General features: G+C 38.2%; 2 protein-coding genes and 2 long non-coding RNA genes across 8 annotated transcripts; 2 read left to right on the top strand and 2 right to left on the bottom strand.

The window, feature by feature from the left end:
• Nucleotides 1-27,985: 27,985 nt before the first annotated feature.
• LOC145806438 (uncharacterized) lies at nucleotides 27,986-30,543 on the bottom strand. The gene is made up of 2 exons (XR_014349578.1): nucleotides 30,322-30,543; nucleotides 27,986-28,254 (listed from the first exon to the last, which is right to left on the bottom strand). It is a non-coding gene; the product is annotated as an uncharacterized LOC145806438 (long non-coding RNA).
• A 1,270-nt stretch (nucleotides 30,544-31,813) lies between these two features.
• Nucleotides 31,814-36,596, top strand: LOC114267825 (copper-transporting ATPase PAA1, chloroplastic). Of its 3 annotated transcripts, XR_014349577.1 has the most exons (4): nucleotides 31,899-32,082; nucleotides 33,875-34,071; nucleotides 34,965-35,040; nucleotides 36,337-36,596. XR_014349577.1 is itself a non-coding variant. In XM_082903413.1 (3 exons), the coding sequence occupies exons 1-3, from the start codon at nucleotides 31,938-31,940 to the stop codon at nucleotides 34,986-34,988; spliced, it is 366 nt and encodes a 121-aa protein (XP_082759539.1). In that variant the 5' UTR covers nucleotides 31,814-31,937; the 3' UTR covers nucleotides 34,989-35,137. The 3 variants fall into 3 exon arrangements, 2 of the variants coding, with proteins under 2 accessions (XP_082759539.1, XP_082759538.1); XM_082903413.1 differs by lacking the exon at nucleotides 36,337-36,596 and having other exon boundaries at nucleotides 31,814-32,082; nucleotides 34,965-35,137; XM_082903412.1 differs by lacking the exon at nucleotides 34,965-35,040 and having other exon boundaries at nucleotides 31,829-32,082.
• Nucleotides 36,597-41,673: 5,077 nt separating this feature from the next.
• LOC114267824 (G-type lectin S-receptor-like serine/threonine-protein kinase LECRK3) lies at nucleotides 41,674-44,609 on the top strand. Its single transcript, XM_028208897.2, has one exon. The coding sequence runs from the start codon at nucleotides 41,848-41,850 to the stop codon at nucleotides 44,302-44,304; it is 2,457 nt and encodes an 818-aa protein (XP_028064698.2). The 5' UTR covers nucleotides 41,674-41,847; the 3' UTR covers nucleotides 44,305-44,609.
• Nucleotides 44,610-48,122: 3,513 nt separating this feature from the next.
• LOC114267823 (uncharacterized) lies at nucleotides 48,123-54,992 on the bottom strand. 3 transcript variants are annotated; one of them, XR_003631064.2, is made up of 6 exons: nucleotides 54,606-54,992; nucleotides 53,855-54,015; nucleotides 53,590-53,705; nucleotides 53,278-53,373; nucleotides 51,237-51,395; nucleotides 48,123-48,426 (listed from the first exon to the last, which is right to left on the bottom strand). It is a non-coding gene; the product is annotated as an uncharacterized LOC114267823 (long non-coding RNA). The 3 variants fall into 3 exon arrangements; XR_003631066.2 differs by having other exon boundaries at nucleotides 48,123-48,418; XR_003631065.2 differs by lacking the exon at nucleotides 53,278-53,373.
• Between the last annotated feature and the right edge of the window lie 17,097 nt (nucleotides 54,993-72,089).

Below are 72,089 nucleotides of genomic sequence, written 5' to 3'. Positions count from 1 at the left end.
GTCTGGTCATGCTTTGGAGGGAGAGGATCGGGTAGAGGTCGTTGTTCCAATGGTTTCAGATATCCCTTTTGGAGTAAGGCCTCTAGAGCCTTTGACAAAGGCATACAAAGTGGGGTAAAAACCCTCTTGACTCGAGGTGGATATTTGGTTTTTTGTGAGCTACTTCCGGACGCACCGGTGAATGGGGTAGCTATTTTTGATGCGGTGGTGGTAACCATGCCCACTTCAGAAGATCTTGCAGCTGTATCACCACTGGTGGTCGCATTCGAACTGCGGGAAAACGCCCTCCTGGGCTGCTCCTTCTCCTGGTCAAGAAGGCCCTACTTCATAGCGTCCTCGATCTGTACTCCCATCTCATGTAAGTCTGAAAAGGTGGGGAAGGGGAGAACGATCATTTTCTGCATAAGCTTGGGCTGGAGATTGCGCACAATCATCCGAATTTGATCTTTGTCAGTGGGCCTAAGGGTCATCATCGAGGCCTTGGCCCTTCAACGGGCTACGAAATCAGAAAAACCCTCCTTAGGCTCTTGCCTTGTTGTCTCAAGATCACGGGTTGTGACCTCGATTTGCGTGTTATAGGAGTTGTAACGCCCTCAAAATAATAACAATAAACCCACCAGATAAGACATGCATTTACATTTAAACTAACCACATTCCTTTCATTCATTAGAATTCCGTTACATAAATATTACATGTTAATCTCATAACAAAATGCCCTACGGGCTTACAGCTTTCCAAGTTAACACTTGGTTACAACAAAGGGTTCTAACTCGTTTACACATTAAGCCCTTGGCTTGAAATTACATGTAATAAATCAAAGTAAAACGACAAAACTATGCCCGCCACAAGCCTCCCAGCTATGTCCTTGGAGGTGGCATGCTTCCTGCACCTGAAAATGATATTCCCATATAGGGTGAGCCACAGCCCAGTAGAAATACACTAAACCAACCATGGACAATGACTAAAACATTAGCAATTGATAGTTGGTCAACACTGATACAATCACATAAATTACATATTTATGTCAATGACTTACAAGTCCCAATTACTTTTCATTTTCCCTTTTTCAACAGATAAGCATGCTAGCTCTATCATCATTTCCACAGATATGTATAAAAACTATATCTCACATTCAGATAAGCATAAAAGCTATATCCACATTCTCAACAGATATGTATATCAACAATATCCACAGATAAGCATACAAGCTGTATCCACACTCTACAACAGATATGTATATCAACAATATCCACAGATAAGCATACAAGCTGTATCCACACTTCACTTCACAAAGATAAGCATATGAGCTCTATCTTCACTTCTCTAGACAAGCATATGAGCTCTGTCTACGGAGTACATCCCCTATCTCCTCCAAATACCTATCCGGTTTAGAGGTCCATCCCCTATCTTCCCCTAAACCGCGGAGTACATCCCCTATCTCCTCCTCTACACATAACATATATAAACACATTGGTTCTATATACAATCACACAATACAAACAATTAATGTATTCTAGCCACTGTCAAGTTCCATAACACATTCCATTGATTAGTTTCAGTTTGCCTAATCAACATACATTGTCTACAACAATCACGACTATCCTCCACCGATAGCCCCAAGCAGTTATTTCTAAAACAGAAAATAAATGCGCAAATGGATATTCAATCAACATTTCATTTCCTCATTTCTCACCAATTAATTATCCCAATTAATTAATCAATGTAATTAGGCCATTTTTCATAATTACCATTTCAACCCTTAGGTCCCTTTTTCTTCAATGATTCAGCAATCATTCCATTTTTTTCATGCTAAACATGCATCTAGGTTTATTATGAATAAAACCCCAACTTTTGTATAATTGCACAAAAGCCCCAAACTTTCACAAAATTACCAAACCAAGCCCAACATCTCAAAATACCAAAATTTAAAGACAAAACCCATAGAGAGGAGTAGGTTATCCCTACCTCAAATTCGGAGTCCCAAAGGAGAAGACGACAAAACCCAACGTGCTCCAAAACTCGAGATTTTCAGATTAAAATGAAGCCCTCGACGATCAACAACTTTTTTGTAAAGGCCAAAGGTGAGTAAATCACTCCTACTAGATCAAAACCTAGAGAGAAGGTAGAGTCTAGAGTGAGAGGCTCAACAATGGTGATTTTGGAAAAGTAAGAGAGAGAAGAGAAAGTGAAAAAGTGATTTGAAAAGTCACAATTTCGGGACTTTAACCCAGGTCTCCGCTCGAGCGTAAAACACCCCGCTCGAGCGTCCACTCACAGACTTCCGCTCGAGCGGCCAACCTCCCGCTCGAGCGCAGAATGCACTCGCCCAGCACTTTTGCAGAACTAGGCCTCCGCTCGAGCTCCCAACCCTACGCTCGAGCTCACAACACTGCACAACAAGATACTGGATGGATGTAATCTACGCTCGAGCGCCAACACCTCCGCTCGAGCGTACAGGCCAAAAATCTGGGCAACTAGTTTTGGTTTCTAAACTCAACCAACCTGTAACAAACCCGCTTAACACATCCTATAACTCAAATACAAAGTAAGAAAGGATGTAAACAAGATAATAAACAACTTCCAACATCCACGGACACATGTCCGGATCACTATACAACAAGGGTAAACCCGGGATCGCTATAACCTCCCCCCCTTAAAGAATTTCGTCCCCGAAATTAAGCACAAGTTTCAAAACAAGTTTTTCTCCCTTTTAATCAATGTTACACTTGAACATTCAACAATTCGACCCATTACCGGTCATCCCATCCCTTTAACAAGAGACATATCACAATATGTAAACCACATATGTATTATCAACATGCATCAACATTATGCACCATCTTTCCAATTTCAACAATATATTCAACACATAAAGTATCACATTCAACTTCCGTATGAGGCAAGTTCCAAAACATACTTCCAATAACCAAAACATTTTCAATGTTTCACAACTTAAGACATATATAAAAGCTCTTAAGTTCAACAAAATGTAAAATTTAAATACAAGATTACATATCAACAAACAAGTCCGGATATTTCTCACGGACTTCCAACTCACGTTCCCAAGTGGCTTCCTCCACTCCGTGATGTTTCCACAAGACTTTCACCAAAGGAATGGTCTTGCCACGCAGGACCTGATCCCGCCTATCCAAGACCCGAACCGGTCTCTCCTCATACGAGGCATCCTCATCTACCTCTAAATCAGTCCAATCCAACACATGTGATGGATCTGGCTCATACTTCCGAAGCATACTCACATGAAACACATCATGCACTCCGGACAACTGCGGCGGTAAGGCTAACCGATAAGCAACCTCACCTATCCTCTCAAGGATCTCAAAAGGACCAATAAACCGAGGGGACAACTTCCCACTCTTCCCAAACCTCATCAGGCCTCGCCTAGGTGATATCTTCAGAAAGACATGATCACCTACCTCAAACGCCAAAGGCCTCCTCCTACGGTCGGCATAACTCTTTTGTCGACTCTGGGCAGTAACAAGCCTCCTACGGATAAGCTCAACTTTCTCCGTCGTCTCCCTAACCAACTCCGGACCCAACAAAGGTGCATCACCCACCTCGGCCCAACAAACTGGAGACCTACACGGTCGGCCATACAAGGCCTCAAACGGTGCCATACCGATGCTAGACTGAAAACTGTTGTTGTAGGCAAACTCTACCAATGGCAAGTGCCTCTCCCACGTCCCACTGAAATCCAGGACACAACCCCGAAGCATATCCTCGAGGATCTGAATAGTACGCTCAGACTGCCCGTCAGTCTGAGGATGATAAGCCGTACTAAAGGTCAACTTAGTGCCCAAGGCACTCTGCAAACTCTGCCACAACCTAGCAGTAAAACGAGGATCTCTATCTGAGACAATCGTCACTGGGACCCCGTGCAATCTCACTACGTCCCGAATATACAAGTCGGCAAGATGATCTACCGAATCTCTCACGCGCATAGGAATAAAGTGCGCCGACTTAGTCAACCGGTCTACAACCACCCAAATAGCATCACTACCCCGTTGAGTCCTCGGAAGACCTACAACGAAGTCCATAGTGACATGCTCCCACTTCCACTCGGCAATAGGCAAGGGTTGCAACAAACCCGCTGGCCTCTGATGCTCGGCCTTCACTTGCTGGCAAGTAAGGCACTTCGATACGAAAACAGCCACATCTCTCTTCATACCCCGCCACCAAAACTGGCGACCCAAATCCTGATACATCTTAGTACCTCCCGGATGCACCGCAAGGCGCGAATGGTGAAACTCTCGGAGTACTTCCTCTCGGCAAGACTCCGGTACAAACAAACGGTTTCGGTATCTCACACTCAGGTCGGGATACACCGTCAAACCCTTCTCAACTTTCCCACTGGAGATCTTCTCTCGGAGGGATTCTACCTCAAGGTCACCTCTCTGTGCCTCTAACACTCTAATCACAAGTGTAGGCTGCGCTACAACAGAAAACAAGGCCGCAGCCTCGACAGATTCGCCCAGTAGCAAATCAAACTCGCCAAGTGCTCCCAACATCTCCCATTCCCGGATGGCTATACAAGCTACATCACTAATGGTCTTCCTACTAAGGGCATCGGCCACAACATTGGCCTTTCCCGGATGATAATGTAACTCAAAATCATAGTCCTCGATGAACTCCATCCACCTCCTCTGCCTCAGATTCAAGTCTCTCTGTGTAAACAGATACTTCAAACTCTTATGATCCGAGAATACCTCGAACCTCTCACCATAAAGGTAGTGCCTCCAGATTTTCAAGGCAAAGATCACAGCTGCTAACTCTAGGTCATGTGTGGGGTAATTCTTCTCGTGTATTTTCAACTGACGTGAGCCATAAGCTACCACTTTCCCCTCTTGCATCAACACACAACCCAAACCTTCTCGTGAGGCATCACAATAAACCGCATAACCCAACCCTCTCTCCGGAATAATCAACACCGGAGCGGTGGTCAATCTAATTTTCAACTCTTGGAACGACTTTTCACAAGTCTCACTCCACACAAACTTGACTCCCTTTCGAGTCAGTCTAGTCAACGGTGACGCTAACCTGGAGAAATCTTTCACAAACCGACGGTAATACCCAGCTAATCCCAGAAAACTGCGGATCTCAAACACACTCTTAGGCTGTGCCCAATCTTGCACTGCCTCAACCTTGGATGTATCAACAGACACCCCTTCCCCGGATACCACGTGGCCTAAGAATTTGACTTCCCCCAGCCAGAACTCACACTTCCCAAACTTGGCATACAGCCTATGGGCTCTAAGTAACTCAAGCACCACTCTCAAGTGTGCCTCGTGCTCCTCCTCAAAAGACGAATAGATAAGGATGTCATCCACAAAGACAACCACAAATCGATCTAAAAACTCCCGGAAAATCCGGTTCATCAAGTCCATAAAGACTGCCGGTGCATTGGTAAGTCCAAATGGCATCACTAGAAACTCATAATGGCCATACCGCGTACGGAATGCCGTCTTAGGAATATCTTCCTCCCTGACCCTCAACTGATGGTAACCCGATCTCAAGTCTATCTTAGAGAAACAACGGGAACCCTTCAACTGGTCAAACAAATCATCTATACGGGGCATAGGGTACTTATTCTTAACCGTAGCCCGATTCAACTTCCGGTAGTCTATACACAATCTCAAGGCACCATCTTTCTTTTTAACAAAGAGGGCCGGTGCTCCCCACGGTGAAACACTAGGGCGAACAAAGCCCTTATCTAGCAATTCCTGGAGCTGAACTTTCAACTCAACCAACTCTGCTGGAGCAAAACGGTAAGGTGCCATAGAAATCGGCGCCGTACCAGGCACTAAATCAATAGAGAACTCTATCTCTCGGTAAGGTGGCAAACTAACAAGATCTTCGGGAAAGACATCCGAATACTCACAAACCACCCTCGGCAATACATGCTGGGTCTCACCACTCTCACCACTCTCAAAGCTAGCAAGTAGACTACTAAGCTCACTTCGCCCTCGCGAATCAAACCCCGGTGGCAAAACACTACCAACCCGGTCTCCCAAGAAATGGAACCACTCCCCGCTCAAGGTACATAACGTGACCCTCTGGCGGTAGCAATCAATAACAGCCCGGTATGACGATAGCCAGTCCATACCCAAAATAACATCAAAACCCTTCATGGGCATGACAACAAACGGAAAAGGAAGCCTATAATCGGCGACCTCAATATCACATCCTCTAACACCCTGTTTCAGAATCAACTCACCACCCAAAGGCGATACCACACAAATAGGAGATGCTAACTGTGCTAACTCCAATTCCAAAACAGATGCAAATGCAGCAGATACAAAAGAATGAGATGCACCCGTGTCTATCAACACATTAGCAACTGAGTTGCAAAACAGAAAAGTACCTCTCACTACTGATGGAGCCGGTACTAAATCCTGCGCGGTAACAGCATACACGCGCCCCGTAGGCCCCTGGTCTACCTGCTCACCTCTCGGAGCAAAAGACTGCTGCACAGACTGGGATGACGAAGCTCCCGGATTGGCCCTCGAGGCCTGCACAGACTGAGCTGGCTGAAAACCCTGCGTCTGCCTAGAACCAGACGCTCCCGAAGTGGCACCCAACTGTGGGCAAAACCTCTTCATGTGCCCAGGTTGTCCACACTGATAACAAATCAAGAGCTGCCCCCTGCCCAAACTCTGACTCGGCGGTCTAGCTGAAGAAGAAGCAGCTTTCTGACCCCCACCTTTCTGCGGGCAAACAGAAACCTTGTGACCCAGCTGGCCACACTTGTAACAAGTGAATTCTCCCTGACTGCCTCTCCCCGAGCCTACACTAGGCACTGGAAAGGTCGATCTAGAGACTGCACCCTGAGACTGCTGAGGGTTAGAACCCCTCTGCCTCCTGCCATCACTCTGACTATCCTGGCTCCTCTTGGAGCCTCTCTGACCCTCATCCTCCTCCTGCATCATAAGCTCCATATGAGCTGCAGCGTCCACTAGGTGTCTATACTCTCGAATATAAGACCCACCAACTCTCAACTTGAGGCCCCGCCTCAACTTCCGCTCAAACTCATAGCAACGGCGTTCCTCAGACGCCACCAGTTCAGGTGCAAACCTAGACAGACTGGTAAAAGTAGCCTCAAACTCGGCCACTGACAAGCCCTGCTGATTAAGCCGGCTAAACTGATCCCTCAACTTCTCCCTAGCTACTGCAGACAAAAACCTCTCCTGAAAAGCATTTATAAACGCCTCCCAAGTACCACCAACACGAGCTTTCTCGTACTTCCACCATTGACCCGCATCTCCCTTCAATTGGAAGGATGCCAAGGTCACTTTCAGTGCTCCGTCCTCGATGCCAAGCATCTCAAACGTCTTCGTTGTCTGTTCGAGCCATTCATCTGCCTTAAGCGGCTCTTTAGGATCCCCGATAAACTCATCCGGATTACACCGAAAGAACTCCCTCTTCAAGAAGGAAGGCCCTGTCTCAGCTGCCTGATTCCCAGCTCTAAGAATACCCAAAGCTCCTGCTATCTCTCTGGCCAAGGCACCCATAGCCTGCTGACCCACTGGCTCGACCACATTGGCCTGCCCAACTCCCTCCTGCACTGCCGGGATCTCACCCTGTAACGGTACTTCCTGCCTCGCAGGTCTACCACGCCTAGCACCTCTTCCTCGTCCTGACATCCTAATAAAGGCAACACAGAACGTTAGCACATTCATAAATGTGCCGAAACTAAACACTCACGTCCTAGTGCATGGACAACTGTAATTCACTCCACATAAGCACATAAACACATAAGCACTTACGAACTTCATTTCCGGATAATGATAGTCCCGAGACGTTACTAGAGTTCCGGTTAGAAACAGCATTGATCAAGTGCTTTTCCAACAAGACTCCCAGAAACTCAAGGATCCAATCAACATCCTAGAAATTAAATCTCATACCCACATAGTCACATAAGCATGTTATCAATTGAGCACATAGCATATGATACTACATCTAAGTCTCTATCAAGCGAGACAAACCCATTGTGATCCTAATCACTTCCCACGTACCCAAAGTATTCGAACCCGGTACGCTCTGATACCAAGTTGTAACGCCCTCAAAATAATAACAATAAACCCACCAGATAAGACATGCATTTACATTTAAACTAACCACATTCCTTTCATTCATTAGAATTCCGTTACATAAATATTACATGTTAATCTCATAACAAAATGCCCTACGGGCTTACAGCTTTCCAAGTTAACACTTGGTTACAACAAAGGGTTCTAACTCGTTTACACATTAAGCCCTTGGCTTGAAATTACATGTAATAAATCAAAGTAAAACGACAAAACTATGCCCGCCACAAGCCTCCCAGCTATGTCCTTGGAGGTGGCATGCTTCCTGCACCTGAAAATGATATTCCCATATAGGGTGAGCCACAGCCCAGTAGAAATACACTAAACCAACCATGGACAATGACTAAAACATTAGCAATTGATAGTTGGTCAACACTGATACAATCACATAAATTACATATTTATGTCAATGACTTACAAGTCCCAATTACTTTTCATTTTCCCTTTTTCAACAGATAAGCATGCTAGCTCTATCATCATTTCCACAGATATGTATAAAAACTATATCTCACATTCAGATAAGCATAAAAGCTATATCCACATTCTCAACAGATATGTATATCAACAATATCCACAGATAAGCATACAAGCTGTATCCACACTCTACAACAGATATGTATATCAACAATATCCACAGATAAGCATACAAGCTGTATCCACACTTCACTTCACAAAGATAAGCATATGAGCTCTATCTTCACTTCTCTAGACAAGCATATGAGCTCTGTCTACGGAGTACATCCCCTATCTCCTCCAAATACCTATCCGGTTTAGAGGTCCATCCCCTATCTTCCCCTAAACCGCGGAGTACATCCCCTATCTCCTCCTCTACACATAACATATATAAACACATTGGTTCTATATACAATCACACAATACAAACAATTAATGTATTCTAGCCACTGTCAAGTTCCATAACACATTCCATTGATTAGTTTCAGTTTGCCTAATCAACATACATTGTCTACAACAATCACGACTATCCTCCACCGATAGCCCCAAGCAGTTATTTCTAAAACAGAAAATAAATGCGCAAATGGATATTCAATCAACATTTCATTTCCTCATTTCTCACCAATTAATTATCCCAATTAATTAATCAATGTAATTAGGCCATTTTCCATAATTACCATTTCAACCCTTAGGTCCCTTTTTCTTCAATGATTCAGCAATCATTCCATTTTTTTCATGCTAAACATGCATCTAGGTTTATTATGAATAAAACCCCAACTTTTGTATAATTGCACAAAAGCCCCAAACTTTCACAAAATTACCAAACCAAGCCCAACATCTCAAAATACCAAAATTTAAAGACAAAACCCATAGAGAGGAGTAGGTTATCCCTACCTCAAATTCGGAGTCCCAAAGGAGAAGACGACAAAACCCAACGTGCTCCAAAACTCGAGATTTTCAGATTAAAATGAAGCCCTCGACGATCAACAACTTTTTTGTAAAGGCCAAAGGTGAGTAAATCACTCCTACTAGATCAAAACCTAGAGAGAAGGTAGAGTCTAGAGTGAGAGGCTCAACAATGGTGATTTTGGAAAAGTAAGAGAGAGAAGAGAAAGTGAAAAAGTGATTTGAAAAGTCACAATTTCGGGACTTTAACCCAGGTCTCCGCTCGAGCGTAAAACACCCCGCTCGAGCGTCCACTCACAGACTTCCGCTCGAGCGGCCAACCTCCCGCTCAAGCGCAGAATGCACTCGCCCAGCACTTTTGCAGAACTAGGCCTCCGCTCGAGCTCCCAACCCTACGCTCGAGCTCACAACACTGCACAACAAGATACTGGATGGATGTAATCTACGCTCGAGCGCCAACACCTCCGCTCGAGCGTACAGGCCAAAAATCTGGGCAACTAGTTTTGGTTTCTAAACTCAACCAACCTGTAACAAACCCGCTTAACACATCCTATAACTCAAATACAAAGTAAGAAAGGATGTAAACAAGATAATAAACAACTTCCAACATCCACGGACACATGTCCGGATCACTATACAACAAGGGTAAACCCGGGATCGCTATAGGAGTACTGCGTAACGAAGGCCTCGGCCATCTCATCCCAGTTCCGTTTGACATCGTCTTCTAGTTTTGTATACCAGATAGCGGCCACACCCGACAGGGTCCGGCCGAATAATGAAAGTTTCTGCAGCCTGGTGAGGCCCATCGGCCTTAGTATGTCTGAAAACAACCGGAGGTGCACTATGGGATCGCTAGATCTATCAAATCGGTCGATGTGTGGCATCTTAAATCTGTCCGACAGCGTCACAGCTGCGTCGGTATACCCGTCCTCAATGTCCGGAATGGATTTTACTCCTTGAGATTTCTTGAACATTTTTTCTAGCTTGCTCACCTTCAGCGCTGTAGGGTCTAACTCGAACTCAAATGGTGAATCCGGCAAGTTGATCGGTGCTTTAGACAGCTGGGGTAAGATTGGGGGCGGAGCCGGTCCTGTCGGAATGTTCGTATCTCCCTGGACATTTGGTGCCTCCTTGGATGCTGGAACTCCTGGTGGGGGAGGGGCTTGGTGTGAAGCAGATGCTCCATTTTGCTGTTGCAGCCTGGTGATTAGCTCAGCCTGCTGGGCCATGATCGCAGCCTGCTGTTTGTCAAATTCCATTTGCTGGGCAGCGTCTTGCTGTATGAGTTTCATACTTTCTTGGAGTTGACGCATCATTTCCTCCATCTTTGCCATGTTCTGCTGTTCCAGCTAATTGACTGGTGAGGTGACTAAAAACTGATAAAAACTGAGGCCTCAGCCTGACTATTCACTGGTAGGGTGGATAAGGGCCACCGATCTGGTAACTGCTGAACCGGTGATCAGTGCCTAACTGGCCCTTTTTACCGTGCCTCTGGCGGAGGAACACTGATTTATCCTTGAACTGAATCTCTGACCTGACAAAGTCTATCAGCACAAGTCCGATGAACCTCGGGGGATATCGGAGCCTTCTGAAGCTATGGTTCCAAGACTACCCACCTAGCAAAAGAGAAAACATGCAGCATCTCAGCCTGATTTCACCCTTGAACAGATATGAGCATAGTTGAATGAGTGTGCTCTCTACTGAATTCTGCCCAAAATTCTACCGGTGAATTGATACCCTCAGGTAAAACTGATTCCCAGATACTGATGCCCGCAGGCCTGATACCCAGACTTGGAAACTGTTACATGCATTCCCGTAGAGACGCACTCTAAAAGCACATAACAAGCAAGTGAGAGCCAAAACACCCCTATGTTGGGGTAGGGTTTTCCTGTCCTATTTTGTCAGGAGCTAGGGTTTCACTACGCACGCAACGGTTTCAAACAACCTACAATCGGGTAAGCAACCTGTCCTAGTTTGGAATGGTCACTATGGATTCCGAATATGCACTAGGTCGAATGATTAAAAAGGGTGCCCCGGTAAAACTGGGGTTTGTGTTCCCATACTGGCAGAGCCCATAACCGGTCAGCCTTATGGTCATGCCTTGACAAGACAAGCCTCCGGCAAACCGTTCAGGAATAGCAGATGGCAAACATGGTGTCCTAGGCGCACCAATGCACATGCAATGCAAAGAAACACACAAGTGTAGTCAAAACAAGATATCATGAGTTCGAGTCAAGTTCTCTAACTCCCCAGCAGAGTCACCAGAAACTGTAGACGTCCCCGAACGCCCCGGGAGGGCGAGGTCCCCCGTTCCGTTCGATATTAGGCTCACTACAGTTCGGACTCTCAAATTGTCACGGTTCTAAGTCTGAACCAAAGAGTCCAAATCCGGCAAATCGTTTTGAGAAAACAGATTTTTGAAAGAAGTGCCAAGCATGGACTGCTTTGCCAGATACAGAGTCACCACCTAAATATTTTATTTTAGGGAAATTTAGGGAACCCTGACTCGTTTGCCTAAGGCCACGTGTCCGTCATTACCAAAGTTGCCTCGACTCGGGAACTTGGGTACGATTGGGGAAGGTTACTTCGTGAGCACCCCCGCTGGCCCGATCAATGATCGGCCTCTACTAACCATGATATCTAGTTTTGAAAACTTTATGCGTTCTTATTCCGGTTATTAGCCTAGATTTACTATGTGATGCGCACAACATATAAGTATAGACTGGATCGTCTGAATTGGAACAAAACATTTCATGTTTGTTTATTTTGAAAATGGTTTGATGGTGCTACCCGCAAGTAGGCTAAGACGTGGATTTGCCACCCTCGGGTGGGCTTAGAAAACATGATTTTGCCACTATCTAGTGGGCTTTAAAACACACATTTGATGAATTGTTCTAATTCAAATAACCCAACCTTCACCCACAGGCATTCAGGCAGTTATATCACATAAGCAATTAGCCTCATGGTAAGCATGCTGTCATGGCAGTCAGTCACACGCATGCAAGGATGCTAAAGCATAAAACTTACCGAGTACTCCAAGCCAAAACAAAAGCTGATTAGAAATCCACGCATGATCCTAACTATACAGAAGTGCCAAATGCAACACATGCAAAAATGCAACTATAGCAGGCTCGACTATTCTAAACATGGCATATGAAATGCTACAGCTAACATGTATTCAACTTGGAATTGAAAATACAATGCAGTTAGTATGATGCGCTGAGCCCGGTGCATGCAAAACAGATGAATGAATGCAAACATGCTATCATACTGTATGCTAATTGAAACATGCCCTAATCTAACCATCATAAGCTGGTAAATAAAAGGGAGAAAGACGTGGGGTTGGAAGACATACATCACACACACGCACACTTATTACAACATTGCCCTCGCGCGGAGGGTCCGAATAAATAATATACAGTCCGGAATGAATATTACAATCCAAATATGTACAAAACCCTAATTAATTAACAAATTAAATTAGGAAAGCAATAAATTGGCATGCAAGCCAGGGACTGCCTCAACTCTGCTCCGGATGATGGATGATGCATGCTTGAGTTGCCTTGTGCGGAAATCCACTGCGATGTCCCAATTAGCCTCTGTTTGCAATTATTCTCGGGATGCGTGCCAAGCTTCGGAAGGCTGCTGATTCTTGATTTGCTGTAACAGAGGGCAAGAAAGGGGCATGGCAAAGTATTTTCACATATGTATGCATGACTACCCTTCAGGGAGTGTAGTCCTCGATCCTCGTGCCACCAATCATGCATCTCGATGCATGATGGCCGAGGAGTCGAATTGCATGACTCAATATGAAATGAATGCACATATGGACACAACAAGGCCTAGACTCCATCATGGATAATCCGGAGTGTCGGCGACCGAGGAATTGAGACACGTTCCGTCACTCGGAGTACGAAACGCCCCTCGTTTCCCATGCTCGGGCTAACTCCTATCCCCAACACGATGCCATATGCATGACATGCATGACATGCATGAAATGCAACTAAGATACAACCTATCATGCACAATGCTAGGAAATGGCATACACGATGCACGAGATAACATGGCATACACAATGCGCTAATATACGGCCTAGCATACACAATGCTATGAAATGAAATGGCATACACAATGCAATATGGGCTTACACCAACGTGAGTGGACCTCAGCCGCACTCACATAGGAGGCCATACGATGAAAATGAGACAACTCGAAATGCGTGCCCACGTGCACGCGAACCGAGGATCGACCCTAAGGCACCAAATGCCACTCTAACAAGACATGGCAAGGCATGGAATATGGCATACTAGCATGCAAATTTCAGTAGCAAAATATGATGCAAAACGGCCCCAGAACATGGAAACATGGCACCCGATACATGGAATGAGACCCGAAACATGAAATTAGGTACATGGAATGACCTATGGCTATGCAAAGCATGCATTATTCGAACATGAAGTGTGAAGACAGAATCAAGAAAATCCCAAAACAAGCATATTTACAGTTTTAAGTAAGGCCAAAAAGTGAACACAAATAGGGCTAAGTTAACATGTAAAAATGGCCCCAAAAGAGAGATAATGAAGCAAGTAGCAGCTGCTGGCCCTAAATAGCCAAGATCCCTTCAACAAAGTTGAAGAGGGGCTCAAAATATGGTATTTTACAATTAGTGACCAAACCCAAAACAGTGCACATGCAAGCTTAAAATACTATGCAAAATAAGGCCTAAAGAGAGGTTTAAACACAAAGAGAAAAAAGGGAGCTTCAAACAGAAAAAGTCCCTTCATCAAACATGAATAGGGGGTCAAAATAAGGCTATTTACAGTTCGGACCAGACCCCAAAAACACAAGCACAAAGGGCTAACAAAACATGCAAAAGTAAGGCCAAAAGAGGGATGAAGAGGCAAGTGACAAAAGGAAGTCTCAAATAGTGAAGAGCCCTTCAAAAATGTTGAAAAAGGGCTCAAAATAAGCCACTTTTCAGTTTATGACCAAGCTCAAAACAATTTACAAATGGGCCTAAAATACTATGCAAGGAAGAGGCATACAAGAGAGGTAAAGAAGCAAGTGGTAGCTAGAGACCTTAAACATGGAAGGACCCTTAATCAATCATGAAAAAGACATAAAAACATGACTATTTTCAGTTAGGGTCGGAGCCCAAAAATGTAAGCAAGTATGGCTTAGATATAGAACAAAATAAAGCACAAAAGAGGGAAAATGAAGACTCACCCTTGTAGACCAAGCTTCAGCAGCTCTTGGCTTGAGAAAAGGTGCTCCTAAGCTCTGGAAAACCAGCTCCAAGTGTAGGAAAGGATGGTGGTGGTGTGGTGCTATGTGGTGGTGTAGAAACGGGTGTGGGATTTGAGGGGTTTTGAGGGTTGGAGTGTAGAGAGAGAGAGATACAATGTAGGAGGCTTAGACAAGATTTTCTAACCCCTCAAATGGGAGCTGGAGGGCCTGGATATATAGGCAAAAGAGGGGGAAAAAAAGGGGGGGAATGGAATTCAAATTTCCCCCCAAAAGTTGGCCTCCTTGGATACAAAATCTGGGGGGAAACAGAGGGTATTTTTGTAAAGTACCTGGAGAGAGGATCATGGCCGGCCGGTTTCCTAGGGTTTAAGTGGCCGGTCGGCCTTCCCCATGGCCGGTCGGCCAAGGATCAAAAGGGTCAATGAAGGTTAATGGCCGGCCATGCCAAAAAGAGGGCCTCTCATGTGTGCACAACACAACCATGTGGTCAAAAACTGGAGAGAATGAACCAGGAGAGAGAAAATGCCACTTTTAGGAGGGGTTCAAAAGGGTCACACACAATTACTGGCCGGCCATATGATATTGGTGGCCTCCCAAGTGTGTACAACACAAATATGTGGTTTGGGGCAAGAAAAAGTGGCCTTAGGGTGGTCAACATTGGCTTTCAAGTGAGAAAAACGGGCGACGGAGGGCGATGGAGGAATAAAACATGGTCGTCAGAACAATTGCTGGCCTCCCACCCTTCTACGACCTTCCTAACAATGAAACAGAGATCCCTGCCAAAAATGAACTCAAACCGATGCAAAATGGAGGTTCGGGGGCCGAAACGCGCAGCTTGAGTCCCCGAAAACTGACTGTTAGGCACCGGAAGTGGTGTTCGACCACGAAGTTGGTTTTTCGGACCGTAATGTCCTTCAAAAGGGAGTAAATAAGATGCATGCCAAAAACCGGAGCAAACGGAGGTGGTTAAGCAGTCCTGAACTGAGGCACATGGCCAACGGCTCCGAAAAACCAGAAACCGGACTCCAAACGGGCAAAATGGCCTACGACCACGAAACGTAGCCTACGGCCACTGAGAGATGATCTATGAGACCTCTCTCTCCCTTCTGGAAGAGAAACAGAGAAAACAGAGCCTGGTTCGCGAACCGAGGCAAAGCACGCAAGAGCCCCGAAGTCCGGAGGCAAGACTCGCAGCCGAAACTTTGAAACCTCAGAACGCGCACAATATGCAACATCACCAAGCGCTCAATCAGTGACGTCTGAGTCTTAAGGTCGGTCAAAAATGGGGTGTCTACACCCGTGGCCGCTCATGCGATTTGGGCAAAAAACAACAATCCGAAAATAGCTCTTTTGCTCAAACACTTGGTTCTTTCCATTTTTAAGCTTGGTTCTAAACATAAATCACTCAAAAACATGTAAAATTGACCCACAAGGTGATAAACTATCAACATTCAAATGTAACCCCATCTCAAACAAATCAATCTTTGCCTCAAATTAAAAATTCAAGTCCCATTTTTCTATATAATCAAACTTCCAAAATATATACTCCAAAATCATAAAAATATATCTTACATATGGTTGATTTTCAGACCAAAGCTTGTTATTCCACGAATCATTCTTAAGATTGGACCCAAATCAAACAAATTTAAGGAAAGCAAAGTTCAATTCCTTGAATTCAATCCATTTCATCCAAACTCCCAAAACACTAGTTCATTTACATTTTAAACTTCCAAGTTAATCCTTGATTTCATGTAGTAATTGAATTATTTACAAAGATAATAGTTAAAACCGCATACCTTAACCCAAATCCTTGAATTTCCCCTTTAAAGCTCTTCAATCTCCAAGCTTTCCTTCCTTTTCTCTTTGAGTTCTCTCAAGAACTCTCTCTCTCACGTGGCTTCCCCTTTCTCTAGATATTTTTGATTCAAAGAGATGAGTTCAACAACTCATAAGGCTTCTATTTATATAAATATACACACACAAGATTAACCCAAGGGAGAGCCAAACGTGGCCTTATGAATCGTACGAAATTAAATTTCAATTAAACTTTTCAGATGACTCTAAAAATTACGCTGATCATGAATATGTCCTATGTTCCGGTTTCTGAAGCCTCTAAGGCCTTCAATTTGCAGTATGAAATTAACCACCCAAACGTGCATTAACGAATCAGACAAATTAGAATTCCAATTAATTTTTCCTTTCTAAAAATTCCCATTAACATACCCAAGTACTCAATTTTAATTTCTGGACCCATAAAGGTCGGTAATTTTAATTTTAAATGCGTAACTCAACAGATAATGCTTCAATTCCAATAGATATAATTAAATTAAAATACATCATCTCATAGTTAAATAAAGATGACTTCTTATACGCATTTTGGGGTCATTACAACCCAAATCCGCCACTATAGATTTAGTATCGTAACTGGCAAGCAATCTTGGGATTACCAAAGGCCTTTGAGACAGATTAACATAATATTAGGGGTTAGCGAAAGCAAATAACAAATATACAATGTTCATTGAGCTGTGTAAACTTATACGAGATAGAAAATTTTTAAACTTTTATATACATATATACACATCATTCTTACGTCATCATATATATACAAATTAGACAAAAAGGGACTTAGCCCTATTTACAAAATACACAAAGACTTGTTTAACCAAACAAGAAAACAAAACTTAAACTTTAAATCACATAGCCATAACCACTTGACATATGCGGAACCTCTGCGGGAGGCACATAGGTTGGCTAACAAAAACAGATTCCAGGCAGACATCTCCAAGCCTTGTTACGCGCCTAATCACCTACAAACATAATAATATAGTGAGCTGGAGCCTAGTGAATAGGAGCCGAGTGAATAATAACAAAATAAAGGGTTTTAATGAATGATGTCCCATATCAGTTTCAGAAAACAGATTCATATTTATTACAGAAAGCAGATCCATATTCATAATCTTGTCCAAATAATCATACATGGTACATCTATTAGCGTTAACAGAATAGATACAGAACATATGCAAAGTAGATGGTGGTTATGAGTAACCAGTTCCATAAAGGAACCTCCGGACCCGGGTAACAGATAACAGATATGCTGAGCTCCATTATGGAGCCTCCGGTATAGGTAACAGATAACAGATATAATAAGTTTCATAATGGAACCTCCGATACCGGGTAGCATATAACAGATATGCTGAGCTCTATGATGGAGCCTCCGATACAGGTAACAGATAATAGATATAATAAGTTCCATAATGGAACCTCCGATACTGGGTAACAGCTAACAGATATCACATGATGCTAAGGATGTCACGAATTCATGCCAGAAATTGGACAATCATTCTTTGTACAAAACATAACATTTCAGAAAACAGACCTTATTTCATCATACAGAAAATAAATAAAATGGAACATAGCTTTACAAAGTTATTACTCATAGATAGCTGCAGAAGCAGATCAGATAGATTAGAAAGATCAAACAGACAATAGCGCGTGACTTACACAAACACATAACATATACACATTGAAACACAATATTACTTCCTTGATCAAACTTGGCTTTTCTTGTCTTTTTCTATCTAAGTAGTTTGAAATTCTACCACGTGTATTCTTCCTTTATTCAAATGAATCAAATTCTTATTTCACATATTCTTTTATTACTAAGCCATTTTCCAATAGATCGATTTCTTACTTGGCATCTTAATCAATTATTACTAAGTCAATGACTTATTCTTTAACCAACTAATCTATGTTGATTGGTAGTTTATTAGTCTTGTTGAGTCATAATTCTTGCCTAAGAATGCTTGGAAGTGAAAAAGAACGGAAATCAAAATACGAAACGACTTTTCAAAATTTTCTAAAATAGGACTCTTCGCTCGAACGCAACATTGGTCGCTCAAGCGGACCGCTTGGTCTGCAAAAATACTGGTTGCTTGCATTCTACGCTCGAGCGACAACTTCTTCGCTCGAGCGATGGTAACGAATTTTGGGTTTTCCAGAATGTTATATAAACACATTCCCAAGGCTCCAAATTCACGCATGACTCACTCGAATATGCAAAAACATTTCCATTTACATTTATTTAACGTTAATTCCACTTATACTTCAAAATTCCATAATTTTAATTCACATTTAAACCTTGGACTTCGCGTTTAAAAATCATCTTTAAATTCTTTCTTTGTTTCATGAAACTTAAAATTGAATTTATAAGGCCCTTTTCAAAAGTATTTGCATGTATAAAATTAAATCAAAATCAAACTAATTTTTGGTTCTCAAATATAACTTACAACTTATTTCCATATTTGTCCAAATTTAAATTTAATTCATTTTCTTCATATCAAGCCCAATGTCAAGCCCACAAATTCTAAAATATGAATTGATCTTCCAAAACTCTTAAAAATTCATGATGCATGTGCAATTGAAAACTCAATTTCATATTAAGACAACTAAATTCAAACCCAAAGTGATTAATTTCTAAATTAATTTTCATAAATTTTGAACTTAGCTCCAATTCCTCATTTTCTTTTTAATTACATAAAATTGGCTTCAAGCTCTTTCTATTTTTCTTCAAAACATGAAATTAAAGTTGTAAACTCCTTAGAAAATCATTTGCATGTATGAAACATTTATCAAAATCTAACCAATTCTACATTATCAAGCTCAAACCATAATTTGACTTATTAAGTTATATCAAATCTCAATCCCAAACTCATCATCTTTCAAATATGAATTAAAGTTCTAAAATCTTAAAAATCCACAATGCATGTAAGATTAGACTTTAAATTTATGAAGGATGACAAGAAACTCTAACCCAAATAACAACTTTCATTATAAATTTCTTAATTATCAAACTTAACCCAATTTTCCTTAATTTCCTTCTAATTCTATGAAATTTAACCCAATTACTACTTAAGTTTTGTTGCTAGATGATTAATCTACAAAAATTTAAGCTTAAACTTTCTTACCAAAAGCTTTAGTTACTGAAATACCTTGAGCTCCTTCTTTTCTTCACTTTTCCTTTTCCTTTTCCTTTTTTAATTGTTTGCCTTGAATCCTCACTTTCCAGTAAACTTCTCTTCCAACAACAAAGATGATGTGAGTTCTCTCTCTCTCTCTCTCTCTCTCTCTCTCTCTCTCTCTCTCTCTCTCTCTCTCTCTCTCGTTCTTCTTCTTTTTTTTTTTTTTTTTCCCCCTTCTTCTTTGAGTTCCTACTCTCAGCTTCTAGCTCACATATATTGATACAAGCACATGTGCACAGACCTTAAGCCTCCAGCACAACACTTATATACACACACACACACACACACACACACACTCAGACTTCTCTACACACTTATAACCGTATACACCCTCCAAACTTTAGACCATTCAATTTATGATTAAAATTAACTTAATTAGGCAACACTTAATCTAAATAAATCTTGATTAACACATAATTAAATTAATCATACCTAATTAGAAATCTCACATAATTTAATTAGTCTAATTTGACTTCCATTAGAGCCTAATTAATTATATTAAATTTATCAATTTGATTTAGATTTTTAATCAAACTCCCACAAGGCTCCAAATATTAAATTAAACTTATTTCTATCCTCAATTTCGGTTTCTCACATCATTAAGACCTTCAATTTCATATCAGACTTAAAATCTCTATCAATAAATTACATATTCAATTGAACACCCCATAAATAAGTTTAATTCATAATAATATTAATTCCTAATTTGTATAACTTAATTAACTCTAATTCGGACCCAATTAATCAAATCTTAATTTTATAAATTTGAATCGAATATTTATTTAAACTCTCATATGATCCGATACTCGAAATTAAAATAATTCAATTCACCATTTGTATTTTCTTAATTCATTTAGGCTTTCAATTTCTGATTCCATAATAAATTCTCAATAGAATAATATATGAATCAATCCTCCATAATTTTGTAAATCTCACATTAAATTAGAATAATTGGCAATTAAATTTCAAATCTCCTTAATTAATTAAGTGCTAATCATTATACGTGGTGGGGTCGTCACAACCTTCCACCCTTAGGAAGTTTGGTCCTCCAAACTTAAGATACTTGTATAGAAAATCAATCATATAACTTGGTCTCATTTCATTTCCTTTCCTACGTAACTTCCTTTTTTTTTTATTTGATTCTCTTCACAGAAATTAAACTTATCTTTCAATCACTTAATGGTTAATAACCCAAATTGATGATTCATTGTCGTTTCCACTGTCATTAATCACACATCTCATATATTTTAATTCATCAATCTATACTTCACATACGCCAAATAGTAGAAGATTTAATTCAAGGAATGTTCATAATTCTCCTTACCTTTCAAATAGATCAAAATATTCCGTTATTGACGTTTTATATGAGGTTTTCAAACCAAATTTAACATTCAATGCATTACTAATAACAAATACAAGTTCTTGGTGTTTCAGTCCTATTAACAATAATAGTCCCGACATTATTACTATGCAATTTGTAATTCATTATTTCTCAAAAGAACGGCCATTTAACTTTCGCTGACCATGTGACAGGTTCGTAAGTTATGTATATAATGTAGTATCCCCCAAATAAGGTTTCACATGCTGATCTATAACAGAAATTTCCGAATTATATGAAAATGTAATCACATATTAATGGTTTCAGTTTCAAACAGATGTCTTGGATACTAATTATGATGGTAATTTCGAAACAAAGGGGCACGTCGGATTCAAAATAGAAGCGTATCAGAGTCATAGCAGAAGCACATTTCACAGAAATTTATTGAGCATTTTTGTAAGTAACAGATGTTGGGATGTTGGGTTGTACTCATATAGTAGCAGACAACCATACAGATCATAGCAGAACTTTACATGCTTTTGTGAAATCAAAATTACCGTTTTTGACAATCTTTCTCATACTATCATTTTAAAGTGGTGATTCAATTTCACAACAGGTCCACGTTTTTCGTAGTCTTATTAGCTTTTGTATTAGCTTCCCTATTTACTTAAGGTTACACTTATATAAGTAATTCAAATTACATTGCCTTTATATTTATTTCAATTCTTAGACCTCCAAAGATATATTCATTGACTTTGATAAATTGTTACACGGTAACTTAGGGCTAAATTTTAAACTTTCTCAAACCATCACAATTATTCAACTTAAATTCTTAGGTCTCCAAAAGGTTCTTTAACAACTATATGTTTGTCATTCTATCGAGATTTATTTTCTTATTTTTCATTATGCTTTCTTTCTTCCGTTAAATGCTATAGTTAAATTTCTTCACAAAGAATTAGGCTATCTAAGTTAGGATTCAAAGTCTAAATTCAATTATGCGTCTATAAGATTATACCATCATTCCTTTTAACCATTATTCAGATACGAAGTTACTAGATCTTCTTCTCTTTTCTCTCTCTCTCTCTCTCTCTCTCTCTCTCTCTCTCTTTTAAAGATCTATATTTTTGACTTAATAGTTTAAAAAAATTACAAGTGTCACTTTTCCAATGTTATCAATGTAATATGATATGATATGTTTTCCGAATTATGCGAAGTCTTGATCTCATTTTCTAACTCGGACAGTTTCGGATTGAGTCTCAATTACCCAAGCAATGGATACTAACTTTATCATTTTTGTTATTGTTGTTGTTGTTGTTGTTGTTTTTTTTTTTTTTTTTATGAGGAGAAAAGGGTGGTCCTTTCAGATTCATAATTCCATATGTCGTAAAATTGTCATTTTCAATATTTTCAAATGGTACCATAGCGATATGATTGCAGTAAATTGAGTCTTACTTATTTGGACACTAAGCAGGAAAATTTTTCATTAGCTTAATTCGTTTAGTCTTTTATTTAGCTGAAGTCTTAGCAATATTTCGATAATTTTTAGCAATCTCAGGTTGAATTTCGAATAGCCAAATAGATGGGTTCTAATTTCATCAAATATGGATTAGGACCAATTCAAATAAAGTCACACATATATAAAATTTTAACTTCAAATTTCTATACATGCATTTAAAGCATTCCTACTAATTCCTAATTTATAGTTAAGTACTAACCTTTAACCAATTGACTCATTTGAGCTTTCTCTTGGCCTTTAGAACAATTTTTTATTTGACGTCCCATCTTCCCACACTTGAAACAAGCTCCGGTAACTCGATGACACAATCCCCAATGAAGCTTATGGTATATAGAACATACTGGGACAAACTTACTACCCTTACAACCTTGCTTAGAATTACTCGTCTCTTCTATCACAAAATTCTTCGTCTTCCTCTTTGGTTTACTTTTTGCTTCCACGCCTAACTTTTTCTTTTGATCTTGCCAAGTATTATAGCACTGCATAGCCTTCACCATACTCTCTAGCACTTCTTCTACCTTATCTAATCGTTCTGTTAAGGACTCAACCTCCACTTCATTCACACTTTTCACCATCTTTTCCTAATAACATAAGAGAAGGGTTAAACACAAGAAGATGGTTGATAACACTTGGGTTAATTTAACTGACTTAAGTTATAACTCAAAGCACATATCATATACATGTAGACATACACAGGCAGATAAGGACACTGGTAGGGTAACCTATTCATTCCCATGGAATTTACCAAGAATTTCTGATTCGAAGCTATGCTGGCCAAACGTGATTCCAATCGAACTTTCACGGTTATTCAACAAAGGCATGAGACTCTGTAGACACCCCATTTTTGACCGTCCTCAAGACTTGGACGTTACCGTTTGAACACTCGGTGATCATCCACGTTTGTGTTCGTCTTGAGTTCCCGGAGGTCTCGGCCACGCGCCTTGCCTCAGGATCTCTCGACTTGACTGTTTTGTGTTTGGTTTTGCACCAAACACTTGTGTTTTGCCTTGGAGGGGCAGGGAATGGCTTGTGGGCCATCCCCATACATCACCGGCCATGGCTTGAGTCCACCGGCCAGTGTTTTGTTGCCATCGGCCAGATGTTTGGCCGGACGGCACTCTAGATGGTTGGTCGGCCATTTATTTTGTCCAAATAGCATTTTTGGCTGGCCGATCACTGTACATCTGCTTTTGTAGATATTTTTATGCCAGTTGTGCTAGCTGGCATACACTTTTTCCCCCCTCCATACTTCACTCTTGCCAAGCTTGTTTTGCAAGCTTTGCAAGAGTGATCTTCTATAAAGAGGAGGCCTCTCCTCCCTCCTCTAGGGTTACAAAAAATCCCAGGGGAGCTCTGGTTCTAGGGTTAGCATAGTGTATTTATTCTATCTCTATTTCTCCCTCTCTTTTGCTCTAAGTGTGTGTTTGTCCTTAGTTTTGCACCAGGACACCTACCATTACACCTTACGTTGATTGCTGAGGCATTAGGGGGCTATTCTTGAAGTTCTTAAGCTGGTTTGGAGCTAAGAAAGCTGCTGGAGTGATCCTTGTGAAGAAGATCTTCAAGGGTAAGATTCTTGCCCTTTTTACCCCATCTTTGCATAGTCTTTTTGCCTACCTTGCTTGCTGTTTTAAGCTTAGTGTATAACATATAAAAGTCTTGTTTTTACCTGCTTAAAATAGTTGTTTAAGGTTGCTTTGAGCTTTAGGGTTGTTTGACCCCTCTTAGGCCTTGTTAAGCCCTATTTTTGTGCTATTTTGGTGAGCTCCGGGACCACCTTGTTTGGGCCTCCTCACCACTAAAATCTTGAGGGATTTCAGTGGTGAGGATGGTGGTTTAAGGTCCCAAGAAGGAGAAGGCCACCCCCTCTCATTGTTGTCTTCAATATGTGCCATTTAAGCCTCATGTGTGAGCAACATTTTTGAGACCATGTTGGCCATGTTTCAGTAGGTATTTGGTAGTATTTTGCCATGTTTTACCTCTGCTTTTACTTGGTTTAGACACACCATGCTTGCCTTGCATACTTGTCTTGTAATGCCATGTTTTAGCCTTAACATGCTTTGTGCTCTGAGCCTTGTTCTAGCATGATTTAGGCCTAGCTTTGTGAAGCTTTTATGCATGTGTTAGCATGCTAAAGGTCTGTTTTTGATCATTTGGGTCATCCATGCTTTGCTTTGTATAGCTACCATGTAATTCCCCTTGTATGCCTTGAGCATTGACCCCTTTAGCATGCCATCCTTGCTTTGTTTCAGTGGTTTGGAACCACTTGTCATGCCATTTTAGTCCATTCAGCATGCTTGTATGCTTGCATTTGGTGTTCCTTTAAAGCCTCAAAGAGTTCATGTTTAATGCTCCATGAATATGCCATTACGTATGCCATCATGTGTAGGCCTCTAGGATGCCGCGTCGTTGTGTTTTTGGCTTTGTTTTAGCATGCTAAAACTCTGATTTTGGTCATTCAATTCATGCCATGTTTGGTTTTGTTAAGGGTAGTTCAATACCTCTTTGGTGAGCCTTAGACCTCGGACTTTGCTTGCATGCTTTGATTGCCTTGTTTAGATTGATTTGGCATCATTTTATAACATGATTTTAGAGTTTATAATGCATGCCATATGCCCATGATGTTCCTTTTTTAAGTGTGCTTAAAAGTTGTCTCTATATGCCTAAGTGTTGGACCTTGTATGCATGCATGTTTGTATGTGTTTTGGCCCTCATTTCTATGGCTTTTGGCCACTGTTTTGGGCCTAGTTGAGGGCTGCCCAAATTAGTCTAAGTCCATTCCCACTCTTTACATGTTGTTACATGTCTTACACTTTGCATGCTTTGATTGCATCATGTCTTGCATGTCCATTAGCCTTGTATGTTGTTGCATATTTGGCCCATCACATGCTTGTTTGTGTGCTTCAACATCTGTATTACATCTTGTATGTTTGTTGGCTAGCATTGATGCTTCATGCCTTGTGCGTTTGTTTGCATTGTCATGTTGCATACTAGCTCACATGCCTAGGTTGCATGGCATTGGCGTGCATGCTTTGCCTCTTGAATTGAGTATGATAGAGGTTGAGCTCATTGTTTGTTTGTGTGCATTTCATCCCACATTGAAAATGCATACTTGGTTCTTGGGCCATCACGTATTGAAATGCGCGATTGGTGGTCCGGGAATCGAGTACCATGCCCCTTTGAGTCATGAATATGATAAGGAGTGTGGTTGGTGCAAACATTGCTTGAAATGCATTGCTATGCCTTGTTTTTCCCTCTGTTGCTGTCAAAACAGATTCTGCAGGAAGCTTTGGCTGGTCGACTACACCAAGTGCTGATCGACCATTTATGGATGGCCGATAGCTCCATAGATGGTCGATGACCACCCTACCATGGCCGGTGACCATTCCCTTTGGCCGGTGGTGTTCCACAATGTCCAGAGAGTGTTCCTTGGGAATTGTGCCATTTTCAGAGGAGCAGAGCAGGGAAAATAAAGGCAACTTGTGCATGGTGGTGGATTTCTGAGCGAAACCGAGCGTGCATGCATTGGACCCTTTTCTCGAGACTGTTTTTTACTGCTTAATTAGCTTAGTTAATTTGCTTAACTAGTTAATTGTCTGTAATATTTAATTAGCTTGTAGGTTAATTAAATTGTATTATTCTTTTGGTCCCTCTGAGCGAGGGCGAATTTGTAATAAGTGTGGGTGCGTGTGTGCATGTCTTCCAACCCCCTCTTCTTTCTCCCTTTTACTTACCTGCTTTGATGGTTAGTGTTAGGGCACGTTTAATTTAGCATACCTTATGCTGTGCATGCGTGCATCATTCATCAGTCTTGCATGCACCAGGCTCGGCGCATCATGCTAACTGCATAGTATTTCGAATTCCAAACTTGAATACGTGCATCAAATTGTTGTATTTCACATGTCATCCTTAGATTAGCTGAGCCTATTCTAATGACATTTTGTATGCGATGCATTAGCCATTTTTAACATGAACTAGGATCATGCATGATTACTGACTGGTTTATTGTTTTGGCACGGAGTACGATGTAAGTATTTATGCTTTAGTATCTCACATGAGTGTGAATGTTAACATGACAGCGTGCCTACCATGCGGCTATATGCTTACGTGATATTACTGCCTGAATGCCTGTGGGTGAAGGTTGGATTGTTTGAGTTGGAACAACTCATTGAAATCCGCGTTTTAGCCTACTCGTGAGTAGCAAATTTTAAATCATTTTCAAACAAACGGATATGCGATGCTTTGTTCCAAATTAGGCGATCTAATCTATACTTGTTTTGCTGTGCGCATCACGTAGTAAATCTAGGCTAATAACCGGAATAAGAATGCATAATGTTTTCAAAACTAGATATCATGGTTAGTAGAGGCCGATCTTCGAATCGGCCGAGAGGGGGTGCTCATAGCTGACCTTCCCCAATCGTACCCAAGTTCCCGAGCCGAGGCAACTTTGGTAATGACAGACACGTGGCCTTAGGCAAACGAGTCAGGGTTTCCTAAATTCCCCCAAAATAAAATATTTAGGTGGCGACTCTGTATCTGGCAAAGCAATCCATGTTTGGCATTTCTTTACAAAAAATCTGTTTTCCAAAACGATTTGCCAGATTTGGACTTTTTGGTGATTTATCAATCTCACATTGCACATTGTGAGATCAGATTAAGAACCGACACAAATCGAGTCCGAACTGTAGCATGAGGCCCAAGGGCGCGTCTACAGACTCTACAGTTTAACATTTCACACCATAGGTTCCCGCCAAAATATGCCATCTTACGTATCAAGTAACTTTCTCATCTTCGGTTACCATAGTTTCACATATTTCATTGGTCATCAAATTCCTCAATTCCTAAATATTCTCATAGTCCAATTTGACAAATAACCCATATAGCTTTCATGACTTTCATTAAAGATTTTAATTCTTCATAATACTATGTTTCCACAAATCAACATACTTATACTCACCACTGTACTAGTCAAATATTTTGATTTCCTTATAACAGTGGAAATTTTAGAAATTTCCCCATAATTCTTAGCTTTCAACCTCATTGCTAAACTGATTCAACACATTCCAGTTTCCTTATAATTATCAAAAGTCCACAATAGCTCTTAATTCTTAGGTCCAATACTTAAACATATTATACAAACATATATGCATATTTATGGATGCACAACTTCTTACATACTTACTATATGCGTGAAACTTAAATCCATTCTAAACATTTTAATGCTCAATGGACACGTGTGTTAGCTATTAACTCGTGCTCTAATACCACTCTGTCACGACCCAAACCCACCCTTATAGGTTTAGCATCATAATCAGCCAGTAGTTCTGGGATTACTGAAGGCCTCTGAGACAGATTAACATAATATTAGGGGCTAGTGAAAGCAAATAACAAATATACAACGTCCATTGAGCTGTGCAGACTTATATGAGACAGAAAATTTTTAAACTTTTATATACATATATACACATCATTCTTACATCACCATATATATACAGATTAGACAAAAAAGGACTTTGCCCTATTTACAAAATACACAAAGACTTGTTTAACCAAATAAGAAAACAAAACTTAAATTTTAAATCACGTAGCCATAACCACTTGACATATCCGGAACCTCCACGGAAGGCACATAGGTTGGCTGACAAAAACAAATTCCAGGCAGACACTTCTAAGCCTGGTCACGTGCCTGATCACCTATATACATAAATAATACAGTGAGCTGGAGCCCAGTTAATAATAACAAAGTAAAGGGTTTTAATGAATGATGTCCCATATCAGCTTCAGAAAATAGATTCATATTTATTTAAGAAACAGAAGCAGATCCATATTCATAATCATGTCCAAATCATATACAGAAATCATGCTTAATCATACGTGGTACATCTATTAGTGCTAACAGAATAGATACAGAACAAATGCAGAGTAAATGGTGGTTACGAGTAACCAGTTTCATAAAGAACCTCCAGATCCGGGTAACAGATAACAGATATGCTGAGCTCCATGATGAAGCCTCCAGTAATGGTAACAGATAACAGATATAACAAGTTCCATAATGGAACCTCTGATACTGGGTAACAGCTAACAGATATCACATGACGCAAAGGATGCCACAAATACATGTCAGAAATTTGACAATCACTCATTGTACAGAACATAACATTTCATAAAATAGATCTTATTTCATCATATAGAAAATAAATAAATGGAAAATAGTTTTACTAAGTTATTACTCACAGATAGCTACAAAAGCAGATCAGACAGATCATGTAGACAATAGCGCGTGACCTACACAAACACATAACATATACACATTGAAACAAAATATTACTTCCTTGATCAAACTTGACTTTTCTTGTCTTTTTCTGTCTAAGTAGTCTAAAATTCTACTACGTGTATTCTTTCTTTATTCAAATGAATCAGATTCTTATTTCACATATTCTTTCATTACTAAGTCATTTTTCAATAGATCGATTTCTTACTTGGCATCTTAATTAATTATTACTAAGTCAATGACTTATTCTTTAACCAATTAATTTATGTTGATTGGTAGTTTATTAATCTTGTTGAGTCATAATTATTGCCTAAGAATGCATGGCTTGGAAGTGAAAGAGAACGGAAATTGAAATATGAAACGACTTTTCAAAATTTTCTAAAACAGGACTCTTAGCTCGAGCGCAGCATTGGTCGCTCAAGCGGACCGCTTGGTTTGCAAAAACATTGGTTGCTTGCATTCTACGTTCGAGCGACAACTTCTTCGCGTAAGCGATGGTGACGAATTCTGGGTTTTCCAAAATGTTGTTTAAATTTCAAAGCACATTACCAAGGCTCCAAATTCGCGCATGACTCACTCGAATATGCAAAAACATTCCCAATTACATTTATTTAAAGTTAATTCCACTTATAATTCAAAATTCCATAATTTCAATTCACATTTAAACCTTGGATTTCACGCTTAAAAATCATCTTTCAATTCTTTCTTTGTTTCATGAAACTTAAAATTGAATTTATAAGGCCCTTTTCAAAAATATTTGCATGTATAAAATTAAATCAAAATCAAACTAATTTTTGGTTCTCAAATATAACTTACAATTTATTTCCATATTTGTCCAAATTTAAATTTAATTCATTTTCTTCATATCAAGCCGAATTTCAAATCCACAAATTCTAAAACATGAATTGATCTTCCAAAACTCTTAAAAATTCATGATGCACATACAATTGAAACTCAATTTCATGTTAAGACAACTAAATTCAAAACCAAAGTAATTAATTTCTAAATTAATTTCCATAAATTTTGAACTTAGCTCCAATTACTCGTTTTCTTTTTAATTACATAAAATTGACTTCAAGCTCTTTCTATTTTTCTTCAAAACATGAAATTAAAGTTGTAAACTCCTTAAAAAATCATTTGCATGTATGAAACATTTAGCAAAATCTAACCAATTCTACATTATCAAGCTCAAACCATAATTTGACTTATTAAGTTATATCAAATCTCAATCCCAAACTCATCATCTTTCAAATATGAATTAAAGTTCTAAAATCTTAAAAATCTACAATGCATGTAAGGTTAGACTTTAAATTTATGAAGGATGACAAGAAACTCTAACCCAAATAACAACTTTCATTATAAATTTCTTAATCAAACTTAACCTAATTTTCCTTAATTTCCTTCTAATTCTATGAAATTTAACCCAATTACTACTTAAGTTTTGTTGCTAGATGATTAATCTACAAAAATTTAAGCTTAAACTTTCTTACCAAAAGCTTTAGTTGCTGAAATACCTTGAGCTCCTTCTTTTCTTCACTTTTCCATTTCCTTTTCCTTTCTTAGTTGTTTTCCTTGAATCCTCACTTTCGAGCAAGCTTCTCTTCCAACAACAAAGATGAGGTGAGTGCTCTCTCTCTCTCTCTCTCTCTCTCTCTCACGTTCTTCTTTCTTTTCTTTTCTTTTTTTTTTTCCCTTATTCTTTGAGTTCCTACTCTCTGCTTCTAGCTCACATATATTGATACATATATATCATTTGTTGCCTCAACATCATAGACACATGTTCACTCCTTGACATGGCACAAGCACACGTGCACAGACCTTAAGCCTCCAGCACAACACTTACACACACACACACGCACACACACACACTCAGACTTCTCTGCACACCTACACCCGTATGCACCCTCCAAACTTTAGACCATTCAATTTATGATTAAAATTAACTTAATTAGGCAACACTTAATCTAAATAAATCTTGATTAACACATAATTAAATTAATCATACTTTATTAGAAATCTCACATAATTTAATTAGTCTAATTTGACTTCCATTAGAACCTAATTAATTATATTACATTTATCAATATAATTCAAATTTTTAATGAAACTCCCATAAGGTTCCAAATATTAAATTAAACTTACGTTTATGCTCAATTTTGGTTTCTCACATCATTAAGTCCTTCAATTTCAGATCAAACCTAAAATCTCCATCAATAAATTACATACTCAATTGAACACCTTATAAATAAGTTTAATTCATAATAATATTAATTCCTAATTCGTATAATTTAATTAACTCCAATTCGAATCCAATTAATTAAATCTCAATTTTGTAAATCTGTATCGAATATTTAATTAAACTCTCATATAGTCTGATACTTGAAATTAAAATAATTCAATTCACTATTTGTACTTTCTTGAGCCAATTAGACTTTCAATTTCTAATTCCAAAATAAATTCTCAATAAAGTCATATATGACTCACACTACAACAAAATTGATTTTTTACGGCACCACATTAACGACATACAATAAATGCACGTCGTAGTTTCTCACTTTTATGACTTTCTTTTTTTGCATGTCGTAAATACTTTTTCAATCACGGCGTGTCTATTGCGTAGGCTGTGAATGCTAATAATGATAATTTTTTTACGGCTTGCAATGTTAGCTGTAAATAATAAAACTTTCTACGACGTGCACATGGCATGCCGTTAATACATTAACTATACACGACACGCGTATACCAACTGTTACAAATATTGAACATTTCACAGAATATAAAAAGTCAACCATTAAAAATATTACACTTTTTACGACGCACAAAAAACCAACTATTAAAAAGTACACTTTTCACGACACACATATGATAGTCATTACAAATATTTTACTTTTCAGGACACGCAATTTCTATCATGAATACTATGATCAAAATACAAATAGGCGCCAAAATGAAAATTTTGAGCGCCAAACACATACGCAAAAACAAAAAATGAAAATTCATGAACTCTTGGCTTTTTATAATCAAAAGGAACCAGTGTACATCAAAAGGAGCATAGAAGAGAGTGAGAGAGAGAGAGTGACCACACAACCCTTCCTCCACCATTGTTATGCCTCTTTCTGCAGTGAGAAACAAAAGAAGAAATGGGAAAGTAGAAGCCAAAATCCATAGATGTATGGCCCGCAGTGAAACCCTTCGTCAATGGCGGAGCCTCCCTCGCTACCTGTGTTATCCAACCCATCGACATGATCAAGGTACCCTACTTCTTTTTCTTCTTCTTCTTCACTCTCTCTCTTCATCAATTAAATCTTGCATCTTTGTCCTTTTTTTCAAGGGTTTCAGATCTTTGACTCTGTTAATGTTACATCTTCTTTGTTCTACTTCTGTTCTACTCACTTTTGACCCAAAACTCTTTGATTTTCTGCTTTGCTTTGCTTTGAGCTCAAATCTTAGATCAAATGCCCCTGTCTCCAACCTTCACTATGCTGAATTTTGAGCTGAAAGATGATTTTTTTTTTTTTTTAATCTTTTATATGTTGGTTAGTTAAGATCAAAGTGGAAAGTTACATGTTAAATATGAAGAATTTTGTTTCTGGAATCTAAATGTGGTGTTTGATTTTGAGCAACTGCTTTTGTATCCTTCGCCCATTTGATTTCATGCAATTCTATGTAGCTCTGAAGTGTTTTCTCAACTCAATCTGAATCTTAGTGGGTTTGATTTTTTTTAAAAAAATAAATTACTAGGTTTAGTTTTATTATTTAGGTAAAAAAAGGTCAATTGATGGTGTTTGATTTCAGTTATAGATTATATATTATTTAATTTTTTCAGCTTATTTAAGAATAGTAGATTTCACTTTTTAACTCTAATGCCTTATAATTTGCATTCGAAGGCATGTAATAGTTGTAGTAATTTGTCTACTTGGATGATTGTTAACTTCTTGTGCTTGCTGGTATGGCTCATTTGAGAGTTGTGTTGTTGTGTGTTTGGGAGACTTACCACTCACTTGCAATGGTTGTTTTATGCTTCAAATGGTTTCAAATATTTTTTTTACTAGCTTGGTAATACAAAGGCAAAGCAGTGAAACATTTCAGATATTGAAATTGAACTTTTATTAGACTTTATGCAAATCTGCCCAGAATATTTCCGCACTGTGTTTTCCATTCTAAGGGGCTGTTTGGCCTATTTAAAAATCAAAATTTTATAAAACAATGTCATGTTTGTTTAAGGCCCCAATAGGTATTGGGTTGCCAGGACTCAACCTGATGCCTTTGAGGGTCATTTTTTATTTTTTATTTATCGAACAAGTAAAATCAAAAAATTTTGAAATGCTTGCTGTCACAGAAATAAATTTTTCACTGTTTGGCTAAAGCAAACTTAGCCTTATGAAATTTTGACGTTGGAAATGCATATAACAAACTTAGGAGTTAGGAAATTGCCACAAAGAATGAGATTTAAATTTGGATTTAATTTAATGCGTTTTTGAATTGAGAATCGGAATAAATTCCCTTGACCACATTTATGAATTGTTTAATGTTCACCTACTTTTGGACTTCTTGTGTGAGCTAGCTTGTTTAGGGAATATTGTTCAGGTATCAAACTTAGCGGTGCTTTAAAAAACCTTAGGAAAAAGTTTGCCACCGGAAAAAGTAGCCCCTTCCATTGGAAATTAATCATCTACTTTTTTCTTTGAACTACCATCGTTGAAAGCGATAAAGTTCAGTATGATGAATGGAAGTTACTTAAATTAGTGGTTTGTGATGGAACTAGGTTTGTGCTGCTTTAGGTACATTAATTAGCTTGTGATGGACACATTAGAGTGTTTACTTGTGTTATATAGACGATGTCCTTTCTGTTGATTTAGTGTTTACTTGTTAGTTTGTTTATAAATTGATTTTGTGTGTGTGTGTGTGTGTGTGTGTGTGTGTGTGTGTTTGTATATAGGTTTGGTCGTTTGAAGGTTTTTAATTGATTGTGTGTTTATGTTTTAGTTCGCTGGGTAAGTTGATTTTGGGTGTTGAATTTGTGATGTGTGTGTGTATGTATAGGTAAGAATCAATCAATTGTCTATGTGGGAGTAGATGGTACTCTAACAGGTCTTATTTATGTTGAGGATCAGATCAGAGAAGATGCTAGACATGTTGAATCCTTGCATAAGCAAGGTGTCAACCTATATATGCTTTTTGGGGACAAAAGGAGCACTGCTGAATATATTGCATCTAAAGTTGAAATTCCAAGGGAAAAGGTCAGAATTTTATTTTTTTCATTCGTTCCTATTTAGGCCACTTCTTGATGAGTAAACACCTGAATCTTAAGGTTGAGGAAATCTGACCTTTTTAAATATAATTGTTAAATTCATGAGTAGAGTGGGACTTACAGACCCTACTATGAAGATAGTGTTTATGAGTTTTGTATTAGATAAAGAAAGAAAAATTAGAATGAAACACAATGAGACCAGCTAAGGTAGAAACTACCGCTGAAGATGGGAAAGATCCAGTTTATATAACCTCAAATTGCTTAATTTGAAGGATCATGGTTTTTAGTTGAGAATAAAATTCTGCTTTTCCTTCACTGTTAAATTATTGTGGGAATTCATTGTTTGTTTACTTTCTCAATACATAAGAGAATCATGGGCTGTAATTATTTATTTAATACTCCACATTTTTGACTTACCATTACTCTATTTGGAGCCCTCAATAGTAGCTTCTGGTTGGAGTCTCTATTCTGGGATTTCTCAATCTTTCTCCATGATGGATGTATCCTACATTAGGTACAGAAGTGAGCTCAACTTTTTGTGTTTGGTAATTTGATCAACCATATGCTCTACAATTAACTCCATTTGGTGGAAGTAGCATGTATCTAAGTATGTGAGAGCTTAAGCTTCTAGACCAATAGCATAAGGCATGATTGAATGCTTTTTAGTATGAATGACATGTTAGAATATTATAATATTTGCATAAAAAAGATGCTGGGGTAAATTGAGACATCCATGTTACCCACAAGTCAAACAAGTTCTAAATGTAATGAGATAAAATTGATCTTGTTCCTTATCTAAAGTAGATTTTAAGTCTCACAAATAAATTGCCAAAATTCGTTTGTAATATTGTTTTATGTGATGCTGAATAATTTTTGATGAAGTTGGGGTATACATTCTTCTTGTGAGGTGGTGAAATGAAGAGCAGGCTTTTCAAACTATCATGTCACATGTCTAAATGTGAGTATGGTTAATTTATTATTGTTCTTTAAAAAGACTCTACATGTGAGTTTTAATTCCAACACCATTTAAGAGTGAGATTCATATACTTTTGTAATAGAAATTTTATTGAATTAAAAGGTTGATAAACTAACTAGAAATCATTTGGACATTTGATGGTTTGATTTGAGTTGAGACTCAACATCATTTCTGATAGTTTCACTTAAGTGTCTAAAAAACTAATTCTGAAGTAGGAAATTTTAGGGTTTGTTTGGTTTGATTTTGGGAGATGAGTTTGGGAGATAAAAAGTACGAAAAGTTGTTTGGTTTGGTTTTTTTGGAAAGATGTTTTGGAAAATTATTTTGAGAGAGAGTTTTGGAAAAAGTGATTGATTTGATGTGTATGAGAGAGATTTGTTTGGAAAACTTGTTTGGTTTACAAGTTTTGGGAAATTTTTTTGAGAAAATTTGTTTGGTTTGAGTTTTTCTGAAAACTCATTTGTAGAGAAATTTTCCCAAAAATTTTTGGGAAATTCAAACCAAACGAACCCTTAATATCTCACTCTCTCTCTCATGAGCAATACAGGATACAATCACTCCTATATTCCTAAATTACCAACAGGTGCCATGTATTGAATGAATTATTAGTGTGATTTATATCTAAGGTACAAACACAAATGCATTGACAATTTTATATTTAAATTTTGAGCATTACTATTCAAGACAAAATTAGATTCACTTTTTAAGTTCAATGATGTGGCAATTAATTAGGATAGTAAATGTAACACTTTATCTCATATTTTCTCTAATTATTAACCAATTATATCACTTACACATCATTGGGTCTGACCTTTTGGTGATAGAAAACATTATTGGCATCCAATGCTTGTTATGCCTTAAAGAACAATTGCACTATCATTCCTTTTATTGTTTGTCTGTCTGTCTGTCTCTTTCTCTCTTAATTTTTTTTTTGAAGAAGCAATTTTATCTGTCACAAGCAACTTTAAGAAACAATAAATAACTAAAAAGTTAGAAGAAGTAAGGGTGGATAGTTTGCACCAGTTCATGGTGTATATATATTGAGAACAGAAACATATGCTTCAATCTATTGAATTTTTTGAAAATGGGATGTTGACACAGTTAGGATAGGACAACATTTGTGTGTGTGTGCATGTGCACATATAATCATGATAAATCCTCTCATTCTAATCCTAGTTGGCTTGTTCATTAATGTAAAATTCAAATACAATTGATGTTTTTTGTCTGCCAATTTGGTGGTCTATTCAACTTATATTGAGAAGGTGTTTTCTATGACAGGTCCTGACTATATTGGTGATAGAGAATTTGCAAAGGAATGTGGATTCTATGGTTTGGGTCCTGAAATCTTGTGCTTCATTAGACTTGAGACTTATTTGTGTTTTGCAGGATTTATATTTTTTGTTTGTGTGACTCATTTAGAAAGTTAGATATGTATAGTTTTGGATGGTTTAAACTTTTTGTACAGTTTAGAATTTAAGGATATAGTTTTTGAATGTTTGGAATGTATAGATAATTGTTAAATGTTTATAATTTGTGGATATAGTTTCTTTTTGATGTTTCAAACAATATAATGGTGGCTGATTGATTTTTTGTGATGCTTGTTTGTAATATTTGTTAGATTGTACAAAATTGGTCAAATAAAACCTGTTCAACTTAAAAATAAAAAAAATTACATATTTTACGACAGACATATTAAGTCGTATTACATATTTTACGACATGCAATCAGCGTCGTTATTTGTCTCACCAATTAACGGTGTGCAAAAGTAGTTGTAGAAAAAGTAAAACGGCGCACCAAATCTGTCATTAAATAGTTTTTAACGACGTATTATATCATGTCGTAGAAAAAGTAACGAAGCATAAAATTTGCCGTTATATAGTTTTTAACGGCGTATTATAGCATGTCGTAGAAAAAAAAACGACGTACAAAATCTGTCATTAAATAGTTTTTAACGGCGTACGAAGTATGTCGTTGAAAGTGAATGACTTTTCATAATTGGTTATAATATGACACGAGTTGCACGTCGTAGAAGGGTTTTTACGGTGTGCATTCTGCGCTGTAAAACCTTTTTTTGTTGTAGTGATCAATTTCCATAATTTTGTAAACCGCAGATTAAATAGAATAATTGGCAATTAAATTTCAAATCTTCTTAATTAATCAAGTGTTAATCATTATATGTAGTGGGGTCATCACAACCTCAAGCCCAATACATCAACGGCCTCAGGCCCAACACATAGCAGAACGGCCTCGGGTCCACATAAATATACATTACATAAAACATATCAAGCGTATAGATAGAAGGCTTATTCATACTTTCAAATCCATAAGTACAGAAAAGCATATCGCATTGTCCAGTCAAAAAATAGAATAAGAGAAAATATATTTACTAAGATATTACTCATCTTGAGTAGGTTGGTGTTCTTTCACATTGTTCAAACCTACACAATTCATATATACACATTGGAACACATTGTTCGAACCAAATAATTCATCGTCTCTTTTTAATTCAATCATTCCTATTGGTTCTCACTTATTAGTTCCTTATTAAGTCACAAATCATGCTTAGAAATGCTCTAGAGAAGATAAGAACGAAGATATGAACATTGAAGAGCTTGTCAAAATATGCTGAAGCAGGGGTCTTCGCTCGAGCCATCTATTGGTCGCTTGATCGATCACGTAGGTTTGCAAAAGTACTGGATGGGTCTAATTTGCGCTCGAGCCAACACTTGGTCGCTCGAGTGGTCCAGCTATATTCAGAGGGTTTGCTCGAGCGCACACTTGGTTGCTCGAGCTGTCTGTAAAGATTGCAAAAGTACTGGGAGCTCGTCAAGTTTGTTCGAGCGCACACTTGGTTGCTCAAGGAATCTACAAAATTTCTGGATTTTCCAGATTGCTCTTGAAGTTAAAAAATGCATCTTTCATGACCAAAGTTCGCATGGCTTACTAGAAACATGTAGAAACTCATCTTAATGCATAAATTCATGGCAATTATGAAACCTCATACTCAAATCTCCTTCAGTTTTCCAAAACAAAATTCAAAATCCCATGTTTTTGCCATGCATATAATGATCTCTTTCTAAAAGTCATGAACTTAGCAATTTGAGCTCAAAGGCTCCATGCATGTACAAAATCCTTTTCCAAAAATTTTAAAGTTAACAGATGATGGATAAAACATACATGTATAATATAACTCATAATTTCAACATAGATGCTAGAATTGAAATTCAATATGCCAAAATTCAACATATTCTTGCATGTAGAACTTCTTTACTTTCTTGACTTTAATTGACAAAACGCATGCAAATAGTCACATAGAAGCCATGAACTCAACTCTAAATCACATCATCTTCAAGGATTAAGAGTTAGATGCTTACTTAGAGGCTTCAATTACACTTGTTTTTGCACAATATTGACTAATTCAAGCTACATCCTCAAGGTCACCTTCAATCTTATACTTTCTCTCTCTAGATGAGAGCTCACTCTCTCTCTAAAAGTATAATTTCAGATTTTTGCACTTCAAAGGAGGAGAAATGAGCTCAAGAATGAGCTTAAGGCTCAAATATATAGCTAGGATAGCACAATACAATAATTAGAACATTAAACCAATTAAACACAACTTGATTAATTAATCTAAATCAATTTTTAATTAAACTTGTCATAAGGTTTTAAAAATTCCAATTAATCTAATCATGCACTCAATTTTGGTTTCTGGCACGAATAAGACCTTCATTGTCATATTCAAAGCAAAAATCACAACAGATTTTTCTATGATTAACAGATAGTTCCTAAATTGAACATATATTCTCAAATTAATCACATTACACATATTACAATTAATAAATAACACATAATTAAATAATTATAATCATGATATGTATGTTGGGGTCGTTACACCTATATTCCCTCCTTTTGTTTTTTATTTTTTTAAAAAGAAAAGAAATTACAGTGACGTTTTTAAAAACATTACTATAGTTCAGCATATTATCTTTCAATGTATTTAGTGGCATTTAGTAAAACGTGTTCTCTAGGTTTTTATCAACATTTTTAAAAGTGTCATAAAGTTATAGCGATGGCTACATCATCGACACACGGATTAAAACATCGCTAAAACTTTTTGCGATGTTTTTATGCTCTACATAGGTGTTTTTCAAACACCAGCAAGGATCATTTTTCCTGCAGTGGTTGTATCATATAAAAGTAAACATTGTGACAATTATCAGTATATTATTGTATGGACTTTTAATGTCCAAGCAGCTATATATGTGGCTCTAATAGAGTCTTTGACACCATACTAGCGACCCACAATGTTGCCGTTTGTTAAGGGATAATAATATTAAAGAGTGTTGACCAAAGACCAACTACAGGGAAAGCGTAATTTGAAACCAAACTAATGACCCACAATGACGCCGTTTCTAAGGGATAATAATATTAAAGCGTGTTGACCAAAGACTAAGCCTGGGTTGGTATATACCAAAAAAAAGAGTTTAAAAGGTCAAAAAATTATTATTTTATTTAAATCATATCATATTATTTAAGTCACATCACTTCTCTATCCCATCACTTCAAACTCAATTCATATTTTATAAAAAGTCAAAAAATATACTTATTTAGAATATCCCAAACAACTCTTTAACTATAGGGAAGGCATACCTTAGAGATTATGCTATGAACTCAATTATTGCTTGAAAAAAAGAAAATGAAAAAAGAAAAGAAAAGAAACAATACAAAAATAATCAAGAGCTGATGTTGTTTTGACATCTTCTTCAATGTTAGTCTTCCGATGCCATATGTCCTTACATTTTCTTCTAGATGTCTCTCTCATTTTCTCGTCTTTTGTTTAATTAAAATATAAAAATCAATTTCTAGTTTGATAAAATTGTCGTAATTTTGGGCTCTCTCAACAGTTTAGTAGCCAAATGTGTAGTCATTGGCGACTAAAAATCAGTTTAGTCGCCGATTATATGGGTTTTAGCGACTAAAAAAATTTTAGTAGCCAAAAGTGAAGGTTTTAGGCAACTAAAAAAATTTAGTCGCTAAAAATATAGGTTTTGGCGACTAAAAAATAGTTTGGTCGCCGATTATACGTGTTTGACGGACAAAAATAAATTTTGTAGCCAAAAGTGAAGCTTTTTGGCTACTAAGAAAAATTTAGTAGCTAAAAGTGTACAATCGGCGACAAAAATTTAGTTTAGTCGCCAAAAGTGAAGGTTTTGGCGACTAAAAATAAGTTTAGTCGCCAAAAGTGGTTATTTTTAGGCGGGAATTAATTTTTTTAGCGACTAAAAAATAATTAGTAGCCAAAACTATAGAATTGACAACTAAAAAACAGATTTAATCGCCAAAAGTACTCTCAATTTTTTTAGTAAATAATTTATTTTTTACATAAATTATATTGAATAAAAATAATTATGCTTATATATATAGTTTTATATTAATACGGGTCAATATAGTATTTAAATAATATATGTTGCATATACATTCATATGGTGTTGTAGTGGCATAGTGGAGAGAGTGTGGTGCTAAAGGTTTAGAATCAGAAAAAGCAAAGGAAGTTAGTATTTTTTTTTTTCACGGAACAACCTTTGGCGACTAAACGGTTTAGTCGGCGATTCATTGACTATTGGCGACTAAAAGATTAGTCGCTAAATATATAATTTTAAAAAGTATAATTGACTATTGGCGACCAAAACTTTGGTCGCTAAAGACCTGTTTTTTGCCGACTAAAACTTTTTAGTCGCTAAAACCTCCGGCGATCATGTTTTCGTGACAAAACCGGCGACTAAAAAATTTAGTCGGAGAAACTAAAAAGTTGACTTTTAGAGACTAAAAATTTAATCGCCAAAAGTACTTTTTCTTCTAGTGGTAGCTTATTTATGTGTGGGTATATATTTCGTGATTCTTTCTGTTTTATATTATCTTTCATTTCTAGTATCAATCTTAATGACTTCTGCGGGTACTTTGAAGGTATGTTTGGATTTTTTTATTTAAGAAAGAAAATAAAAAGAAGAGATAAATATAAAAGAAACAAAATGAGTTGAAAGAAGCTAAATTCATTTATTTATTTATTTTTGGAATAGAAAAGTGAGAAGAAAATAAATAGGCATTTTTGTTTGATTGTCCATAGAAATAAATAAGTAATTCAGTATTCCTTTGGAAGAGTTAAAATAGCCTTATTTTTTGATTTTTTTTTAATTATTTTAGTCCGATTTTTTTAGTCTTGTTTGATTTTTATTTTTGATTTTTTTAACTTTTGTGGGAGAGAAAGTATCATAATTATGGTTTGAATATAATATTTTGTCTTATTAACTTATATAATCAATTTTTTCTTTTGGGTTTTCTTAGCCAAAAAATCAAAACCAAACATAACTTTAGCTCCTTTTCATATTTTTCACTTCACGAATCTAAAATTCAAAAATTACATAAAGGTCTTCATTTTTAAAAAGAGGTGTGGCCTGACACAAAAAGAGTGCTAGTAATGCTAAAATGAAATTACCACAAAAAAAAAAATAATAATAATAATATTACAGTGACTTTGCTCGTCAAGATTCTAAGATCAGACTTTTCTAAGTCGTGTGGGCTATTTGATTCTAATACCGTGTTTAGTTGAAGATTTTGGAAACATTTCCAAATTCTCAAACCAACACAAGCTTTTGTTGGTAAAGGTGTCAAAAACTCAAATGCTCAAGACAAGAACTTTGCATATATAGCCATCAAAATTTGAGAATGTATTACAAGTTTCTATTAAACAAATCACCTTCATAAATCACCTAACTCCAGCTTGATCTATCAATGGCTTGTGCTCTTCCTCATCATCTCTTCTTCTTCTTCTTCTTCTTCTTCTTCTTCTTCTTCTTACTGTTCCTCCTGCCATTTTCTACTGTTGCTCAGACTAATGGTACCGTAGCTGTGGGTACATCTATCACTGCAAATACCAAGGATACCCCATGGCTGTCACCCTCTGGTGTTTTTGCATTTGGGTTTAAACCACTTCAGGAAAAGAATCTCTTCTTGCTTTCCATATGGTACCACCAAATACCCGACCAAACCGTTGTCTGGTATGGGAATGATGGTATCCCTATCTCAACTGGATCCAAACTAGACCTAACTGGTGACAGAGGGCTAGTGCTCAGTGACCCTCAAGGCAATGAATTGTGGAAGTCTCAGTTCATTGTCGACAGTGTTGCTTATGGTTTTATGAATGATACCGGCAACTTTCTGCTTGTGCGCAGCGATTCCTTCAATCTATGGGAGAGTTTCAAATATCCAACTGATACCATGTTGCCTACACAGATTATGGAGTCCGGTGGGGTAATATTTTCTCGCCTTTCGGAGACCAATTTCTTGCAGGGAAGGTTTCAATTTCGTTTGCTCCTGGATGGGAATCTTGTGCTTAATACAAGAGACATCACTACCAATTTTGCTTATGATGCTTACTATATCAGTGGTACTTTCGACCCCAACAATTCGTCCAATTCTGGTTACCAAGTGATCTTCAATGATGCAGGATTCATGTACATATTGAGAAGGAATAACCAAAGATTTGATCTCACACCACAACAACTATTATTCCCAACTACTGAATACTATCACAGAGCAGCTCTTAATTTTGATGGAGTTTTCACCCAATATTATCATCCAAAGAGTTTTGATAGTAGTACAAAGTGGACTCCAATTTGGTCAGCGCCAGATAATATATGTCTTAATATTAATGGAGAGGAAGGCAGTGGGGCTTGTGGGTTTAACAGCATTTGCACCCTCAACGTATATAGAAGGCCAGAATGCAAATGCCCGCCAGGGTATTCGTTACTTGATCCAAACAATACGTATGGAAGTTGCAAGCCAAATTTCTCACACAGCTGTTCAGAAGATGACATCAATTCCGGGGAAGAGCTATACGATCTTCTTCCTCTAAAAGATACTGCTTGGCTAACGTGTAAATATGAGCACTTGCAACCTGCAAGTGAAGATCTGTGCAGAAAGTCTTGCCTCAACGACTGTTTCTGTGTTGTTGCCCTTTTGTTAAATGATAGCTGCTTCAAGAAGAAGCTACCCCTTTCAAATGGGAGACAGGATAGATCTGTTAATGGTCAGGCTTTCTTGAAGTTTAGGAAAAGTGATCTTCCTCTAGTACGACCTCCTCCTCCTCCAATTCCAAAACCAGAGAAGAAAGGGGGGACTTTAATTATCGTTGGATCAGTTTTCCTGGGTAGCTCTTTGTTTATCAATTTTGTATTTATTGGTGCCGTTTGCTTGGGCTTTTTCGTCATCTACCATAAGAAAAGCATAAAAAACAGTCATGACGATCACTGTGCTGCTGAAACGAATCTTCGCTGTTTTACCTACAAAGAGCTTGCAGAAGCTACAGATGGTTTCAAGGAGGAACTGGGAAGCGGAGCTTTCGGTATTGTTTACAAAGGGGCGATACAAATGGGTTCCAGAGTTGTTGTTGTTGCAGTGAAGAAACTAGATAGGTTGGTTCAAGAGAGAGAGAAGGAATTCAAAGCTGAAGTAAATGTGATTGGGCAGACACATCACAAGAATCTGGTCTGCTTGCTCGGATTTTGTGATGAAGGACAACACCGGATGTTAGTTTACGAGTTCTTGAGCAATGGGACTTTAGCAAGCTTTCTCTTTGGGGAAAAGAAACCTAGTTGGAACCAAAGGACCCAAATTGCATTGGGGATTGCCAGAGGACTTGTGTACCTACATGAAGAATGCAGTACCCAGATCATCCATTGTGATATAAAGCCTCAGAACGTACTTCTGGATGATTATTACAATGCTCGAATTTCAGACTTTGGGTTGGCTAAACTTCTGATGTTGAATCAGAGTAAGACCAATCCTGCTACTATTAGAGGGACAAAAGGGTATGTTGCAGCAGAGTGGTTCAACAGAAAGCCAATCACTGCAAAGGTTGATGTGTATAGCTATGGTGTATTGCTACTAGAGATCATTACTTGTCGAAGAAGTGTTTGCGATTTGGAGAATGGTGAAGAAGAGAAAGGAATTCTGACTTATTGGGCTAGTGACTGCTTTCAGGATGGAAAATTGGATGCTTTGGTTGAAAACGATATGGAAGCGTTAAATGATTGGAAGATGCTGGAGAGATTCCTGATGGTTGGAATTTGGTGTATTCAAGAAGATCCATCTCTGAGGCCTACAATGAGGAAAGTTACTCAGATGCTTGAAGGTGTTGTTGAAGTTGGTTTGCCTCCATCTCCATCCCAATTTTCTTATACTAATTAAGTTTTGCTTTTGTTGCTCTGTTCTAGTGGTTCTGTTGTCAGTATAGTCAACCAATTTGTGGGTATGTTGTTCACTTAAAAATAATTTATGGTCATTCAATTTTTGTGTTTAAAGTAACAGAGCTCTTTAACTGAACGCATATAGTGTATCGTGAGCGATGTTTTAAAAATGCTGGCAGGATCATCTGTATTTTCTGGTTCATCAAAAGCCTGAAAATGAACACAACTGTACAGAGTCTCTCTTTTGTTGTTACTGTAATATGTCCTGGGCTCCCAGTTAAATTTATATATTTTGGGTTTTGTTTTACAAAACTGTGCCAATTCAAGCAGAAATGGATAGTGTGGACGCCATGCCTTTTACGGATATAAGTGTAGACACTCCATTTTTTACTAACCTTAAGACTTGGGCGCTCTCTTTGGAGTTCCCGATGATGAACACGAGATGTATTAACCTTACAAGTTCTATGGCAAGAAGCCTAAGAACCAAGCTTTAAACCATCTAAAGACCTGTTTTGGACAAAATGCTTTTCAACCAAAATGAAAACCATATTTCAAAATGAATTTTAGTGGTGCAATTCTAGACATTATCACAATGTTTTGAGGCTCATATTTTCGAAATCAAAGTATTGTATTCTTTCAAACAAATTGGGCAAAGAATATGGTAAGAATGAATGGAGGGGATGAAATCCTCTGAAATACCTGTTTCTCTTGTCAATTCAGCTAACTTTCTCTTGTTGATTTGATGATTGGTTTTCTGATTGGTCGGACACCATAGGTTGGCCGGTCAAAAATACACTCAGCCGATCACCAAGAGGAACGGCCGGCTGAATGTTCTGAGTACAGAGCATTTTTGGGAATTTCAGTTTATTTTGCTTACCTACCACAAATATCTAAGATATTTACAACCTGAGCTCTATAAATGGAGCTCGATAGCTCATTTCAAAGGGGTGGAAGTTTTGCCCGAACCTCATAAGAGCCTCTTGACCCTTCTCTCTCTTGACCACATCTCCTACCTAGCACCCTTTGGCTTTGGACATCAAAACTCTATTAAAGCTTGATTCTAAGCTCGTTGCTAAGACTCTTGGACATTAAACAATACATCTAAAGTGACTTAAGGGGATTAAAAGGGAGTTTGTCAATCAAAAGGATCTACCCTCCTAGGAGATGATATTCTTGCTCCTTTAATCATATTTCTGTCCTCCTTTCTTTATTTCAAGCTTTGTTTTCACTATGTATCTGTTGTAGAGATGTAACAAGTCCTCATGGATGTGGAGGGAGTAGATTTAGCCGCTCATCCATTGAATTGATAGCCTTTCTTTACTTTATTGCTTTCCTTTGCTTTAAATTCAAGTGCTTATGTACATTGGACCCTTGTAAATGTGTTTGGGAGTAACTATTAGCCATCCATTCACAAGTTCAATAAGCAAAATAGCTTTTCTTCTTGTTACACTGCTCCTCTTCATTTATCCTGTCTTGCAAGTATATCAATCCACGTGTTTCAATTCCTTACTCAATGTCAATGAGTGCTATGGGTTGTTTCATAGAATTGCTTGGGTGATCCATGGGATTTGGTGTTGGAAACGTTATGTCCTTACTTCTTCATTGAGTATTTTGGAAGTAAAACAAGAGATTTTGGGTCAAATGAAGTTGAAACCTCCCTTCTCAATAATTTGTGAACATAGAAAGGGGTGTAAATAGCTTTTCTTCTTGTTACATTGCTCCTCTTCATTTATCCTGTCTTGCAAGTATATCAATCCACGTGTTTCAATTCCTTACTCAATGTCAATGAGTGCTATGGGTTGTTTCATAGAATTGCTTGGGTGATCCATGGGATTTGGTGTTGGAAACGTTATGTCCTTACTTCTTCATTGAGTATTTTGGAAGTAAAACAAGAGATTTTGGGTCAAATGAAGTTGAAACCTCCCTTCTCAATAATTTGTGAACATAGAAAGGGGTGTAAGCACTCTTATTTTATGACTAGATGAGGAGTTTTTAATAAATTTGATGAATCTCTTGTTTCAATAAGCAAAGCTTCCACCAAGAAATGATATGCATTAATCTATGCTCTCCCCTTAATAGCATGGATTTGAGTATTGATTTACCCTTATTCACAAAGAGAAGATGTAGGTTCCTGTCCATTTCTTGGGCTTCAATTTGTTCTCATTTTTTATTCATTTAATTGTGGATATATTGCAAAATATCTATTTTATATATTTGTTTATATCATTGTTGAGGGTTATAGCCCGTGCACCTCTTTCCCAAGTGATCCTTGTGAGCAGAGGAGTTAGAAGGGATGAGCACCCCTCAGAAAGTGTCTTTTGGCCTCTGTCCTGGAATTCTGCACTAACCTAAATCCCAGCCGGAAGAAGAATTCGGCCGATCACTTCTTATTCAGCTGGCCCATTTTTGTGTTTGGCCGAATACCTCCTCTCAAGAACAGAGTATACAGTTTTTGGGGAGTGTTCTCCTTGGAGTTCTAGAGCTTCTAGATAGTTTATTTGCTTTACTTAGCATAATTTGTTAGATTTAGCAGTAGTTTGGCTGAATCGATTCATTATTGTAATAATCTCTCTCTCCCCTCCTTTCTCATTCGAATTGTTGTAATAATCTTCCAACCCTGCGTCTTTCTAACCCTTTTATTTGCATGCTTTCAGTATTATATCATATTTTATTTGTCATGCCTATATATTGCATCTATTTTTTCATGCATTCGGGCTCATCCGCATTTGTGGAATTTATTATTTTCAAAGCTGAATACATGCATTTTTCCACGTCTTGAAGTGATATCCATGGCATATCTCAGTATCCAAACTTCTAGGTGTATGTCGTGTATGTCTTCCATTAATTAGTTGTATATAAGATCACGCATATGTATATAACATATTATTTTGTCTCATCTTGGAGTACTTGGTGAGCGTTTCTTTGCTTTAGCATGTTGTATGTGTGTGTTAAATACCATATTTATTGCCATACCATGAGGCTAAGTGCTTAAATAAGATATCTGTTTGAATGCCAGTGGATGCAGGTTGTGTTGCTTATGTTGGAATGTAGTTGATTCTCATGCTGTCGAGTTTGTACAAAAAGGCTTTTCAAAAAATGCATCAAATCAAAGCGTAACCAAAATTAATGGCACAATCTATATTTGCATGCCTTAGATAGTAATGGTAGCGTTATTAATAACCGGAACATGTATATATGTTGATTATAAAAACCACATCATGACTTAGTATAGACCGATCTTTTGATCAGGTGAAGGAGGTGCACAATTATTGATCTTCCCTTCTTATACTTAAGTTCCTGAGCCAAGACACTTTGGTTTTGATGGTGGTGGCCATTGGTAGGTGTCACGGGTTTCTTAATTTTCGCAAAAAGATCACGTGGCGACTCTGAAATCTAGTGATGTAATCCATTCATGGCAAATGTTTTGCAATAAAATGGGTTTTCTCTAAAAATTGCTAGATTTGGACTCTCATTTTCTATTTTACACTACACTAGTGATATTAGATCAGAAATTGTGAGTCTAAACTGTTGGGCATCCTTGGTAAACCCAAAGGCATCCCACAATAAGGGTTGTTTCCACCTATGTCGTGCCAACTTGTTTTTATCTCACATCAAAAGAGTCGCCACTTAATTTTATGGGGAATTAAGAAACCTTTAATAATGAAAACTAAGTTAAGGACCTGATTCGTCATAAACAGAGATTATCAATTCAGGAGCTAAGGTACAAAAGGGAAGGGTTAGTGAATGAAAGCACCCCATTACAATGAATTCATTAAATATTTTCCAACCATTATAATGAATACCATTAAAGAACAAGTCTTTTACCCGAAATAATATCTTTATCATTGCACTATTCCAAGTGAAATATATACATCATTGTTCATTAACATACAGTCATGAATAATAACCATTCAGAGGGTAAGAGAATACAAAAGTAAAGCGCCCAAATGGCATACACATTTTCAAGGATAGTCTTTGATTACACAAAAATAGACATTTAATCCCAAACCACAAATTAGCTTTGGTGCTTCAACAAGTAACATCTAGGGCGCCTTCATGCTCCAGTCAAAACATATCCATCGCCAGTCACTTCGGCGGAATCACACCAACATTTCCTAAAATGCTGTTAGTTTGGGGTGAGCTATTGCCCCATAAGAAATACTATTAACAAGTTATATAAATAATCAAGATGCATATGATCATGCCATGCACTTGTTACAAAATCTATATTTTATCTTTAAAAAAAAAAAAAAAACGAAAATGTTCAATGCATGATTTCCATTCAAAGTCTCATTCACAACCATGGGGTGGTAAATACACTATGACGTCTCAAATAAGTGTCACAAAACTATACCAACATACATAGATTTATATACAGAAAATACCTCACATTTGTCGAATATTAATACGACAGGGAATGAGCACCCAAAATCATCTGTTTTCCCACTTTTATCGACTACTATACGGCAGGATCAATGAACACTCAAAAACACTTTTCCACATTTGTCCGGTGATAAGCTCAAGACAGGACAATTGGGCACCTTAACTCCCCATACGGGTATCAATACAATACACAACCATTTCCCAAAATCCAACTCAACTACCCAGACTCATACACTATTTACCCCCTTTCAACATTTTCTAAACAAACACAATATTGTAAGATCACAAGAGAAAATCGTAATGCACATGATGCATGAGTTTTCAATCCTAATTTCCCTAAGGTTTGTTCGATACACAACATTTAACAATATCAACAATTAAAGAATTTTTCCAATCTCACAATTTCCATAATCTCAACATCTACCAATCTCAATACATATATCCAAGAAAGTTCAAAAACCTAGTATCTCAACACCATTCACTACTACAAAATTATGAATAGATCACACTCTTATGTATGATATATGTTGTTTAATCACACGTTTTAAGTTTTGTCAAAGTGTGATCTTTGGGAGTGATTAAGAAAGGTCATTTTTAATTACACGTTTTGAGTGCCATTAAAAAATAATTCCATCACACGTTTTACGTGTAATAATAAATATTTAGATCACATCTTTTAAGTGTGATTAATAACATTTAGATAACATCTTTTAAGTGTGATTAATAACTAATAAAATCTGTGATAATAAACATTTAAATCACAAATTTTAAGTATGATTAATATCTAATAAAACATGCAATTAAAAATGAGATAAGATCACACGTTATATGTATTTCTCATCATAGCTAATGCATGTGATTAAAAAAAAGTTCAACATATTTGAAGAATAATCAATATTATTTTTGTATGCGCATTTGAAGAATGTAATGCAAATTATATATTATCCTTTGAATCACCACATATTGAATGAAATAACGTCATATATTTCATAAATAAAAGTTAAATGTTTAAAAGTATAAACAAAAGAATTGATAAAAAGTTTTTAACTGTGATTACATATATTAAAAAATGAAAAAACTTAAAACATAAATTTCTTAAATTCTTTGACCATATTTTGTATCTCTCTAAGCAATTTCTGACCTAAAAAATGAAAATACAAATTAATTCAGAGACCGCTAGAAGTATATGAATAAACTTACTATTTGTGAGGTTTAGCTCGGCTTGGCTCAAATATATTTGTTTTTAATAGTTTGACTACAAGATGTATTGTTTTTAAAAGGAAGCATTACCTAAGATGAACAAATGGAAAAAAATTCCTATATCATAAAAGTTAACCCAAACCCAAGCCAATTTAACCTAAGCTCCCAAAAACCAATCACTAAAAATCATTACCCTTGTCTTCCAGTTGCAAAAGAATTAAGCAAATAAAGCATATTTTACTACTTTAACAACTACCTGTATAGACCATGGAAAAACCTTAATATATCTTATCTAACTACAAGAACTTTAAAAATTGGTCACTAGACCAATGCCTGAAGCAGACAATTTAGGACGTACATAACAAATTGAATGTGTAAGACAATCAGACATGAAATAAACCCAGAATTTTTTAGTATTCATTATTTGAACATCAGATCAGTAATAGGAAGGACACAAAGCATTCACTTCATGAAAACAAAGATGCCAACAAAGAGTGATCCTATGCATAATCCTATTTCTTACCTCATTTTCTCACCCCAAGACACAAAGCAATGGGGCCCACGTCAACAAATACACATGGAACCCATTCACTTGTGTCTAGGAGTGAGAAAATGAGGTAAGAAATAGGATTATATATAGAATTTTCCTTCATAAAATGATCTTTAAACAAAAATGCTCTTTTGAAGGTCCATCACAACTCAAAAGCCAAGCCACTTCCAGCCCTTTGATGTAAGCCATGTTTTATGGACTCAAGTACGAATGTCGGGTGCATATATGAGTCTAAATGTCATATTCATCTGATTCTTATGTCAAGGTAACTAGGATATGTCTATATTTCACAGTTTTTACTTATTTTATATTCTAAGGGTAAAATGATGTTTGCAAACATCAAGTAGAGATTTATGTATACAATGGAAGTCTTATGCTTAGTTAGATAGTGAATTCGACTGCTTGTACATATTTGTTGGGTGCTTCTCCAAATAGCATATCAGATACATATCCCATATGTGTACGACCTTACCCAAGTATCAAGTGTCTTACACAAGTACTTTTAGAAGAGTCCATGCAACATGGGATGCAAGTATGTCCATGTAACACCTCAGTATGGAAAATCATGAAATCTTCCATTGAGCTAGTTCAGCGTTTAGTTTTAGTAACCACACGTGCAGGGAGTGAAAAACAGACCAAACATGTATAATAACATAAGGATGAACAAAAACTGCCAGATGCATTATACAACATCATAGTAGCTTTCATACATTTAATTTAAGCAGCTAACATCAAAATCAGAATAATAATTATGAGCACACATACTTGCATGGAAAATTTCCAAGAACAGGTATACATACCTTAGCGTACTGGTACTTAATTATGGTTTCGATTCCTCTCTAAACCACTCCGCAAATTCGACAAACATAACCAAGATCATCTTTCAGCACAAAAGTACAGTCACACTCATCAGGCTCTTCTTTTACATGTTCATCGGGTGGAAGACTGTCAGCAGTATCCTAAAAGACGGAATAAAGTAGAAATTGACATAGCAAATTTGAAAATAGGAGAAAACTTTATCACAGTCAATGAAAATATGAATCTAATAATACATGGTTCAGCAATAAGGGTTTCATAATTCACTCGCTTAGTTTAACAACCATGTAATAAATGTAAAAATGCCAGTGTCAAACACAAAGTGCCTTGGAACATTCAGAAGTGAATTTGAATGAATATATGACACTGGAACTTTTCCAGTGTCAAAAGGCAATGACAAGAAGTGCGTCTTGGTGTTGAATTATCATATATAGAATGATGATAAAAAAGGGCATGAGAAAAAAGAACAAGGAAACCTAACTTTCTCATCAAAAGAAGTATCTTCATCAAAATCAATAAAGTTTTTATGTTTGTCATTACCAAAATAATACAGATGGGGTAATTACAGCTTCACATCACATAAAAAATTAAATAAGAAAAAGAAACACATACAACATATTATGACAAGCAATACAGATTAAGGCCCCATTTGGGATGGTGGCTTTTTGGTTAAAATACCCAAAAAGCCAAAACACCCAATCAAAAAGCCAAAAAGCCAACTAAAATAATTTCCCGAACGAGCACTAAGTATCCTTCATTTAGGATCTACAGTTATATGTTACATTCAAAGCTTAAATCCTATGATAGCTTCTGTTGAAACCACAAAATGGGTGAGCTTACATATCTGGCCATACCATCCATGATTTAGGCCTCAAATAGATGAGTTCGGATTTGTGAATCCCAAAGGATCCTTGTTTCATGCTGTGGTGACTCCAATTTGAGACGGCAGAACTAAGAGCAGCCACTTGTGCAAATGCTTAATCAAATAAGCATATGTATGGTGCATACATTGCAAAACAAAAGAATGTATTTTAAATATCATGGACTCAATATCTACCACTTCTTGTGATATTTATGCAAAATTTTGATACGGTGCCATTTTTCATATATGTAATTAGTCTAAGGCATTGTTTGACCCAATGCAAATTGAGAGTCAATGGCGTTTACGGCAGTTCTCTGCTTATATATATAATAAATAAATAAACAGAAAATAACCATCTTAATTTTGTTTTTATTTCCACCAAATAGGCACCATTTAGTAGTCAAAGTTGTGTGCAGTGGAATACTTCTTTCTTTTTTTTTTTCCTCAGCATTAGGGTGGTCTTGTTTGGTAGAATGCATCCCTTGAGACCAAAGCCTTAATTGGAAACTGGCTGGAGAAATTCACTAGAGACTACAGTGAAACAGTTCCCCTTGCCACTTTCCATAGCAAGAAAAGTCCACACAAAAAAAATGTTGGAATGCAAACCACCATGTGCACATTGAGATGAGCAAAAAAAAAAAAAAAAAAAAGCTCCCTACCAAATAACTCAAATCTCCCATAGAACTTACAAAAGAATATTAGGACTTCCTCAACCTTCAAAACCAAAATGTATATATATACACAAATAAATAAAAGTAATATGCGATTATTCTTTCCACCAAGTTCAACAAGTAATCCTCAAAACAACTAAAGGGCACCGTCATCGAAAATTGTCTATTCTGTTGCTCACAGAACCCATATGCCAATATCCCTTCATATCAAGAGCTTAGGCATGATCCAACAAAATCCAAAACAATAAAATAACAGGCACAGTGAACACAAGCCACCTCAAATGTGATCATTTTCACATAAACAACATGAACATATATATTATACACAAAGAGGAGGGAAACAAAAAATAAATAAAGAAATAAAAGAAAAGGGGGCAACCACCTTATGCAAAAGGTGCATCCTCAAATACTTTAAGGAAAGCATGAAGTCAACTGAATGAAAAAAGCTTGATGAAAAATAACACAATAGACTAAGAAAAATTAATTGACAACCTTGGTTAGAAGAAGATGATCTTGAAAGGCATTTTTAGTAAAATTGCATAGAAGGCCTTTGAAGGTAGACAAGTCAAAACACCTATGGACAGAAACCTGGTACACCACATAGAGGATATGTGACAAGCATATATAGTAATGAAGGTCTAGCAAAAAAGATCATACACAAGAATTACTAAACTTCAATTTATATGAAGAAAGAAAATACAATATTTAAGAAATCAAATTATTCCAATTGTGATACATATATGAAATTACGAAATAACTAATACAGTGGAACTCCATCAAGGAAACTAAAAATCTTGGTCAAACCTTAAGGATCTCTGGTGTGATTTTGTTTGGACCCCTTCAGGAGAAAAGGGCCATGATTGAAGCAGGTTTTTTCTTTCAGTTCTATAATTGTAGCCGTTATACGACCTCGTGGATCACTGTTATGTAATGGAACCAATAAGAAAACAAAAGGAGTAAGTTGAAATATATGCACAGGAACAAAGAAGAGAGAGAGAGAGAGAGAGAGAGAGAGAGAGAAAGAGCGAGAGAGAGAGAGAGAGAGAGAGAGAGAGAGAGAGAGAGATACCTTGTCGAATTCATATAGGCAAAGATAACAAGACCATCTATGTAATTGACATTAGTTGCTGGAAGTAGATGGGCATCAGAAGTGATCTCATTACCAATTTTCTGATCGTTGCATAGTTGCATAGGAAACACTTAAATACTTGGGTAATTCCAATGTGAATCCTACATGTTTAATTGCAATGCCATCATTAGGAAACAAAACATTCGGATAGAAGGAGCTCTGTCAAATTTATATAGTTTTCCAACAATTATATACTCGGGTATGTACCGAAAGCCATAAAACTTCAATTTCAAATTTAAAGGCAGTCCAAGAGTAAACTTTTTGTACCATGACTTTTTGGTTCCTTCAGATATTTACAGCCCATAAATCTTTATGCTTCCAAGATTGTCTTTAATTTACTAAATTGCTGGGCCATAATCAGTGCAAATTTTAATCGTAAGTCAATCAAAACATAAGAGACAATCACTATGGCACTTGGTTTCAGATTTTGAATTGAATTAAATACACAGAGTGAAGGCCACAAGGAAAATAACACGATGAGTGAACGAGAGAGAAAGAGAGGTAAAGATCAACAAAATGCAGATAAACAAACATGTAGATGAACACATCGAAAATTTAGCATTTTTAACATATGAAACACTTCAAAATAAGTGAAATGAAATCAAAATGACTTTTGTGATATAGAACAGAGCAAGAAACAAGAAGTTGATCGAACAGATACAATCAAAATCAAAGACTAAAATCACGTTACCAGTAGTTTCCTGATGAGAGTCACAGTTCCAGCATGAACATAAAGGAACAACCCCGTGACATCAGTTTTGAACTCTTCATACTCAACGTGAACCTTATTCGCCAATTCATCGCGACCTGATAACTCTGTCTTTCAAACCGTCAAGCACACAACACCAACGAAGTTGACATCGACGAACCGATCAGAGATGCAATCAAACGTAGTTTTCAGATTGTTACAGTGAGAAGCTTCGAGGAGGCACTGCGAGACCTCCGCTTCGCACCAGCATTTCAGATCATTACAATCAATCGGTTGAGAGAGATTATGGTTTAGACAGAAAGAGATTATGGTTTAGACAGAGAGAGTCGATCGATTTCCCTCAGATTCAAAATAAGGATGCTTCAGAATAAGAATGTGGTTAATTAAAAAGTGTGACTAAAAAAATATGATATGATCACATTTAATTGAAAAGTGACATAAAAAAATAAATATTATCATACTTAATTAAATTAGGTGTGATTAAAATATTAATTTAATTTTTTTAATCATACTTTTATTAAAAGTGTCATGTTTTAATTTTATTAAGTGCGATCTTTAAGCATTTTTGTAGCAGTGATTGTCATAATCATTCACTAAATTTCAAGATTTAAGAGTTAATTTGTCCAAACCTATTATTAAATGAAATTTGAAAACTAGAGTTTTTTTGGAAAATTGGGACTTCTTATTCTATTGTACTTAAAATGTTAATTCATATCATCAATAGCAATAATCAATTTATGCCATGTTTTTTTTCCAAAATATGGAGTATAAACCCCTTTTTATTCATCAAATCCACTTTAATTCATAAAAATCAATTCATATATAATTATATTTAGGAAAATACCACACATGTACCCCAAATCATAGATATATCGAGTTAAAGATATCCCTACCTCAGGAACGGAGGCAATAAGATGAAAACCCAAAGAGAGCTTCGAAGAAATCGCAATCCAATCGGTCAAAATATTGATCTTTACTTGATCTTCACCTTTAATGCAAGATCTATGGTGGATTATTCTTGGTGAAAAATAGATGAAATCAAGGTTTGGAGGTCTAGGGTTTTAGGTATGCAGGAGAGGGAGAGAAGAGATGAAGAAATAATGAAATGTTTGGACCAAAAAGTGACTTCAAAGTGGCTGACATCCAATAGACCGCTCGAGTGGTCAAAAGTTCGCTCGAGCAGAATTGCTTCCAGCACAAGTACTCAAACTTCAAATGGGCATAACTCTATCATTCAGACTCCATTTTGGATTGTTCTTGTGTCAAAATCGAAGCCCTAGAAACAAGATTTCTAATGGTTCTAGCCTCACATCTAGATTCAAAGTGTGGAAAAAGAAAGGTAAAAGAGTGAAGACACATAGAACAATTATTTGAATCAATATTTTTGGTTCAATCCTACTTTACCATTATGATACCATCCTAATCAATACTCTAAAATGAATCAAAGAGGCTCCAAGTACAATAATAAGAGTAACAAGAGCAATCCCACTAGTCCAAGGAATATGAAGTGTTACAGACCTAGTCCATATATTCAGCTCTAACAACTTCCACAAACTAGGACATAATGCTCTCCTGTGTCTACGATGCAGTGATGCCGCTTGATTGAATAGTGAAGCCCTAGTTCGTTCCAAAACTAGGATAGGGTATCTCAAGCCCCCACAAGGGTGTTTTGTTCACGTTACTTGCTATATGCTATGTATGAGGGTCAATATAGGGGCTCATTATTTCATATCAATGGTTAGGTTCAGAACAGTTCATTGGAGTATACAGTGGTACAGATGTGATAATTGAGTTGAAATATTTCCGGATTCATGCCCTAATATATGCGTGTGAGCCAAAATGATGTCAGATTTTGTGTTTGATATGTGTTTTGTTTTCTTTGTTTGTTTTTCTTTTGCTAGGTAGTTGGTTTATCATAGATTTGGAAAGTTCAGACGCCCCTAATAGCTTGTGGACTCGTGCTGGTAGGCTCTACAAAACTACAGATCTACTTCAAGGTCATCCAATGTTAGTGTCACTTCCATCAATATATAGAAGAAGAGTCAGACAAACACAATTGATTCAGGGTCTGCATCAGTCACCTCTCAGATCTCCTTCGAAGATTTTACATTAGTCACTCCTCAGATTTCCTCTATTTAGTACCCTGGTAAACCATTCTCTAGTCTCTACAATGGCTCGGAATCTTCCAAACATCGCAGAAATGATTGCTAATCTTCAACGGTCCATGGATGCTATTAATCACACAATAGCCGCTTGAGGCGATGCCATAGCTCGGATGCAACAATCGGTTTGGGCAGCCACTGCCCGTCCACTGGCAGTTAGTTATCTAGATCTAGACCCACCTCCACCAATTGAGGATTTCCCAAGTTTTAGGCAACCAAAAGAATTGGCCCAGGCTCCTACTGCTAGAATCCCGGTATATCTAGTTGAAGGATTTTTTCCCCTCGATATCGTTGAGTTTGATCTAGCTGTGCTAAAGATAGCCAAGTTACAGAAGTTTAAGAAATCTCAGGGGGGATCAATTCCATTCATGATATTGAGGACCGATATACAGAAGCAGTTGTTAAATCACCGGAAAGATTCAAAATGCCACATATTGGCCAATTTGATAGATTAGGAGACCCTATGGTATATATCCACCTATTTCCAAATATTTTGAAACCCATGGGTCTGATTCGTCCTAAAAAAAATGTCTTTGTTTGGGAGGACTTTATCAAGAATTGCTGTTACTTGGTATGCTAAACTGGAGGAGAAAGTGAGGCAAAGTTGGGAAAAATTGGCCAAGACATTTATCGCTTAGTACTCCTACAATACACAAATTGAAGTAACCACTCGAGATTTGGAAGCCACTGACCAAGAACCAAAAGAAAGCATTGTTGAATTCATAACAAGATGGAGGGCTAAGAAAGCTATGATGACTACTAGGCCTTCATAAAAAGATCAGATCCGGATAGTGGTAAGGAACCTTTATGGCAAGATGTTACAAAAAAATGATAGTTCTCCCACTCTTTACTTTCAAAGATTTGCACGAGATAGGAGTCCAAATTGAAGATGCTATGAAACAAGGGATCATTGTAGATGAGAAGGAACTCGTGAGAAAGACTTTCATTAGCGGTTCCAATGTTACTAGCAGTAGTAACATAACCACGAAGCCATCAGAAGTTAGTATTGTCACCACATCAGCTAAAACAGCCAACCCTTTTGCCGATGCCACCCCACAACCCTATAATCGAAACTGATTCCTGAATCATGATTTCCATCCACTCTATATGACCCCAACCCGAGCCCTAAAAATGCTAGTATAAAAAGGCCATCTCAAAGTTCGTGATCCTCGACCTTTTCTTGATCCACTTCCACCCAAGCATGATGCATCCAAATACTTTACTTTCCACCAGCAATAAGGCCACGAAACAGACCGATGCATTTGTCTCTACCATGAGATCCAGGATCTCATAGACCGCAAAATCATAGCTCCACTACAAGCTCCACCTCAAAGGCCAAATGTTACCAACAACCCATTGCCTACCTATGACCGAATACAGTCACCTCCCCATCTTAACCTTATCTATACACTACCTTTTACCTTTAACCTCAGCATATACATTACCCCTTCCCACTTACCTAAACCTAAGGTCCACATTCTTGAGGGCACAGATCTATGTATGATGGATGCACCTTAATTTCATATAGAACCCAAAAATCCTGTGGTGGCAAAATCTAAAGAATAGGAAATAGTGATAAAGAGGGAAGAAGAGAAAGGCACAAAGGAAGAGACAAAACTTGAAGTGGAAATAACGGAGGTGCCAGTGATAGAAACCAAGAAATTGCCAAAAGAAGGATATGATCCCAGCAGATATATAGTATCAACCGATCATCCAAAACCAAAAGTCATTTTACTTGATGCATTCTCCATTAATGTCATCTAACAAGATGTACCTAAGCAATGATTGGACGATTTGGCTAATTTGGAAAAGGACTTGGAAAATCTCCATTTCTTTGAAGAGCAAAGCCTAGAAGATGTACAAATCGAATGGTAGAACCTGAACAATTTGACCAATGTTCATGGGTGGACAAGTAGTGAGTGGGATTCGGAAATAGGGGAAAATGATGAAGAAAATGGCACAAGCCAGTAGAAAAGCAAAGGGAAAGGAAAAGATAGGCGAAGCAGTAAAACCAGGGAAAGTAATAAGCCAAAAGAACCCAAAAAAGAGGAGACTGAGAAAGGAATGCTAGAAGGGGTTGAGAGAGAAGAAACTGGGAGGGTAGTGCCTGAATCAGAGAGAACTGGACCAATTAGGCCAACAGCAGAAGAAGAGTGAAAAAGATCCAATCTGGTATGGGCGCACATGAAAAAAAGGAAGATTTTTGGATAAATTTGGTCAATATCACCTTATCATTGAAAATGAGATGATTGCAGTATAGAAATGATACATATTGAACTAGATGATTGTTTGTCTATAAATGAAGGGGAGTGGTGGGAAGACAATGATCTACACTTCGCCCACATTGATGAAGGTTGGGGAAACAATGTTCCGGATGACACCTGGTATTCTAAGGAAATTGATCATCTAACTAGAAGCAGGTGTTTCTTCAAGCCTTCACACATAGATCAAGATGAGTCATCAGGAACAGATACGAAGAAAGGAAAGGAGAAAGAGAAAGAAGAAGAAGAAGAAGATTTGGTCCTTAAACAGCTGAAAAAGATCCAAGCTAACATCTCGATCTAGGGATTGCTCATGGCATCACGAGAACACCGACAGGCTATGCTTACAACACTAAGCAAAGCCAAGTTGTCAATCGATACCACACCAGATCAGCTGGTATCATTGATCACGCCAACTGGGCCAATTCCATCCATGTCTTTTTCGGATAAAGAACTTCCTCTAGAACGATTAGAGCACAACAAACCTTTGTGTGCATCTTTAGAATACAAGAAGAAATAGGTCCTTCTAGTCTTAATTGACACTAGATCGGCCATAAATATATGCCCTTTGTGCACTGCTTATGCGATAGTGTTGAAGCCAACAAACTTTGCACTAACAAATCAACTGATCCGAGCAAATGATAACACTAGCCGAGTGGTTATGGGTACCACTAACGTACAAATTTTGGTAGAACCATCTAAGCATGAAATTGAATTCCATATCATGGAGATGCCAGCGACCTTTAACTTGTTGTTGGGCAGGCCGTGATTGTATCAAATGAAAGTCGCTTCCTCCATAATGCATCAATTATTAAAAGACCAGCATATACAATGCATCAATTAGTAAAATACCAGCATGTTGGAAGAATTGCTACTGTCTTCAGGAACTCACCAATCTATCCTTTGCCCAAGGTCACAACCTCAGTATTGGAGATAAATCATGGGGAGAAAGATGTTTTTCTTTCTGGATTAACTTTAACCGAAGCCCAGTTAGTCCAGACTATCATGGTTGATGAAGAAATGGTATATCTGAGTGCCCAGTCAATCTACTTCATGAGCAAGTTAGGACATATCTTGGGGATAGGACTAGGAAAGAGTGGTACAACAGGGGTTGCTGTAGCAGGAGAAGGTACCCACAATCCCCACTCATTTAGGTTAGGATACAGACCCATAAAGGAAGATTGGAAAAAGAAGGAGAATAAGGTGAGAGAAAGGGTTAAAGCTAAAAGGGCTGGCATGCAGTATGAATTGAAACGTAAACCAATCCAGGGGACCTTGAATGGGCGTTTTGTCAAAGAGGGAGATAATTTTCTCTTTTTGCAATTTTCCTAAACCATGGGTCAATTCTGAAACGAAAGAACGTCTCCCTAAATTTGAGATTTTCTTTGATCACTAGCTATCTAAGGATGAGGGTGAGGAAGTGAATTTCGATAATGGCATAGACCAGGACATGAGCAACCATCTAGGCAAAAGAAAAGGGGATGAAATGGAATTGACACTAGCTAACTATTCAGCTATCATCGAATTATAGGGTTTTGAGGATGTCAGTATTTTTGTGATCGGGGAAGGATCGTCTATGGACTGTAGTGACCTTATCTTGGTGCACTGAAAGCACCATGTTTAACTTGGCAACTGAAGAAGAGATGCATCGTGGAGTTTGAATCTAGTAATGAGTCCGAGTCTAATTCTACCGAGTCTGTAGAGTTAAAGTTAGACTCGAGTTCTTTTGATAGAGTCGGGCTGTTCTAGGTTTGACAACCAACACACCACTGTGTTGTCTTGATCGTCCTTTTATTTTTCTTTTGAGTCCATTATATCTGCTGAACCAGACTTGATGAATGAGAACAATGTGGATTATGCTCACTTTTCTATGCCTTTAGTTTATTGTATTGACCAAGATTTTCAAAATTTTGATGAAAACAAATGGTAAGAAATTCTTCCAGCCTTGAAAATTTGATTAATTGGGAAGAGGAGAGGCGTGCAAAACCTTTGATGGCTGAGATTGTTTCAATTAATATGGGTACTGAGGAGGATCCTCACTTGGTCTAGATTGGTTTAACGTTGTCTTTGGAGAAATGCGGGTGATTAGTCACTTTGTTAAAAGAATTTATAGATATTTTTGAGTGGTTCTACAAAGACATGCCTGGAATTGATCCTAAGATTGTCCAGCACAAGATCCCTCTTGATTCTGAGGCCCGACCTATCAAGTAGAAGCTCTGTGGAATTCAACTAGATTGGGCGTTAAAGATTAAGGAGGAGGTCACCAAGTAGATCGATGCGGGATTTTTGATTGTGTCAAAATATCCAATGTGGTTGGCAAACATTGTACCAGTTCCAAAGAAGGATTGTAGGATCTGAGTCTGTGTCGACTTCAGAGATTTGAATAAGGCCAGCCCTAAAGATGACTTTTCACTGTCGCACATCGATGAGTTAGTAGACTTCGTTGTGGGTCACGCTTTACTTTCGTTTATGGATGGATTTTCAAGGTATAAGCAGATTTCCATGGAACCTGAAGACAGAGAGAAGATGACATTCACTACTCACTGGGGGCCTTACTACTATCGAGTCATGCCATTTGAGTTGACAAATGCCAGAGCCACTTACCAGAGAGCAACAACCACTATTTTGCACGACATGATCTACATGGAGGTTAAAGTATATGTGAATGACATGGTTGTCAAGTCCAAGGAACGAGAGAGTTACCATGATGCATTAAGGAAGTTCTTTGAAAGAATTCGAGAGTACAAGTTAAGCCTGGATCTGCAAAAGTGTACGAACGGTGCAATTTTGCTTTCGAGCAAATTAAGCAGTACCTACAGAACCCACCTGTATTGTTGCCACTCGAGCTAGGGAAACAATTGATTCTTTTACTTGTCAATGATTGAATCTACCATGCACTAGATAGTAGCACAACAATCGGAAGAGAAAGTGAAAAAGGCCATATACTATCTAAACAAAAAAATGTTGAAATATGAAACCCGCTACACCCCTCTAGAAAAGGCTTGTCTAGCCTTGGTTTGGGCCACCAGAAAGTTAAGGCACTCCTTGTTAGTACACTCGGTAATCCTAGATTTGAGATTGGATCCCATCAAATATCTCTTTGAGAAACCATCACTTATTGATAGGCTAGCTCGATGGCTGCTTTTGCTGTATGAGTTCGATCTTCGATATGTCACTCGCAAATCTGTCAAATGAAGAGCTGTAGCAAAATTTTTGGCAAATCACCCAGTCGAATAAGAGGAAGATGTAGAGTATGTGTTCTTAAATGAGGAAATTTTACAACTGGAGAAGGACACTTGGAGATTGTATTTTGACGGAGCTGCCAATCAGTATAGGTATGGGATAGGTGTATTGCTCATAGCACCTAATGATTCTCATATACCCTTAGCTATCAAATTCCAATTTTAAGCATCTAACAATCAAGTGGAATACGAGGCATGTATAGCTAGATTGGAGGCAAACCTAGAACCAGGAGCAATACAATTGGACATGATCGGGGATTCAAACCTGGTTGTGTCTCAAGCCAACGGAGATTGGAAAGTGAAGGAAGAGAAAATGAAAGTCTACCATTAGACCTTGGACATGTTGACCCCAAGGTTTGAATGATTGATGTTTATGCACTTTGTAAGGGAAAACAATAGGTTTGCTAATGCTTTAGCAACCTTAGCTTCAATGGAGGACATACCAAATGGGGTGAGAATGTGTCCAATTATCATAGAGCAAAGGTATTCGCCTGTATACAAGATGATAGTTGCAACAAAAGAAACCCAAGATAAAGGTCCTTGGTACTTTGACATTTGGAATTTTTTGGAGAAAGAGACATACCCACAAGAGGCAAATCCTAAGGAAAAAAGAGGGATACAGCGTTTGGCTACTCAATTTATCATTTGTGGAGATAAGTTGTACAAAAGGGGCCATCTGGGAATACTTAAGTTATACATGGAGGAAAATGAAGCAAAGCGCGTCATGGAAGCTATCCATAGAGGAGAATGTGGGTTCACATGAATGGTATAATACTAGCAAGAAAGATCCTTAGATAAGGGTATTACTAGTCGACCATGGAAAGTGACTATGTTAATTTTGTCCGGCAATACCACAAGTTTCAAACTTATGCCAATCGCATGAACATTCCACTATCAAAGTTGTATAACATGACTTCGCCATGGCCTTTTTCAATTTGGGAAATTGATGTCATCGGGTTAATAATGCCAAAAGGGTCAAATGGACATGAATTTATCCTAGTGCCAATCGATTACTTTTCCAAGTTGGTGGAAGCACAATCGTATTCAGTGTTGAAGGCCATGTCACCTAATTCATCAGAAACAACACCATCTGTAGGTATAGGGTTCCAAATGAGATTGTTTCAGACAATGGTTCGCATTTCAAAGGGGAAGTGATCGATCTAGACAAGAAGTATAATGTGGCCTCCCGCAAATCATCAACCTATAGGCCATAGACCAATGGAGCCGTTGAAGCAACAAACAAGAATATCAAGAACATCCTACGAAAGATGGTGGAGACTTACTAGGATTGGCCAGATAAGCTACCTTTCGCATTGTGGGGCTATAGGGCATCGATCTGAACATCTACTGGGGTAACTCCCTACTCTCTGGTATATGGGATGGAGGCAATGTTTTCAATTAAGGTAGAGGTGCCCTCACGGAGGATTATGGTTGAATGTCAGATAGTCGAGGTTGATTGGCAACATAATCGAAGAGCTGATGTTATTTGATGAGAGAAAAATGAAGGCACTATACCATGTACAAGGATACTAACGCAAGATTGACTAAGCATTCAACAAGAAGGTTAAGCCTAGAAATCTGAATGGGGGAGTTCTAGTGTTGAAGAACAACCAAACCCCAATTGATGATCCTAGGGGCAAGTTCAAACCCAATTAGACTGGTCCCTATATCATCAAATTAATTTGGTTGAGAGGAGCAGTTATTCTAATGGATCTAGATGGACTAGAGTTTTCACAACCAATTAACATGGACAAATTAAAGAAATTTTATCACTGAGAAGCTCGCTGGGCTAAAAACCTAGAAGGATGACCCGGGCACAACTTAGAGCAAGGAAAAAAGAAAATAAACAAAATGGAGCTCACAAGGTTGAAAACCCAAAAAAGCGGCTTTGGCAAAAGTTAGAGCGCAAAAGAAGAAAGTAAATACCTGAGTGAACCCTAATCGTGAACCACGTAAGTCCTAATTCTCACCTTTGGGATACGTAGGAAACTTCATTTTGAAGTTTGACCCCAACCATTTTTAACTCGATTGTCTTGTCTATAATTGATTGACTCAGTTTACTCAGATTCAGATCCGGTTGTCTAGACCTTCTTTTCTGCAATAAATATGGTTGTAAGACAGATTCTTTTGACCATACAATAGTGGAAGAAGCACAGAGAGTCCTATCTGGAGAGTTGATTTGAAATTGTGCATCTTTGAGGGTTGATTTCAGGTATGTTAGGTAGTGACCATTTGCAAAAATGTGCTTTGGTGTTCTTTAACAAAATGGACTGATTTTCTCAAAACACCTTTCTTGCAAATTAGACCCTTCTTTGGACCTGAGAGGAAACTTTTCAATACCTACAAATCTTTGATTACATGATTTCAAAACAAAAGTGGAACAAACATGTTTATCCAACTCCCATTGATTAAAGCATCTTACATCATAAAACTAAGGCCAAAATAATAAACTAAGGGCATAGTCGAGTCAAGTCCGTTGCCCTCTCCTCACAGCATTAGAGGATTCCGCTACCAAGGATAGGCCCACCTATGCTTCCTCCGCAAGCCAAAGCAGACACTCACTGGAAAGAGCATGGCTGAAGACATTAGCAAGAGCCAAGAGCTCTCTCATCCTCCAGGCAGTTGTGTACTGAGAGAGGTACTTACCTGAAATAGAAATGAAGTTGGATATTCGATCCCATCAGCAGGGCGAGTCTGATCATGTTCGAATTGTCGCTTGAATCAGAAAAGAAAGTAGAAGACATAGTGTGTTAGGTTAATCAATTGTACACTCGGTTGATAGAACATACTATGTGTCATTGCAAGCAAGTTTTGCCAGGGGCAACGCTAAGCAACGTGCATTGCAGACCTACTGCACATCGAATCGCACCATATACCCTCTAAAGAAAAATCTATTGTTCGAGCTTGGAAGAAGTAGTTCCTAGCTGAGTATCGAGTACAAGGAACCAGTACATTTAGTTTATCCATCAACCATACCTGGGGAGGGATGAAAAACAAGAGAGATTAAAAAATAGAGAGATTTGCTTTGAGTGGAAAAAGTAAGAAAGAAGAATCGAGCAATGAAGGCCAAAGTGATATAAGAAATATAAAGTGAGGAATGGTAGGAAACAGCACCTGAAGAAACAGTGGACTCCCTGCAAACCGGGAGATCTCCTGTCTACAAGATGCTTCCAAATGCATCAAAGTCTCGACTAATACTAAGCCCATTCAACTTTGACCCCCTCGGAGTCGTTGGGACACCTCAATAAGCCTAATGCTCTGCTTATCACCACTTGGGGCAAGCAAGTGGTGTGAAAGTGGACACATGCAAAGCGCATCCTAATGATGCCCTCGCCAAATAGGGTCACTCCTTTCTCCAATGGCAGAAAATCGACAAATCAACTTGAGCACGTCCAAACCCTCACCATGAGCCAGGGACCGAGCCTCATTCGGAGTTAGGCTACACATTCGAGCTAAGGCTTGAGCATACCCAAAATTGGGCTAAAGAATGATTTTGTCATCTCGAGAAAGCTCCATCAGCCTCCGAAATTCCTCGATGGTTGAACAAAGCTCTTGCACACCAACATGGAATACCTGTGTGATCGGATCCTAGCAATGAACTGCCACCTGAAGGAAAAAGAGATGAAGTGGGGTCCTACTCAAAGGAAAAAGGGCCTTCAGGCAGAATCTAGTGAAATTCACTTTATCAGCTATAGTTGGAGCCTCCATTTTCAGAAGAAATTCCTCGGTTTTTTTATTGCTAGTCGAAGAGGAAGTCGAGGACCACCTTTTGAAGGGATAAGGTTACTTGAATGCTTGACAATTGTATCCCAGTGTCTGGTTAGAATCATCAATCGGCTGGCCATGATTGGCTTGGCCAGACAAATTTATGGCCGACCGATCCTCAATATTATAGAAATAGTGTGGTTTTGCAGTCTAACTTATAGATTTTGTTTTAGGTCTTATTTTGAGTCTTATTCATTCTAATAGGTGTGTCTAGGTTATTTTTGTTGTGTTATGCATTTATCGAGTTGTATACTGTGTTTTGGTCAGTCGTAGGCTTAATGTTAGATTTAGAACTCATCCATATGCAACCATTCTCAATTTCATTTCCAAAATAATAGATGATTATGTGCTCAAGTATGGTGCCATGCATGCTTAGACATCTGAGATGGTTCGAAAACAAAAATATTTCTTCCATTACTTCCCAGTCATAAAGTGTTACAAAGTTTTCACAAAAACCTATCTAAAGCTATACATGATGTTCTAAAGTACAAAGCAAAAGAAATGTACAAAAAGAGAAATATAAAAAAGAAAAATAATCAAAGTCAGCTTGCCCTCTTCATCCTTTTCGCCGGTGGGATCCCCGTGTTATCTCCATTAGCACCCCTACCCTTATTCTGAACCTTAGCGTCTGCATCTTCTCCGGTCGCATCACCACCATCTCTACCATCATCACCAGAGCCACTAGCACTCCTGTTACTGCTGGCATCATCTCCAGAACCATCCCCCATCGAAACCACTGTCGTTACCACTACCTTCCTCATTATCACCATCACCATTGGCATCGCTACCCTTTGAGTGCTTGATATCAATGCTTCCATCTCTCTATCCTCAGAGGTCTCATTAGTAGTAAGATCCTCCTCCCTAGAAGCAATAGGAGTGCTCGATATCAATGCTCTCATCTCGCTATCCTCAGATGTCTCATTAGTACTAAGATCCTCCTCCCTTGAAGCAGCAAGAGTCCTCTTTAAGGAGGCAGAGCTCTCCACTACTAGGGCACCTCTACCTCTGCCTCTGCCTTTGCCAGGGGCACTTCTGTCGTGGCCTCTATCTGTACCTCTCCCTCAAGCTGGAGGATGTTTTACTCCTTTGTCGGCAGCAGGAAGAGACATCACGGACACTGTATCAAGCTAAAATGAGGGGTTGACAAGAAATAGAATATCATAATCGGAGGAGTACAGAGATAAAGACATTCTATCAGAGCATATCAAAGCAGAAGCATGGGAAAAACCATACAGAATGAGTTGGAATGGGATACCTAAACTCTAACTCGGTGTAGGCTGCAAGAGGTTACAAATATAAATAAAAGTATTAGTAAAGCATAATAGAGCAGAATGTGGGTATCAGACAAAGATATGAAAGAAGTAAGGCGTACCTACCTCATATCTGGAGTGATGGTGAGCACCCAATCCTCAGGAAGCTCTAGAGGAATCTCTCTAAGGGCACCACTCAGCCTCATATATGTAATCGAGAATGGGAATATTGGAAAGTCGGTGGCAGGATCGATTATCAGAGCAGCAGCTGCAGGAGTAACACCTCCTGGATAGGAGCATCAGCAAGAAGAAGAACATCAACACTAGCCTCAAGTACTCGAGCAGTGTCTTGGAGTGATGAGACACATAATATGAAACTACAAATAGACAGCATAATCTCTGGGCACATGGAACATATCCGCATCCTGACTGTCCAACATAGCCTCGAGCTCAACCGTGTCTGTAATCAAGTCAACGGTCCTAATACGGGTAGCCGGTGGAGATAGAATATCTAAAGCCGTGTGGTTTAGGGTCTGGCGGAGGAAACACTTTCCTAATTACCAAGCTCGGTTGAAGGGGCCCTCAAATAGTATCCTCACTCTGGAGGCTACCCATGATGCGGCATACTACTCCCTCTTGGCCTAAGGTATAGTAACCTAAGGGTGTTAATTAACCTGCATGGGTGAGACGATGAGTTACAATTAGAAGTCTAAATGAAGAAATAAAGGAAGACAAGATGACTTGAAATGAGTTTTGAATACTTACTCGGGTGGGGGTCATGGTATGAAAAAAGTAACGGAAGTGAGTGAAATTACAAAACTAGCGATCTCGCGGCTTAAGGGCCTCGTCAAAATACAGAGATCGAAGCACTGCCCAACAGATATCATGCACTAGAACTAGAACTAACTCGGGGAAGTAGGAGTACACCATATCTAGGCAGAAAAGAGGAATGGCATCAAACATCAGTAAAAAATGAGGTCATGAATGAAATAGAATGTGCAAGACAGAAAATACGGTGAAATGAACTACAAGGGATAGAGTATACCTCTCATGTGCACCAGTAGCCTCACTTTCCAGTTGGAAGGATGAGCTTGCATAACTGAACAAGGTGGCTAGGTTGGCGTTTCCCTAATCATAATCCCTCTTCCCAGGAATGTCCACCATCGTGCTCAAGAAATACAATCCAACAGTATTCTCCCTGTTCGCAAACAGTGTAGTACCAAGCATGTATAGAAGGAATCTATTAGCATACTGGGCAGTGGCCTCCGAAGTGTTAAAATGTGTGTCATGGAACCTCTAGTATAGCCAACTATAGCGGATAATCCCGAGCCATCCTATGGGGGGGACCTTTCCAAGAAAATGGAGCTGAGCAACATCCCAGGATCCCATATCCAAATCAAAAGGGATTGGATCACCCCCTGCTGGAAGGCCGGTGATCATGGAAAAGTCATAGGGGGTCATAGTCATCACCCCCATCGATGAAAAGTGAAAGGAGTTAGTGGTAACCCACTACCTCTTCATAAGAGTTGCCACAACTGAGCGGGTGGCAAGGAGCTAAGTAATCATCGAGCAAAAAGTACCAAAGGAGTTAGTGGTAACCCACTACCTCTTCATGAGAGTTGCCACAATTGAGCGGGTGGCTAGGAGCTAAGTAATCATCGAGCAAAAAGTGCCAAAGCCGACTGCTCCATTAAGGCCCGAACTCTAGCGGGGAGAGCCCTATACTAGCGACTAGGGAATAGGACCGTCCCATACCCCTTCATTTGTCGGTCATTGTCCTGTTGCAAGAAAATTGATTAGTACAACACAAATAAGGATAAATGCAAAGAAACATGTGGATTTGAGATCAATGTTTACCAGTCATGCATCGTGGCATAGATGCAGTTGTCACCTTGGAAGTAGCACATCTGGAGCAACTCCCATCCTAAACTCAGTAAAAGTAAGCATACTACTGTGAATCGGACAGTGAACCTTGGGCTAGTCAGTAGCCAAATTGAATGGCCTAAGATGCAGTGGTGGTAGCTCTAGACCAAACACAGAAGGCATGATATCCTCTACTACCATGCCTGGATCGTCTACCTGGTTGCCTACGTCCTCGGCAAGCTTGTGAACATCAGCCTTGGGGGCTAGAAAAGGCATCTCAACCTTTGGGACGGCGGGAGGAGTGTCCTTGTGAGGAATATCAGCGTCCATCAAGAGAAATAGGTGTGGGTGAACCAAAAATAAGGCAGAGGGAGGAAGAAATACCAAAAGTGCAACCTGGGGCACCCGAAAACCCGAAAAATAAAGAGAAAAGTGAGAAACCAAAGGGAATGAGTGGGAAACTAGCCCAAGATGTGCCAAACATGTAATAAGGGGTGGGAAACTCAAACTCAACTTAATCACAAGCTAATCGGTTCACAATGAGGAGGAAGATGGTGGTTTCAAAGGAAAATAGGTGTGGCTTGTTGGGTAAAGTGAGGAAGTGAGAAAATCTAGAGAGAGAGGGAGTAGGGAAGAGAGGGAATGTGTTTCAGAAGGTGTAAGAGTGAAAGAAACTGTTAGTTTATATTTACAAACATTTCGAGAGGTGAAAGGTCAAAATTGTCCCTAAAAAGCCCGAAACAACCGGTCAATCCCTCATATGTTCAGCTGGTGACTTTTTTGACTTGTAGCCAAAATAAGTAGCTAACATAGGTCTTTTTGTATAGGCAAAGTCCTATTTTGTTCAAATGAGCTGTGTTTGTGACTGGAAGGAAGAGTTGATGCTAATCAGGTTCGATATGGAGTTAATATGTCAATATGTGCCTAGAAAACCAAACCACACAAAGAAAGGAAACTGATTGAGGCATAAGAAGACTTCTATTAAACAAGAGAGGATTACAAGAGATTTTTGACTAAATAGAGGGTCTTAGTCATTACAAGAAAACTATATTTCACAGGAGGGTAGTTCTAGGACATACAAGTTCTAAACGTCATTCAAAGAGGAAAATTATATACGTTGAATGCCTTTTGTATATGAAGATGCTTCCCTTGATATTTAAAGAGGAAAATGAAGAAAGGCATGCTCAAAGTTGGCCTAGGCCACGAGAGAAAGGCTATAATGATACAAGAGGTTTGAAAGGCCTCTTGGTGCATCTTCGTCATTATCGGAATCGCCGTGATCACTGAAGTTTCATTCGACATTAGAGATGGCTTCCATGTCATCTTCATCATAGCAACTTACCATAGGAGAATCTAGAGTGGGCGTTCGAAGCAGTTCCAGGCTTTTATCCTAAAACCAAGAAAGCTGTTTTATTGAAGAAAGAAGTCAAGAACAATGGTAGGAATGGGAAATAAGCTACAAATTCAGAGTGTTTATCTCTAGAAAGTTGATGGGATGAGGAGATAAAGACCCCACAGGTAAGGCACCTTGATTGTACCTATGAGCTGACGTTGGTCCGAGTCTATAGAAATGACCATGAGCATGAGCGTAGCTCAAGGATCGGTTATAAAACTCACCGTGGCTGTAAACTCTCCTCCTGTTGTTATTGGTGGGTTCCTCCAGAACCACTCATGGTTCCTCTCTCTTTCTACGGATAAGTCTTCTCCTACCACCACGGCTTCTGAAAGGAGTTCTTGAACATACTACCTCTAAGTCAGGAACCACGACATCACTGGAGTTTTGATCGGATGAACCAATAAAGTCTAAATAGTAGGGGAAGTCCATATCTTGAGGAACACTGGAAAATGAAGGAAGTGAAACGTTATGAGCGATTTTAACTAACATAAGACACATAAGGCCATCACATAAAAAGAAGCTTCGAGTGGTTGTAAGTAGTTTATAGTTGAAATACCACCTTTTCATAAATTTTCAGAAGTAGAAAAGTCAAGACAACCTCGGGCATTGCCCAAATAGACTGGCCGAACTCATGTTGGCCGACTAGCTAGAGTATTAGCCGACAAGTTCTGGAGAAGCATGTCCAAGTGATCTGATGAGTTTTAGAGTGTCAAAACAGGAGCTAGGATGTATTCATAGAATTTGGAAGAGAAAACGGTGTTCAGACATATGTATAAACACTCAGCTGTGAAGCAGAGTAAACAATTAGAAGCCATCCATGAACAAAAGATGATCATATTTTTGGGCCACAAATAGCAAAAGTTGTTTACGAAAAGGAAGTTACCAAAAGTTCCTATGGCATTTGGGGTAATTACATTTGAAGTTCTTACAAGCTATACAAAGAAGAAAGAAAAGGGCAAAAAAAAAAACAGAAAAAAAAAATGGGGCCATAAACTAAGCAGCTGGAGTAACTGTCCCGACAAGTAGCGGAATACCAACATCACCAGGTCCGTCATCGTCACCACTAGGATCACTGCCAAAAATATTGTTGCCAACAGAAGAGTCATCCCGGGGTCCACCCCGCTCGTCATCCTCCTCGTCATTATCATTGCTGATGACGATTTCCTCAGAAAGAGCCCTAAAAAGAAGAAGTGTGAGTCAGAATTTGGGAAAGTTGTATACAAACCATTTAGAAGAAATGATTAGTTTTAGGTGACTAACCTCATAATGAACATCAGGAAGGTATGGAGACAGTAAACCCAATGAAAAAGGGTTGCGTCCCCATCCTCACTGGCCTCAGATTCCCATACCGTGTTGCTCATGAGAAGCCTATCCTGCACAACAATAATGTCCCCGCCCACGAGCCCAAGTCTGTATAGGCTCACTATTTGCTACCTATCCGTGACCACTGCTACCACCTCGAGATAGTCCTAAGCCATGCCTTCTTGCATGTGTCACAATATAAATGAGCTCTGGGTCAATGCCATC

Source organism: Camellia sinensis, chromosome 13 (genome assembly GCF_055761805.1).
Source record: "Camellia sinensis isolate YWXY chromosome 13, ASM5576180v1, whole genome shotgun sequence".
In the NCBI taxonomy this organism is placed as follows: domain Eukaryota; kingdom Viridiplantae; phylum Streptophyta; class Magnoliopsida; order Ericales; family Theaceae; genus Camellia; species Camellia sinensis.
The sequence above is the reverse complement of the archived record's forward strand: the minus strand, read 5'-3'. Positions and strand labels throughout refer to the sequence as shown.

Bases quoted from the DNA above. Each gene is read 5' to 3' on its own strand.
- LOC114267825 (XM_082903412.1), top strand. From the start codon at position 31,938: ATGCCTCTTTCTGCAGTGAGAAACAAAAGAAGAAATGGGAAAGTAGAA. The intron at 32,083-33,874 runs GTACCCTACTTC...GTGTATGTATAG, and splicing joins AACCCATCGACATGATCAAG to GTAAGAATCAATCAATTGTC. The intron at 34,072-36,336 runs GTCAGAATTTTA...TTTCTATGACAG, and splicing joins TTGAAATTCCAAGGGAAAAG to GTCCTGACTATATTGGTGAT.
- LOC114267824 (XM_028208897.2), top strand. From the start codon at position 41,848: ATGGCTTGTGCTCTTCCTCATCATCTCTTCTTCTTCTTCTTCTTCTTC.